This window comes from Triticum urartu, chromosome 2, assembly GCF_003073215.2.
Source record: "Triticum urartu cultivar G1812 chromosome 2, Tu2.1, whole genome shotgun sequence".
NCBI classification, from domain to species: Eukaryota; Viridiplantae; Streptophyta; class Magnoliopsida; order Poales; family Poaceae; genus Triticum; species Triticum urartu.
The window spans coordinates 112,808,955-112,881,043 of record NC_053023.1 but is presented as its reverse complement, the minus strand read 5'-3'; the positions used below and the strand labels follow the sequence as shown (position 1 = coordinate 112,881,043).

Here is a 72,089-nt window from a genome sequence, read left to right as displayed (position 1 = left end):
TATGATATAAACCCCATCTTGTTATCCTCGATGGCAACAATACAATACGTGCCTTGCTGTCCCTACTGTCACTGGGAAAGGACACCGCAAGATTGAACCCAAAGCTAAGCACTTCTCTCATTGCAAGAAAGATCATGTAACATCCCAAATTTTCAATTTGGAATGTTATACATTAGATCATCATTGCATATCATATTTTATTGCATTTTGGTTGATCTAGAAATTTCACGCAACTCAAGGACCCTCGAAGAGAGTTGGGGATTTCGTTATTTTCATATTTGAGTTTTTCTCAAATTTTGAAAATAGGATCATTTGATTTTATTTATTTTATCTTCAATTATTTCTATCACAAAAATATAAGAGAGGGAGTAAAATGACTTTCCCAAAATAAATAAATATTGAGGATTTAATAATAAAATCAAATAAGATTTTATTTTGGTTTTACTTGCTATTTTATTTGAATTTAGGAAAAATGCGCGTTTTTCAAAATTGCATTTAGGCCCCAAATAAATGTTCATCTTGTGCGGCATGATTTTAGAAGCTGGGGAAAATTTATTTCAGGATTTTTAGAGTCCGTTTAGTATTTCTTTTGTTTGTTTTTATGCACGAAATTATTATTAAAAAAACGCGAACTGACTACGGGTCGGGATCAACTAGGACTCCCTGGCCGGGACCCTTTATATAGCGCCGCCCCGGGCCACTCCAGCCCACCCGAGCCGCCGCGCCTCCCCAAACCCTAGCCCGCCCGAGCCCCAGCCGCTGCCCGCCGCCGGACCCGCCCGACGAGGTTGACCCGCCGCCGGTTTTTTTAGAAAACCGTTGGTTTCGCCGGTTTTTTCATTCGGTTTTTTTAGTTTCCGTTTTTTTATTAGATCGGTTTTGTTCCGGTTTACGTTAATTAGCGAGTGTTCGCTCGTTCGTTCATTTTAACGAACGCGTTCATCGTTTAGATCCAGATAACGAACGTTCTTTCGTTAATCTGTTTGTCGTTTTTCTTTTTCTCAGATTTTCCGCGATTATTTCTGATCATGATTTCTGATCCGATTTTCGTTCTGGTATAACTTTTTGCTCGTTTATCGGAATGAGGCGATTCAAGCGCCTAGAGTTTCGTCTCGAAACCCTCTTTCCGTTTAACCAACTCAAACAAGTTTTTGCCTCTGTAAAATTTGACTTAGATCCAGAATAGTAAGCGAAGCCTGTTTCTTTTGTCGTTTGTCTTTCGTTGCTTCGTTCGATTTGTTTCTTTTTGCCAACCGGAGTTCTTAAGTTAAACTTTCTGGTTAGATCTCTTATTTGAGCTTTACCCGTGCATTAGATGAGTACTTATTGTATGCTTGTTTGTCTGCGATAGAGTAACCGGAGTGCACCGCTTGCTACTTCGAATCGCTAGGTTTTGCGGATCATCAGCAAGGCAAGTAACACTTTGATCATACCTCCTACTACCCAGTTTTTATTGCATTAGATCAATCCTCAAATATTGCATGATTAGGATCTAATTAAATTGTGGGTTTGGGAAGTAGATGAGGTAGTACCTATTACTTGTTTTATTATCAAACCCTGGGAGTTACTTCTACGTTTTCTTATATTGCTATGCTATGCTAGTAGACATGGATTGGTTGAGTGTATCCATGACAGATGTGAGATTGATAATTAATGGTTTATCTAAGGTGGCAACATAAACACACATCTGGGTGGATTGACGCACCTGCGTATTCCAGCGGTTGCATGTTTTTCTTTTGGACCGCCACCCAGGCTCAAAGGGATCATGAGATTATTCATACTAGAAACTTCCGTGTGCAGCCACAAGCTACTATGGGCTCTAGCATAGTTGATTAAGTCGTGCGAACTCTTACAGTGGTAGACTAGCAGATGTAGGGGAAAGTAGGTGTAATGGTCTACCCGATTGTAAGGTGCTAGCGCTTCTGAAAGACTATGTCTCGGTCATCCGTTTCTCAAACACCATGTAGTGCGAGAATCCTAACGGAGGAGATCGAGTCTTGTGGGGAAAAGTGCGCAAACCTCTGCAAAGTGTATAAACTAATCATGGTTAGCCGTGTCTCCGGTTATGGACAACTTGAGTATATAGTACTTGGATTATCATGTGAATCTCATTATGTTACTTTAATTAATATTGTTGGGTTTTAATGTTGATGCTTACTTGGGATTGAGAGCGTGTCTACACTCTCAATGTTTAACAACTACCATGATAGTTAAATAAAATTTATTCCTTTGCAGTAGGGAAAAATTGGCTTTATGCAAAACTGTAACCATAGAGCTTTCCACCAACCAAATATGCATGTAGTATAGTCTTATTCTTTCATTACTCTCTATGTGTTACTTTGCCAGCATATTCCATGTGCTGACCCGTTTCGGGCTGCAACGTTCATGTTGCAGACTTTTCAGATGATGAGTAAGGTGCCTTAGGTCGTGGTTCTATACTCAGTGATGCCGTTGGAGTTGATGGACTCACTTATCTTCCAAGCCTTCCATTGTTATCGTTATTATATGGCCTTAAGCCATATTTATTGTAATAAGTTCTCTTTTGAGACACTCGTTGTAATAAGTGTGTGATTGCTACTCTATTATAAATCCTTCAAGTACTGTGCGGTGTTAGCATTACTGATCCAGGGATGACACTGGAGCACAGAGATTGGACCGTTTGAGGTCTGGTCGCTACAAGATGGTATCAGAGCACACGCTGACTGTAGGACACGACCACTAAGCTAAAGCCCTAGATCACTACTCACTCTTCTCATTCTGACTCCTCATCTTTTCTACTCTTTTAGGATGGCGGATGCAAGGAACAAGTTCATGCAACCGGATGAAGATACACCCTTTGGACGTCATTTGAAGGAAGCCACTAGATACCTGAACATCAGAGTACCAAGCTTCACCAGAACCTACAACGCCACTTTACCTGAAGAGGAGCGCTGGATGATTCAAGTTCAAGTTCCAGGAAGGACGTTCATGCCAGTCACCAAACCCATAGAGTTTTCCTTTGATGCACCAACCTGGAATCTAGGAAAGAGCATGGCAGCTCACATCGCCATGGGGCGTATTGGAGAAGTTTACCGCAATGATCTCAAGGATACTATCTACCAGATTTGTGGGCATCGAGATGAGCAATGGGAGATGATCAGCACCAAGAAGGATAGATCAATCGCAGCTTTCATCCAGGAGTTAAACCAGCACATTCGACGACAGGAGAACCAGATGTGCGTAGATATGATAGATCTGAAGAAGGCGAGGACAAGAATCACAGAACTGGAGGAAGAACTCAAGGCTACACGTGAAGATTATATGGAGGAAATCGAAGTACTAGTGGAGAAGAATGACGATCTGATCAAGAATATCGGAATATTCATGGGAGGCCCTACACTAGTAGAAGAATATGAAGAACCCAAGGAGATTCGCCCGGAAGACTACAACATCATCGATGACACCGACTCAGACCCAGATGATATCGATGATGACTATGTTGATGAAGCTGGAGCAGATATCATGGAGTCTGCAACCGAAGAATATTTCTAGTAGACCACCCCATCAGTAGTAGTAGTCCACCATGTAAATATAGTAGTCCGAGCACTTTTGCGATAGTTAGACCGATTGTATGCCCTTGTTTGATTGAATGAAGTGATTTTGTTTGCAATTGCCTCATGTGCATATGGGTAGTGTTTTCTCTTTAGACCCCTCTCTATTCTTAAATCTCATCTTTTCTAAACCCACCAGATGCCTCCGAGACGTGACCCCGAATTTACCTTCCCACCGGAGCTCACTCAGTTGATCCAACAGTAGAATACGTTGATGCAGTTACTAGTCTAGAATCAGAATCAGGGGAACAACAACAACAACCCACCACCACCACCACCACCTGTTGACCACTTAGCCCGTTTTCTTAGGCTGAACCCGCCAGTGTTTTCCAGTAGCACCGAGCCTATAGTAGCAGATGATTGGCTCCACAAGACAGCAAGGGAGTTGACCACGGCAGGATGCACATATGCGGAAAAGGTGAAGTTTGTCGCACATCAGCTTGACGGACCTGCATCATCATGGTGGGAGAATTTCACAGCCACTTTCCCTATCGACACTGTCACATGGGACTAGTTTCAGCAGGCTTTCTATACTGCCCATGTTTCAGCAGGAGCCATGGCCATGAAGAAGCGTGAGTTTCACAACTTGCGCCAAGGAGGACGGACAGTTGGCCAGTATGTGGAGGACTTTAGTAAGCTAGCACGTTATGCCCTAGATGACGTTGCTACGGATGCAGCTAAGCAGGAGAAGTTTCTGGAAGGACTGAATGATGAGTTGAGCATGCAGTTGATGGTAGCAACCTTCAACAACTACCAGGAGTTGGTAGATCGTGCTCTTATGATTGAAGGGAAGCAGCAACAAATTGAGAACCGCAAGAGGAAGTATGGACAAGGGAAGTACAATTCTGGAGCTCAGCAGAAGCCACGTTTTACCCCTAGACCGGGAGGACATTTTCAGCATACCCATGGGGGAGGTAGCTCACACAATCATAATGGCCCCAAGAATGGTAATGGGAATGGAGGAAGCAACGGTCAGAACCGTACCAACCCATCAACCCCAGCCAAGAGAGACCTGAGCCAAGTCACTTGCTTTAAGTGTCAGAAGACCGGACATTATGCCAATGAATGTCCTGAAGCCCAGAATGGAAATGGCAATGGAAGCTCTGGGAAGAAGCCGAACCCTTTCAATAGGGGACAGGTGAACCACGTTAACGTGGAGGAGGTTGAAGAGCAGCCGGATGCAGTAATCGGTAAGTTTTTGGTTAAGTCTTTTACTGCAATCGTTCTTTTTGATACTGGTGCATCGCATTCATACATATCAAGGGAATTTGCGGATAAGTATAACCTGCCCACCAAAGTTCTTAGAACACCAATGTTAGTAAGCTCACCAGGAGCGGAGTACATGGCCAGTAAAGGATGTTTTCAAGTGCCATTGAGTATAGGTAGGCATGTGTTTCCCTTGGATTTAATCATTTTGGAATCACAAGGTCTGGATGTAATTCTGAGTATGGATTGGCTATTTTTGTATGGAGGAAACATCGATTGCGCCAGTAAGTCGATTTTTCTCACCACCCCAGAAGGAAGAAGGATCAAGTATGTATCCGGCATGTGCCGAAGAGGACTCGAGTAAATTCGTTAACAGGAGTTGTGCAAGAGGAAGTACCAGTGGTAAAGGATTTCCCTGATGTGTTTCCAGGGGAATTGCCAGGCATGCCACCGGATAGAGACATTGAGTTTTTAATTGAGCTTTTGCCAGGCACAGGGCCAATATCTAAGAGACCATACAGGATGCCCACAAAAGATTTGGAGGAGATTAAGAAGCAGATTAAGGAGTTACTGGATAAAGGTTATATTCGCCCAAGTTCTTCGCCTTGGGGATCGCCAGTACTTCTAGTGGAGAAAAATGATGGATTGTTACGGATGGTTGTTGATTATCGGGGATTGAATGAAGTAACAATCAAGAACAAGTACCCACTACCAATGATCAATGATCTGTTTGATCGATTGCAAGGAGCTAAGGTATTTTCCAAGATCGATCTGTGATCAGGATACCATCAGTTGAAGATTCGAGAACAGGATATACCTAAGACGGCTTTTACCACCAGGTATGGGCTGTACGAGTACACCGTTATGTCATTTGGACTGACTAACGCACCTGCATATTTTATGAACATGATGAACAAAGTGTTTATGGAGTTTTTGGATAAGTTCATCGTAGTGTTCATTGATGATATTCTGGTTTACTCGAAGAATGAAGAGGAGCATAAGGAACATTTGCGTTTGGTACTTGGTAAGCTCAGAGAACATCAGCTATATGCCAAGTTTATCAAATGTGAATTTTGGTTGAAGGAAGTTGGATTCCAAGGACACGTTATATCCGGAGAAGGTATAGCAGTAGATCCCACCAAGGTTGACACTTTGACAAGTTGGGAAGCGCCAACAACAGTTGGAGAGATCCAGAGTTTTCTTGGACTCGCAGGATACTACCGGAGATTCATTGAAAATTTCTCGAAGATTGCGAAGCCTATGACGGAGTTTTTGAAGAAGGATACCAAGTTCAAATGGACTGAGGAATGTGAGGCCAGTTTCCAGGAGTTGAAGAAATGTTTGGTTACATCACCAGTGTTGATTTTGCCGGATCAGAACAAAGATTATGAGGTGTATTGTGATGCTTCATGTTGAGGACTTGGAGCAGTGCTTATGCAGGAAGGAAGAGTTGTTTCGTATGCTTCACGACAACTTAAGCTGCATGAGTTAAATTATGCCACGCATGATTTGGAGTTAGCAGCCGTAGTGCATGCATTAAAGACTTGGAGACATTTTCTCATTGGAAACCATTGTGAAGTATACACGGATCACAAGAGTTTGAAGTATATTTTCACACAGAAGGAGTTGAATCTCAGGCAAAGGAGATGGTTGGAGCTCATCAAGGATTACGATATGAGATTACATTACCATCCCGGAAAGGCTAACATAGTAGCTGACGTGTTGAGCCGTAAAAGCCATGTCAACACCCTAATGACGGGAGATGCACCAAGGGAGTTAGCCGAGGATCTTCGTGATCTATGTTTGGAGATAGTTCCGAGAGGCTACGTTGCAGCATTGGAGATTCAGTCTACTTTGATGGATAAGATCAGACAAGCTCAGAAGACCGACAAGGAGATTGCCTATATAAAGGAGAAGATGAGCAAAGGAAAAGCTAAAGGATTTCGTGAGGATGAGCACGATACCTTATGGTTTGAAGACCGTGTTTATGTGCCCAATGAACCAGAGATCAGGAAGTTAATTCTGCAGGAAGCCCATGATTCACCATATTCGATTCACCCAGGAAATATCAAGATGTATTTGGATTTAAAGGATACTTTCTGGTGGGCCAGAATGAAGAAGGATATTGCGGAGTATGTAGCAGTTTGTGATGTATGTCAGAGAGTAAAGGCGGAGCATCAGAAGCCAGCAGGATTGTTACAGCCATTGCCAATACCCGAATGGAAGTGGGACAAGTTAGGCATGGATTTTATTACGGGATTACCTAGAACTCATTCAGGCTATGACTCGATTTGGGTTGTAGTCGACCGTTTGACAAAGGTAGCTCATTTCATCCCAGTGAAGACTACCTACACCAGTGCTAAGTTGGCAAAGATATACATGACCAGGATCGTATGTCTGCATGGAGTTCCAAGGAGCATTGTATCAGATAGAGGAACCCAGTTTACCTCAAAGTTCTGGAATCAGTTGCACGAAACTTTGGGTACCAGGCTAGAGTTCAGTACGGCTTTCCATCCGCAGACAGATGGACAGACCGAGAGAGTCAATCAGATTTTGGAGGATATGCTGAGAGCTTGTGCGCTAGATTATGGATCTAGTTGGGACGATAATTTGCCGTATGCAGAGTTCTCTTACAACAACAGTTATCAAACCAGTTTGAAGATGGCCCCTTTCGAAGCCTTGTACAGAAGGAGGTGCAGGACCCCATTGTCGTGGGATGAAGTTGGAGACCGCCAGTTGTTTGGACCGGATTTGATTAAAGAGTCCGAACAGAAGGTGAAATTGATTCGCGATAGGCTCAAGTAGCCCAGTCCAGGCAGAAGAGCTACGCAGATTCTAAACGCAAGGAGACAGTTTATGAAGTCGGAGACCGAGTTTATCTTCGAGTATCTCCACTTCGAGGAGTTAAGCGCTTTGGAGTTAAGGGAAAGTTAGCGCCGCGTTTTGTAGGACTATACAAGGTTTTGGAGCGTATGGGAGAAGTAGCCTACAAGTTGGAATTGCCCGAAGGATGGTCAGGAGTTCACGACGTGTTCCACGTTTCCCAGTTGAAGAAGTGCCACGCAGAGATGGCTGAAATACCGCTGAGAGATACAGTGTTGTTGGAAGCGATTCAGTTGGACAGTGATTTGACCTATGAGGAGAAACCAGTCAAGATTCTTGAGTATGCCAGCCGAGTCACCTGCAGCAAGGTTATCAAGTTTTGCAAAGTCCATTGGAGCCACCACACGGAGGATGAATCCACCTGGGAGCGAGAGGAAGATCTGCTGAAGGACCACCCTCACCTATTTTCTAGCCAACCCGAATCTCGAGGGCGAGATTCGTCTTAAGGGGGGTAGGTTTGTAACATCCCAAATTTTCAATTTGGAATGTTAAACATTACATCATCATTGCATATCATATTTTATTACATTTTGGTTGATCCAGAAATTTCACGCAACTTAAGGACCCTCGGAGAGAGTTGGGGATTTCGTTATTTTCATATTTGAGTTTTCTCAAATTTTGAAAATAGGATCATTTGATTTTATTTATTTTATCTTCAATTATTTCTATCACAAAAATATGAGAGAGGGAATAAAATGACTTTCCCAAAATAAAGAAATATTGAGGATTTAATAATAAAATCAAATAAGATTTTATTTTGGTTTTACTTGCTATTTTATTTGAATTTAGGAAAATGCGCGTTTTTCAAAATTGCATTTAGGCCCCAAATAAATGTTCATCCTGTGCGGCTTGATTTTAGAAGCCGGGGAAATTTATTTCGGGATTTTTGGAGTCTGTTTAGTATTTATTTTGTTTGTTTTTCTGCGTTAAATTATTTAAAAAAACGCGAACCGACTACGGGCCGGGATCGGCCAGGACTCCTTGGCCGGGGCCCTTTATATAGCGCCGCCCCGGGCCGCTCCAGCCCACCCGAGTCGCCGCGCCTCCCCAAACCCTAGCCCGCCCGCACCCCAGCCGCCGCCGCCGCCCCGCGCCGCCGCCGCCGGACCCGCCCGCCGAGGTTGACCCGCTGCCGGTTTTTTTAGAAAACCGTTGGTTTTCGCTCGTTTTTTCGTTCGGTTTTTTTTAGTTTCCATTTTTTATTAGATCAGTTTTTTTCCGGTTTAGGTTAATTAGCGAGCGTTCGCTCGTTCGTTCGTTTTAACGAACGCGTTCATCGTTTAGATCCAGATAACGAACGTTCGTTCGTTAATCTGTTCATCATTTTTCTTTTTCTCGGGTTTTCCGCGATTATTTCTAATCGCGATTTCTGATCTGATTTTCGTTCTGGTATAATTTTTCGCTCATTTATCGGAATCAGGCGATTCAAGCGCCTGGAGTTTCGTCTCGAAATCCTCTTTCCGTTTAACCAACTCAAACAAGTTTTTGCCTCTGTAAAATTTGAGTTAGATCCAGAATAGTAAGCGAAGTCTGTTTCTTTTGCCGTTTGTCTTTCATTGCTTCGTTCGATTTGTTTCTTTTTGCCAACCGGAGTTCTTAAGTTGAACTTTCTAGTTAGATCTCTTATTTGAGCTTTACGCGTGCATTAGATGAGTACTTATTGTATGCTTGTTTGTTTGCGATAGAGTATCCGGAGTGCGCCGCTTGCTACTTCGAATCGCTATGTTTTGCGGATCATTAGCAAGGCAAGTAACACTTTGATCATACCTCCTACTACCCAGTTTTTATTGCATTAGATCAATCCTCAAACATTGCATGATTAGGATCTAATTAAATTGTGGGTTTGGGAAGTAGATGAGGTAGTACCTATTACTTGTTTTATTATCAAACCCCGGGAGTTACTTCTACGTTTGCTTATATTGCTATGCTATGCTAGTAGACGTGGATTGGGTGAGTGTATCCATGACAGATGTGAGATTGATAATTAATGGTTTATCTAAGGTGGCAACTTAAACACACATCTGGGTGGATTGAGGCACCTGGGTATTCCAGCGATTGCCTGTTTTTCTTTTGGACCGCCACCCAGGCTCAAAGGGATCATGAGATTATTCATACTAGAAACTTCCGTGTGCAGCCACAAGCTACTATGGGCTCTAGCATAGTTGATTAAGTCGTGCGAACTCTTACAGTGGTAGACTAGCAGATGTAGGGGAAAGTAGGTGTAACGGTCTACCCGATCGTAAGGTGCTAGCACTTCTGAAAGACTATGTCTCGGTCATCCGTTTCTCAAACACCATGTAGTGCGAGAATCCCACCGGAGGAGATCGAGTCTTGTGGGGAAAAGTGTGCAAACCTCTGCAGAGTGTATAAACTAATCATGGTTAGCTGTCTCCCCGGTATTGGACAACTTGAGTATCTAGTACTTGGATTATCATTTGAATCTCATCATGTTACTTTAATTAATATTGTTGGGTTTTAATGTTGATGCTTAATTGGGATTGAGAGTGTGTCTAAACTCTCAATGTTTAACAACTACCATGATAGTTAAGTAAAATTTATTCCTTTGCAGTAGGGGAAAATTGGCTTTACGCAAAACTATAACCATAGAGCTTTCCACCAGCCAAATATGCATATAGTATAGTCTTATTCTTTCATTACTCTCTATGTGTTACTTTGACAGCATATTCCATGTGCTGACCCGTTTTGGGCTGCAACGTTCATGTTGCAGACTTTTCAGACGACGAGTAAGGTGCCTTAGGTCGTGGTTCTATACTCAGTGATGCCGTTGGAGTTGATGGACTCACTTATCTTCCAAGCCTTCTGCTGTTATCGTTATTAGATGGCCTTAAGCCATATTTATTGTAATAAGTTCTCTTTTGAGACACTCATTGTAATAAGTGTGTGATTGCTACTCTGTTATAAATCCTTCAAGTATTGTGCGGTGTCAGCATTACTGATCCAGGGATGACACTAGAACACAGAGATTGGACCGTTTGAGGTCTGGTCGCTACAGATCAATCTAGTAGGGCAAACCAAACTGATAATTCGAAGAGACTTGCAAAGATAACCAATCATACGGAAAAGAATTCAGAGAAGATTCAAATATTGTTCATAGATAAACTTGATCATAAAACCACAATTCATCGGTCTCAACAAACACACCGCAAAAGAAGATTACATCGAATAGATCTCCACAAGAGAGGGGGAGAACTTTGTATTGAGATCCAAAAAGAGAGAAGAAGCCATCTAGCTAATAACTATGGACCCGAAGGTCTGAAGTAAACTACTCACACTTCATCGGAGAGGCTATGGTGTTGATGTAGAAGCCCTCCATGACCGATACACCCTCCGGTGGAGCTCCGGAAAAGGCCCCAAGATGGGATCTCGTGGATACAGAAAGTTACGGCGATGGATTTAGGGTTTTGGCTCCATCTCTGGTAGTTTGGGGGTACATAGGTATATATAGGAGGAAGGAGTACGTCGGTGGAGCAACGTGGGCCCCATGAGGGTGGAGGGCGCGCCTGGGGGGTAGGCGCGCCCCCTACCTCGTGCCTTCCTGGTTGATGTCTTGACGTAGGGTCCAAGTCCTCTGGATCATGTTCGTTCCGAAAATCACGTTTCCGAAGGTTTCATTTCGTTTGGACTCCGTTTGATATTCTTTTTCTGCGAAACTCTGAAATAGGCAAATAACATCAATTCTGGGTTGGGCCTCCGGTTAATAGGTTAGTCCCAAAAATAATATAGAAGTGTATAATAAAGCCCAATAATGTCCAAAACAGGATATAATATAGCATGGAACAATCAAAGATTATAGATACGTTGGAGACGTATCAAGCATCCCCAAGCTTAATTCCTGCTCGTCCTCGAGTAGGTAAATGATAAAAACAGAATTTTTGATGTGGAATGCTACTTGGCATAATTTCAATGTAATTCTCTTAATTGTGGTATGAATATTCAGATTCGAAAGATTCAAGACAAAAGTTCAATATTGACATAGAAATAATAATACTTCAAGCATACTAACTAAGCAATTATGTTTCTTCAAAATAACATGGCCAAACAAAGTTATCCCTACAAAATCATATAGTCTGGCTATGCTCCATCTTCACCACACAAAGTATTTAAATCATGCACAACCCCGATGACAAGCCAAGCAATTGTTTCATACTTTTGGTGTTCTCAAATTTTTTCAATCTTCACGCAATACATGAGCGTGAGCCACGGACATAGCACTATATGTGGAATAGAATGGTGGTTGTGGAGAAGACAAAAAGGAGAAGATAGTCTCACATCAACTAGGCGTATCAACGGGCTATGGAGATGCCCATCAATAGATGTCAATGTGAGTGAGTAGGGATTGCCATGCAATGGATACACTAGAGATATAAGTGTATGAGAGCTCGAAAGAAACTAAGTGGGTGTGCATCCAACTTGCTTGATCACGAAGACCTAGGGCATTTTGAGGAAGCCCATCATTGGAATATACAAGCCAAGTTCTATAATGAAAAATTCCCACTAGTATATGAAAGTTATAGCATAGTAGACTCTCTATCATGAAGATCATGGTGCTACTTTGAAGCACAAGTGTGGAAAAAAAAGGATAGTAGTATTGCCCCTTTTTATTTACTCTTTTTTGGGGGCCTTTTTTTATTTGGCCTTTTTTTGGGACAATACTCTATGAATGATGATCATCACACTTCTATATATTTACAACTCAATGATTACAACTAGATACTAGAACAAAGTATGACTCTATATGAATTCCTCCGGCGGTATACCGGGATAGCAATGATGCATGAGTGACTTATATGAAAGAATTATGAATGGTGGCTTTGCCACAACTAAAATTTCAACTACATGATCATGTGAAGCAATATGACAATGATTGAGCGTGTCATAGTAAACAGAACGGTGGAAAGTTGCATGGCAATATATCTCGGAATGGCTATGGAAATGCCATGATAGGTAGGTATGGTGGCTGTTTTGAGGAAGGTATATGGTGGGTGTATGATATCGGCGAAAGGTGCGCGGTATTAGAGAGGCTAGCAATGGTGGAAGGGTGAGAGTGCGTATAATCCATGGACTCAACATTAGTCATAAAGAACTCACATACTTATTGCAAAAATCTATTAGTTATCGAAGCAAAGTACTATGCGCATGCTCCTAGGGGGATAGATTGGTAGGAAAAGACCATCGCTCGTCCCCGACCGCCACTCATAAGGAGGACAATCAATAAATACATCATGCTCTGACTTCTTAACATAGCGGTTCACCATACGTGCATGCTACCGGAATCACAAACTTCAACACAAGCATTTCTCAAATTCACAACTACTCAACTAGCACGACTCTAATATCACCATCTCCATATCTCAAAACAATTATCAAGTTTCAAACTTCTCATAGTATTCAACACACTCATAAGAAAATTTTATTATTAATCTTGAATGCCTAACATAACTAAAGAAAATTACCATGCTGTTTTGTAGGACTCTCAAAATAATATAAGTGAAGCATGAGAGAACAATGGTTTCTATAAAACAAATCTACCAACATGCTCTAAAAGATATAAGTGAAGCACTAGAGCAAAAACTATATAACTCAAAAGATATAAGTGAAGCACATAGAGTATTCTAACAATTTCCGAACCATGAGTGTCTATCTCAAAAAGGTGTGTGCAGCAAGGATGATTGTGAAAAACTAACAAATAAAGACTCAAATAATACAAGACGCTCCAAGCAAAACACATATCATGTGGTAAATAAAAATATAGCTCTAAGTAAAGTTACTGATAGAAGTAGACGAAAGAGGGGATGCCTTCCGGGGCATCCCCAAGCTTTGGCTTTTAGGTGTCCTTAGATTATCTTGGGGTGCCATGGGCATCCCCAAGCTTAGGCTCTTGCCACTCCTTGTTCCATAATCCATCAAATCTTTTACCCAAAACTTAAAAACTTCACAACACAAAACTTAAAGTAGAAAATCTCGTGAGCTCCGTTAGCGGAAGAAAACAAAACACCACTTCAAGGTACTGTAATGAACTCATTATTTATTTATATTGGTGTTAAACCTAATTTATTCCAACTTCTCTATGGTTTATAAACTATTTTACTAGCCATAGATTCATTCAAATAAGCAAACAACACACGAAAGACAGAATCTGACAAAAACAGAACAGTCTGTAGTAATCTGTAGCTAACGCAAGCTCTGGAACCCCAAAAATTCTAAAATAAATTTCTGGACGTGAGTAATTTATCTATTAATCATATGCAAAAAGAATTAACTAAATAGAACTTTCCAAATAAAAATGGCAGCAGTTCTAGTTAGCGCTGAAGTTTCTATTTTTTACAGCAAGATTAAAAAGACTTTCCCCAATTCTTCCCAACGGTTCTACTTGGCACAAACACTAATTAAACACAAAAAAAAACACAACCAAAACATAGGCTAGATAAATTATTTATTACTAAATAGGATCAAAAAGCAAGGAATAAAAATAAAATTGGGTTGCCTCCCAACAAGCGCTATCGTTTAACGCCCCTAGCTAGGCATAAAAGCAAGGATAGATCTAGGTATTGCCATAATAATAGGATAGATCATTAAAACTCATTTCATATTCTCTACGTTCGGCTGCAAGTTTTCTTTGAGGCAAGCAAAAGTAATCAAAAGGGCTAAATTTAATGGGACAAAAGTCCCCAAGATCAACTTTAGGAGGTATAGGTTCTTCCTTCGGCCCCTCGTATTGCACAACCAATTCATCATTATAAGCATTCTTTTGACAGAACTTTGTGAGCCTATACTCGAGATAATATCCTAGCTAATTATTTCGAATAGCCAAATCATTATTAAGTTCAGAAATTCTATCAACTAGAACATTGGTAGGAACCCTTTTTCTAAGGTTTTCATTGAAAGCAACATAGTCTAGAGATTGAAAACGCATTATTTATTCTTGATCAAAGAGAATAGCCTCTATGGGAGGACGGCCAACGTCCACCCTATAATGCGCAAATATTTCTTTGGCTTCTTTTATTATAAATCTAAACTCATGAGCCAAAAAGATAGTAGCAGCACGCTTAACAGAACAATGCTCAATATTAGAAAATTCTAGGAAAATCCTTTGTATGCAAGGATGCATGTGCATAAATTGTCTTTCAAGTTCAACTACAAGCATGGCGATAGCCTCCACAAGACTAGTGTGAAGAATAGAACTACCCATAGAAGGCAAGCACCAGCACAAGTAAAGAAATGTTGGATAACTCCTTTTCCACCAATTCGGAATTTTTTGTATGTAACATAGGGGGTTCTCAGCAGGAGCATCAGAATTTTCCATGATATTATTATTGTCCATATCGACAATAATTTCCCCAATTTGGGACATAACGGCAGAAAGTGCAAGGGGCAAAAAGAGGCAAATAGAGAAAGAGAAGGAGGACGGAGAGAGAGGGCGAATAAAATGGTAAGGGTGCAGTGGGGGAGAAGAAAACGAGAGGCAAATGGAAAATAATGTAATGCAGGAGATAAGGGTTTGTGATGGGTACTTGGTATGTTGACTTTTGCGTAGACTCCCCGGCAACGGTGCCAGAAATCATTCTTGCTACCTCTTGAGCATTGTGTTGGTTTTCCATTGAAGAGGAAAAGGTGATGCAGCAGAGCAGCGTAAGTATTTGCCTCAGTTTTTGAGAACAAAGGTATCAATCCAGTAGGAGGCCACGCACGAGTGCCTCGCACCTACACAAACAAATAAACTCCTTGCAACCAATGCGATAAAGGGGTTGTCAATCCCTTCACGGTCACCTACGAGAGTGAGATATGATAAGATAATATTTTTGGTATTTTTATGATAAAGAGAAATAAAGATGCAAGTAAAATAAATGGCAAAGGAAATAACTAAGTATTGGAAGATTAATATGATGGAGAATAGACTCGGGGCCATAGGTTTCACTAGTGGCTTCTCTCGAGAGCATAAGTATTACGGTGGGTGAACAAATTACTATTGAGCAATTCACAGAATTGAGCATAGTTATGAGAATATCTAGGTATGATCATGTATATAGGAATCACGTCCGAGACAAGTAGACTGACTCCTGCCTGCATCTACTACTATTACTCCACACATCGACCGCTATCCAGCATGCATCTAGAGTATTAAGTTCAAGAGAACAGAGTAACGCTTTAAGCAAGATGACATGATGTAGAGGGATAAACTCATGCAATATGATATAAACCCCATCTTGTTATCCTCGATGGCAACAATACAATACGTACCTTGCTGTCCCTACTGTCACTGGGAAAGGACACCGCAAGATTGAACCCAAAGCTAAGCACTTCTCACATTGCAAGAAAGATCAATCTAGTAGGCCAAACCAAACTGATAATTCGAAGAGACTTGCAAAGATAACCAATCATACATAAAAGAATTCAGAGAAGATTCAAACATTGTTCATAGATAAACTTGATCATAAACCCACAATTCATCGGTCTCAACAAACACACCACAAAAGAAGATTACATCGAATTGATCTCCACAAGAGAGGGGGAGAACTTTGTATTGAGATCCAAAAAGAGAGAAGAAGCCATCTAGCTAATAACTATGGACCCGAAGGTCTGAAGTAAACTACTCACACTTCATCGGAGAGGCTATGGTGTTGATGTAGAAGCCCTCCGTGATTGATACCCCCTCCGGCGGAGCTCTGAAAAAGGCCCCAAGATGGGATCTCGTGGATACAGAAAGTTACAGCGGTGGAATTAGGGTTTTGGCTCTGTCTCTGGTAGTTTGGGGGTACGTAGGTATATATAGGAGGAAGGAGTACGTCGGTGGAGCAACGTGGGCCCCACGAGGGTGGAGGGAGCGCCCCCCTACCTCGTGCCTTCCTGGTTGATGTCTTGACATAGGGTCCAAGTCCTCTGGATCATGTTCATTCCGAAAATCACGTTCCCGAAGGTTTCATTCCGTTTGGACTCCGTTTGATATTCTTTTTCTGCGGAACTCTGAAATAGGCAAAAAAAATAGCAATTCTGGGTTGGGCCTCCCGTTAACAGGTTAGTCCCAAAAATAATATAAAAGTGTATAATAAAGCCCAATAATGTCCAAAACAGGATATAATATAGCATGAAACAATCAAATATTATAGATACATTGGAGACGTATCAAGCACCATGAATAAAATGTGAACCACCATCAGTCATTAAATATCTAGGGACTCCAAACCTCGAAAAAATAACTTCTTTAAGCATCTTAATAGAAGTGTTATGATCAGCACTACTAGTTGGAATGGCTTCTACCCACTTAGTAACGTAATCAACAGCAACTAAAATATGTATATACCCAATAGAGGAAGGAAAAGGTCTCATATAATCAAAGCCCCAAACATCAAATGGTTCAATAACAAGTGAATAGTTCATAGGCATTTCCTGACGTCTACTAATATTACCAATTCTTTGACATTGATCACAAGACAAGACAAACTTACGAGCATCCTTGAGGAGAGTAGGCCAATAGAAACCGTATTGCAATACCTTCTGTGCAGTTCTATCTCCAGCGTGGTGTCCTCTGTAAGACTCGGAGCGGGACTTGCGTAGGATCTTTTCATGTTCATGCTCAGGTACACAATGGCTAATAACACCATCTACTCCTTCTTTATAAAGGTGTGGGTCATCCCAAAAGTAATGTCTTAAATCGTAGAAAAACTTTTTCTTTTGCTGGTATGTGAAACTGGGTGGTATAAATTTAGCAACAATGTAATTAGCATAATCAGGATACCATGGAGTATTATGAGAAGCATTTATGACATTTAATTGTTCATCAGGAAAATTATCATCAATAGGCAGTGGGTCATCAAGAACATTTTCTAACCTAGATAGATTGTCTGCAACGGGGTTCTCAGCTCCCTTTCTATCAATAATATGCAAATCAAATTCTTGTAACAAGAGAACCCATCTAACAAGTCTAGTTTTAGCATCTTTCTTTTCCATAAGATATTTAATAGCAGCATGATCAATGTGAACAGTTACTTTGGAATCAACAATATAAGGTCTGAACTTATCACATGCAAATACAACTGCTAAAAATTCTTTCTTAGTGGTAGCATAATTTCTTTGGGAATTGTCTATAGTTTTATTAGCATACTGAATAACATTTAATTTCTTATCAACTCTTTGTCCTAGAACAGCACCAATAGCATAATCACTAGCATCACACATAATTTCAAAGGGTAAATTCCAATCAGGTGGCCGAACAATAGGAGCACAAATCAAGGCTTTCTTAAGTAATTCAAATGCTTCTACATAATCATCATCAAAAACAAAAGGGACATCTTTTTGCAAGAAACTAGTGAGAGGCCTAGAAATTTTAGAGAAGTCTTTAATAAACCTCCTATAGAAACCAACATGACCAAGGAAACTTCTTATACCTTTGATATCTTTAGGACACGGCATCTTTTCAATAGCATCAACTTTAGCTTTATCAACTTCAATACCTCTTTCAGAAATTTTATGCCCCAAGACAATACCTTCATTAACCATAAAGTGGCACTTCTCCAAATTCAAGACAAGATTAGTTTCTTCACATCTCTGCGAAACTCGATCAAGGTTGCTTAAGCAATCATTAAAAGAAGTTCTGTAAATGGAGAAATCATCCATGAAAACCTCAACAATCTTTTCACAGAAGTCAGAGAATATAGTAGTCATACATCTTTGAAAGGTAGCCGGTGCATTACATAAACCAAAAGGCATACGTCTATAAGCAAAGGTACTGAAAGGGCAAGTAAAAGTGGTTTTCTCTTAATCATCTTTTGACACAGGTATTTGAGAGAAACCATAATGACCATCTAGAAAGCAAAAATGTGTATGTTTGGATAGCCTTTCTAGCATTTGATCAATAAAAGGTAGAGGGTAATGATCTTTTCTAGTAGCTTTATTTAATTTGCGAAAATCAATTACAATTCTATAGCCTGTAACAATTCTTTGAGGGATCAATTCATTCTTATCATTAGGAACAATAGTAATACCTCCCTTCTTAGGGACACAATGAACAAGACTTACCCATTGACTATCAGCAGTAGGGTAAATTATACCTGCCTCCAGAAGCTTTAGTATTTCATTTCTTACCACTTCTTTCATCTTAGGATTTAACCATCGTTGATGATCAACAACTGGTTTAGCATCTTTCTCCAGTTTAATTTTGTGCTGACATAAAGTGGGACTAATGCCCTTAAGATCATCGAGAGTATATCCAATAGCGGCACGGTGCTTCTTCAGAGTTTTCAGTAATTCCTTTTCTTCATGCTCTGAATGGTTAGCAATAATAATAACAGGATATATCTTCTTTTCATCAAGATAAGCATATTTCATGGTATCAGGTGATTGTTTAAGCTCAAACACGGGATCACCCTTGGGTGGAGGGGTATCCCCAAGGATTTCAACACGCAAATTGTGTTTCAAAATAGGTCCTTTATTAAAGAATACTTCATCTATTTCCCTTCTTTCATTCATAAACATATCATTTTCATGGTCTAGCAGATATTGTTCTAAAGGATCATTAGGAGGCACGGCAATAGAAGCAAGGCCAATAATTCCATACTTACTAGGCAATTCTTTATCATGGGGTTGTCTACGAAATTTAGAGAAATTAAAATAATGAGACATATCCCCTAAACCAACAGTAACAATATCTTTTTCGCAGTCTATCTTAGCATTAACCATATTCAAGAAAGGTCTACCAAATATAATGGGACAAAAATTATCTTGTGGGGAACAAAGAACAAGGAAATCAGTAGGATATTTAATTTTCCCACACAAGACTTCAACATCTCTAACAATCCCAATTGGTGATATAGTATCTCTATTAGCAAGCTTAATAGTAACATCAATATCTTCTATCTCAGTAGGTGCAATTTCATTCATGATTTATTTATATAAGGTATAAGGAATTGCACTCACACTAGTACCCACATCACATAAGCCATGATAACAATGATCTCCTATTTTAACAAAAACAACAGGCATGCCGACAACAGGTCTATGTTTATCTTTCATTTCGGGTTTAGCAATTCTCGCAGCTTCATCACAGAAGTAAATAACATGCCCATCAATATTATCAACCAAGAGATCTTTAACAATAGCAACACTAGGTTCAACTTTAATTTGCTTAGAGGGTGTAGGTGTTTTAGTATAACTATTACGAACCATAGTTGAAGCTTTATCATGATCCTTTATTCTAACAGGGAATGGTGGTTTCTCAATATAAGCAGTTGGAACAATAGGATCAACATTATAAGTAATAGTTTCTTCTTCAACTTTAATAGGTTCTACTACTTTAACTTCAATGGGGGGATGATATTTAAACCACTTTTCCTTGGGGAGATCAACACGAGTAGCAAAATATTCACAAAAAGAAGCTACTATCTCAGAGTGAAGTCCATATTTAGTGCTAAAATCATGAAAAGCATCGGTATCCATAAAAGATTTAACACAATCAAACTTAAGGTTCATACCTGACTCTTTACCTTCATCGAGATCCCAATCTTCAGATTTGTATTTAATTATTTCCAACAAATCCCATTTGAATTCAATATCCTTCTTCATATAGGAACCAGTACAAGACGAGCATGGATCGATCATTGTGAGAAAGTTGAGCATAAAAGTTTTGAATAATAATTTCTCTTGAGAGCTCATGATTGGGGCATGAATATAACATTGCCTTAAGCCTCCCCCAAGCTTGAGCGATACTTTATCCTTCAGGAGGCCAAAAATTATATATATAATTCCAATCACGATGAACCAAACGCATAGGATAAAACTTCTGATGAAATTCCAATTTCAATTGGTTGTAGTTCCATGATCCAATATCATCCAATAGCATGTACCATACCAATGCCTTTACCTTAAAAGATAAAGGGAATACCTTATTATTGACAACATCCTCGGGTATACCTGCAAGCTTAAATAATCCACAAACTTCATCCACATAGATTAGGTGCATATCGGGATGTAATGTTCCATCTCCTGCATAAGGATTAGCTAGCAGTTTCTCTATCATACCCGAATAAATTTCGTAATAAATATTTTCAGTAGGTGTAGTAGGTTGAGGAGTAGCTAATTGTGGTTCCGGTCGAGGTGAAGATACCCCGAACAAACCCCTCAAAGTATTATTTTCCATACTAACAAGTGACAGTAAATTTCAGCACACTATGTAAATGTTTCATTACCAAATTCCACTTACCAAACGCACTTCATTCCCCAGCAATGGTGCCAGAAAAGAGTCTTGATGACCCACAAGTATAAGGGGTCTATCGTAGTCCTTTCGATAAGTAAGAGTGTCGAACCCAACAAGGAGCAGAAGGAAATGATGAGCGGTTTTCAGCAAGGTATTCTCTACAAGCACTAAAATTATCGGTAACAGATAGTTTTGTGATAAGATAAACCGTAACGGGTAACAAGTAAATAAAGTAACTAAGGTGCATCAAGGTGGCCCAATCCTTTTTGTAGCACAGGACAAACCTGGACGAACTCTTATATAATGCAAAGCGCTCCCGAGGACACATGGGAATTGTTGTCAAGTTAGTTTTCATCATGATCATATGATTCGTGTTCCTTACTTTGATAATTTGATATGTGGGTGGACCGGTGCTTGGGTGCTGCCCTTCCTTGGACAAGCCTCCCATTTATGATTAACCCCTCTCGCAAGCATCCGTAACTACGAAAGAAGTATTAAGGTAAACCTAACCATAGCATGAAACATATTGATCCAAATCAACCCCTCATGAAGCAACGCATAAACTAGGGTTTAAGCTTCTGTCACTCTAGCAACCCATCATCTACTTATTACTTCCCAATGCCTTCCCCTAGGCCCAAATAATGGTGAAGCTTCATGTAGTCGACGTTCACATAACACCACTAGAGGAAAGACAACATACATCTCATCAAAATATCGAACGAATACCAAATTCACATGATTACTTATAACAAGACTTCTCACATGTCCTCATCAACAAACGTAACTACTCACAAAGCATATTCACAATCATAATCAGAGGAGTATTAATTATCATTAAGGATCTGAAAATATAATCTTCCACCATATAAACCAACTAGCATCAACTACAAGGAGTAATCAACACTACTAGCAAGCCACAGGTACCAATATGAGGTTTTGGGACCAAGATCGAATACAAGAGATGAATTAGGGTTTGAGAGGACATGGTGCTGGTGAATATGTTGATGGAGATTGACCCCCTCTCGATGAGAGGATCGATGGTGATGACGATGGCGATAATTTCCCCCTCCCGGAGGGATATTTCCCCAGCAGAACAGCTCCGCCGAAGCTCTAGATTGATTCTGCCCAGGTTCCACCTCGAGATGGCGGTGCTTCTTCCCGAAAGCTTCTCTCTGATTTTTTCCAAGGAAAAACACACCATATAGCCAAAGATGGGCACCGGAGGCCTGCCAGGGGCCCACAAGGTCGGGGGCGCGCCCAGGGGGTAGGGCGCACCCTCCACCCTTGTGGCTGGCTGGTGGCCCCCCTCTGGTTCTTTCTTCGCCCAATATTTTTTATATATTCCAAAAACATGCTCCATGAAGTTTCAGGACTTTTGGAGTTGTGCAGAATAGGTCTCTAATATTTGCTCCTTTTCCAGTCCAGAATTCCATCTGCCGGCATTCTCCCTCTTAATGTAAACCTTATAAAATAAGAGAGAATAGGCATAAGTATTGTGATATAATGTGTAATATGATGCGGCTTGAAGCTATGTCGGTATTTACCCAAAGAGGAAGGGATGATGCAGCACAACGACGGTAGGTATTTCCCTCAGTGATGAAACCAAGGTTATCGAACCAGTATGAGAACCAAGCAACAATACGTAAATGACACATGCACACAAATAACAAATACTCACACCCGACGTATTAAAGGGGTTTGTCAATCCCTTTCGGGTAACAGCGCCATAAATTGGCAAACGTGCGTGAATAAATTGTAGTAGATTGATAGATCGAACACCAAATAAAATAAATAAGAATAAATTGCAGCAAGGTATTTTTGTATTTTTGGTTCAATAGATCTAAAAATAAAAGGCAAATAAAATAGATCGCAAAGGCAAATAATATGAGAAAGAGACCTGGAGGCCGTAGGTTTCACTAGTGGCTTCTCTCGAGAAAAATAGCAAACAGTGGCTAAACAAATTACTGTTGGGCAATTGATAGAACTTTAAATAATCATGATGATATCCAGGCAATGATCATTATAGGCATCACGTCCAAGATTAGTAGACCAACTCCTGCCTGCATCTACTACTATTACTCCACACATCGACCGCTATCCAGCATGCATCTAGTGTCTTAAGTTCATGGTGAAACGAAGTAATGCAATAAGAACGATGACATGATGTAGACAAGATCTATTTATGTAGAAATAGACCCCATCGTTTTATCCTTAGTAGCAACGATACATACGTGTCGATTCCCCTTCTGGCACTAGGATCAAGCACCGTAAGATCGAACCCACTATAAAGCACCTCTTCCCATTGCAAGATAAATAGATCAAGTTGGCCAAACAAAACCCAAATATCGGAGAAGAAATACGAGGCTATAAGCAATCATGCATATAAGAGATCAAAGAAACTCAAATAACTTTCATGGATAAAAAGAGATAGATCTGATCATAAACTCAAAGTTCATCGGATCCCAACAAACACACTGCAAAAAGAGTTACATCATATGGATCTCCAAGAGACCATTGTATTGAGAATCAAACAAGAGAGAGGAAGCCATCTAGCTACTAACTACGGACCCGAAGGTCTACAAAGAACTACTCATGCATCATCGAAGAGGCACCAATGGAAGTGGTGAACCCCTCCGTGATGGTGTCTAGATTGGATCTGGTGGTTCTAGACTCTGCGGTGGCCGGAACTAATTTTTGTCGACTCCCCGGGGGTTTCTGGAATGTTGGGGTATTTATAGAGTAAAGAGGCGGTTCAGGGGGCACCGGAGGTGGGCACAACCCACCAGGGCACACCTGGGCCTCTAGACGTGCCTGAGCCTCCAGACGCGCCTTGGTGGGTTGTGCTCCCCTCGGAGCAGCCCCCAGGCGCTTCTTCAGCCCATTGGTTGTCTTCTGGTCCAAAAAATCCACAAAGTTTTGCTGTGTTTGGACTCCGTTTGGTATTGATTTCCTGCGATGTAAAAAAACATGCAGAAAACAGCAACTGACACTTGGCACTATGTCAATAGGTTAGTACCAAAAAATGATATAAAATGATTATAAAACATCCAAGATTGATAATATAACAGCATGGAACAATCAAAAATTATAGATACGTTGGAGACGTATCAGCATCCCCAAGCTTAATTCCTGCTCGTCCTCGAGTAGGTAAATGATAAAAATAGAATTTTTGATGTGGAATGCTGCCTAACATGTCATCTCATATTCTTTTCTTTATAGCATGGACATTTGGACTTTTATATTGTTCGAAGCAATAGTCTAGTTTTGACATGATAACTTAAATACTCAAGCATATCAACAAGCAACCATGTCTTTCAAAATATCAATGCTAAAATAAGCTATCCCTAGCCCATCATGCTCAATCATTGATCCATTCGTGAAACACACTCGCATATTAACTACACCCAATGCTCAAATACGATCATAGTGCCTCCTAGTTGGTGCTTTTATAAGAGAAGATGGAGACTAATTCAAAAATAAAAAAATGCATAAAGTAAAAGAAAGGCCCTTCGCAGAGGGAAGTAGGGATTTGTAGAGGTGCCAAAGCTCAAAGCGAAAATTGACAGATAAAAACATTTTGAGAGGCATACTTTTCCCACCAATGAAAATGACTTAGAGTTCCCAACACTTTCCATGCTAGATATATCATAGCCAGTTCCCAGACAGAAATTAAAGTTTATTCTTTTTTCCACCATACTTTCACTTTCCATGGCTAACCGTATCCACGGGTGCCTTCCATACCAACATGTTCCAAGGAATTTATTATTTGACAACATAAAGTAAATTCATTTTTCATTTCGGGAATGGGCATCCCTAATACCTTTGCCTTACTCTCGTGCAATGATAAGTGAATAAACACTCATCGTGAGAATAACACATCTAGTATGGAAAATATTAGCCACCCCTCACCGCCTCGCGAGCGGTACGAGCACACAAAAGAGAAATTTATTTTGAATACTAGAGATGGCACATACAAATTTGCTTAGAACGGCAAAAGAATGCCGCATATAGGTAGGTATAGTGGACTCATGTGGAAAAAATGGTTTAAAGGATTTTGGATGCACAAGTAGTGATCATACTTAGTGCAAAATGAAGGCTAGCAAAAGATTGAGAAGCGACCAACCAAGAAACGAATAATCTCATAAGTGAGCATTAAGCATAATTAACATCGAATAATGCACCACAAGTAGGATATAATTTCATTGCATGACTATTGACTTTCGTGCTTACATAGGGAATCACAAACCTTAACACCAATATTCTTACTAAAGCATAATTACTCATCAACATGACTCACATATCACATCATCATATCTCAAAAATATTACTAAGAATCAAGTTTATTTTGTCCAATGATCTTCATGAAAGTTTTTATTATATCCTTCTTGGATATCTATCACTTTGGGACTAATTTTCATGTGTTGCTTTTGATAAGCTCAAACAAATATAAGTGAAGATCATGAGCATTATATTTCTTTCTCTCCAATTAATTTAAGTGGAGCAAGAGAGAATTTCTTCAAAATTTTACTAACTCTCAAATAAATCTAAAAGAAGCAAGAGAGAATTTCTTCAAAAATACCAAAGCGCACCGTGCTCAAAAATATATAAGTGAAGCACTAGAGCAAGTCTATAGCTCTTAAAAAATTTAAGTGAAGCATAGAGAGCAATTCTAACAAGTCATGGCATAATTTTAGCTCTCACAAATAGGTGTGTCCATCAAGGAATCAAGACTTAAAACACAAAATAAAACAAGCAAAGACTCATATCATACAAGACACTCCAAGCAAAACACATAGTATGTGACGAATGAAAATATAGCTTCGAGTAAAATACCAATAGTCGTTAGAAGAAAGAGGGGATGCCACTCGGGGCATCCCCAAGCTTAGTTGCTTGCTCTCTTTGGATAATAGCTTGAGATGTCGGGGCATCCCCAATCTTGGGCTCTTCTTACTCCTTATTTCTTCATCCATCGTAAGATAACCCAAAACTTGAAAACTTCAATCACACAAAACTCAACAAAACCTTCGTGAGATCTGTTAGTATAAGAAAGAAAATCACTACTATAAGTGTTGTAGAAAACCAATTCATATTTTGTTCTTGCATTATATCTACTGTATTCCAACTTTTCTATGGCAAAAACTCATCAAAGAAAACCATAGAATCATCAAAACAAGCACACAACGCAAAGAAAACAGAATCTGTCAAAAACAGAACAGTCTGTAGCAATCTGGATATTCTGAATACTTTTGAAACTCCAAAAACTCTGAAACATTAGGACGACCTGGGCAATTTTTATATTAATCTTTTGCAAAAAGAGTAGGTATTTTATCGCTCTCTGGTTACAAATGAGAATTGTTTTCGTGAGCGCGAAAGTTTCTATTTTTTAGAAAGATCAAACAACTATCACCCAAGAAGATCCTAAACGCTTTACTTGGCACAAACACTAACTAAAACATAAAAACACAATCATAACAGTATTATGATTGTGCTAACACTCAAGAACAGAAAGAAAAAAGTAAAAATAAATTTTATTCATTGGGTTGCCTCCCAACAAGCGCTATCGTTTTATGCCCTTAGCTAGGCATAAGATTTCATTGATGCTCACATGAAAGATAATAATTGAAACAAAGAGGGCATCATAAAACATGTGCCAAACATATTTTAGTCTAACATACTTCCTATGCATAGGAATTTTATAAGCAAATAAATTATTAAGACAAGAAATATCTAGCATATGCAAAGGATAGGAATAAAACATTGAAAATCTCAGCATAACAAGAAGTAATTTAGTAACATAGAAATTTCCACAACCATATTTCCCTCCCTCATAATAATTACATGTAGGATCATACTCAAATTCAACAATATAGCAATCATATAAAAATTTCTCTTCCTGATCCACATGCATAAAAGTTTTATAATCTTCCAAGATAGTGGGATTAACATCAACTAAAGTCATGACCTCTCCAAACCCACTTTTGTCAAAAATTTCATAATATTGAACACTCTCCAAATATGTGGGATTATTTTTAGCTAAAGTTGACACTCTTCCAAATCCACTTTTAATATTATCACAAGCATAACCATCATGAGATTTAAATAAATTTTCAAGATCATAAGAATCATTATCACCCCAGTCATGATCATTGCAACAAGTAGTGGACATAACAAAACAAGCATCCCCGAGCTTGGGGGTTTGCATATCACTAACACAATTGACATTAATAGAATTTACAATAACATCATTGCAATCATGTTTTTCATTCAATGGGCTATCATGAATCACTTTATAAATTCCTCCATTTAACACTTCATCACAATTTCCAGATTCATGAATCTCAAGCAAAACTTCATAAAGATAATCTAGTGAACTCAATTCACTAGCAATTGGTTCATCATAATTGGATCTTTTGAAAAGATTAGCAAGTGGATGAGGATCCATATCAATTGATTTTTTAGCAAGCGAAGATGCAAGCAAATAGAAGACACATGGCAACACAAGCAAACATGAGATCTGACGAGGAAACAATGAACGAAAAAGAGGGTGAATAAAACAGCAAATTTTTGTGAAGTGGGGGAGAGGAAAACGAGAGGCAAATGGCAAATAATGTAAATTGCAAGGAGATGAGATTTGTGATTAGGAACCTGGTAGATGTTGATGATCCTCCCCGGCAACGGCGACAGATATTCCTTTTGATGCGGCTTGAAGCTACATCGGTATTTCCCTAAAAAGAAAGGGATGATGCAGCACAGCGACGGTAGGTATTTCCCTCAGTGATGAAATCAAGGTTATAGAACCAGTAGGAGAACCAAGAAACAATACGTAAATGGCACCTGCACACAAATAACAAATACTCGCAACCCGACGTATTAAAGGGGTTGTCAATCCCTTTCGGGTAACGATGCAAAAATTGGCAAACGAACGTGAATAAATTATAGTAGATTGATAGATCAAACGCCAAATAAAATAAATAAGAATAAATTACAGCAAGGTATTTTTGTATTTTTGGTTCAATAGATCTAAAAATAAAAGGCAAATAAAATAGATCGCAAAGGCAAATAATATGAGAAAGAGACCTGGAGGCCGTAGGTTTCACTAGTGGCTTCTCTCGAGAAAAATAGCAAACAGTGGCTAAACAAATTACTGTTGGGAAATTGATAGAACTTCAAATAATCATGATGATATCCATGCAATGATCATTATATAGACATCACGTCCAAGATTAGTAGACCGACTCCTGCCTACATCTACTATTATTACTCCACACATCGACCGCTATCCAGCATGCATCTAGTGTATTAAGTTCATGGAGAAACGGAGTAATGCAATAAGAATGATTACATGATGTAGACAAGATCCATTTATGTAGAAATAGACCCCATCGTTTTATCCTTAGTAGCAATGATACATACGTGTCGGTTCCCCTTCTGTCACTGGGATCAAGCACCGTAAGATCGAACCCACTACAAAGCACCTTTTCCCATTGCAAGATAAATAGATAAAGTTGGCCAAACAAAACCCAAATATCGGAGAAGAAATACGAGGCTATAAGAAATCATGCATATAAGAGATCAAAAAAACTCAAATAACTTTCATGGATAAAAAGAGATAGATCTGATCATAAACTCAAAGTTCATCGGATCCCAACAAACACACCGCAAAAAGAGTTACATCATATGGATCTCCACAAGACCATTGTATTGAGAATCAAACGAGAGAGAAGAAACCATGTAGCTACTAACTATGGACCCGAAGGTCTACAAAGAACTACTCACGCATCATCCGAGAGGCACCAATGGAAGTGGTGAACCCCTCCGTGATGGTGTCTAGATTTGATCTGGTGGTTCTGGACTCTGTGGCGGCTGGAATTGATTTTCATCGACTCCCCTGAGTTTTCTGGAACATTGGGGATATTTATAGAGTAAAGAGGTGGTTCAGGGAGCACCCGAGGTGGGCATAACCCACCAGGGCGCGCCTGGGCCTCCAGACGCGCCCTGGTGGGTTGTGCTCCCCTCAGAGCAGCCCCCAGGCGCTTCTTCAGCCCATTGGTTGTCTTCTGGCCCAAAAAACCCACAAAAAGTTTTGCTGCATTTGGACTCTGTTTGGTATTGATTTCCCGCGATGTAAAAAACATGCACAAAACAACAACCGACACTTGACACCATGTCAATAGGTTAGTACCAAAAAATTATATAAAATGACTATAAAATGATTATAAAACATCCAAGATTGATAATATAACAACAAGGAACAATAAAAAATTACAGATACGTTTGAGACGTATCATAATAACATCCCATAATGCAATAAATATCAATATAAAAGTATGATGCAAAATGGACGTATCAGTACGCCGCAAGGCTGCTCCACCCCCTTCTAGTTCTCCAGCGGCATCTACTTCTGGATGTCGAAGCGTTTTCGGATTGATGATCTCATATGTGTGTGTGATCCATAGAGAGATCGTGTTTTTCGATCTTTGTTCGAGGGACAGTCCAAGGGAGGAAATTATCACTGTTGGAGGTTGTAAATCATAGCTGCGGGAAGATGCATCAACGGATCTTCACCAACTCTTCTTCCGCTGCTACTCTGAGTTGGTAATGATATGATCTAAACCCTTTGCATCTTCATAGTGTTCCTATGAACTTGATCCGTAGGACGATTTTTTTGGTCTCTACTATGTTCCCAGAAAGTATAGTGTCATGTACACCCGATATTGCAAAAATGCAATGTAAACCCAACATTGAGTGCTTTTAACTATCCAGCATGTAGTGACATAGAGTCTACAACTCAAATAAGATCAAATAAGGTCTAGCCCTCTCAAGGATAGGGGCGGTGTCCTTATCCACCGTGTATGAGCATTGTGACTTGGCGCCGTGAATATATAAAACTTGGATCGAAATCAAAGCCCTCTTTTAAGCACATTAGTCACATACAAAGTGGGATATATCAATGTTTGCATCATCCAGGGGTGTGTAGACTCATGAATTGAGTCACACACCCTATTTCTACACATACATCCAAATTAGATAACAATTTAAGTATAAGTGTGTGAGCAATATTTCACTCCAAGCTTTGAGGCTCGATGATAGTGAGCTCATGCCTTAACACACAAAATCTAGTTTCACCCTAGGGGCTTGGTGAAGATGCCCACTAATTGTTTATCCATCCCCACATAACTTGTCCCAATTTTTGCTCGAAGCACATGATCCCCAAAGAAGTGTTAAAGATTTTATGTGTTTGGTTTGGAAGTATTGGACGAGGTTGTTGGATATGGATATTGCAGTTTCATTATCACGCAAAAGAGGCACCTTGTCAAAGATCACATCAAAATCTCTCAGTGTTTGCTTCATCCACAATAATTGGGCCAACAATTACTGACGACAATGTATTTGACTTCTTCTTTTTGCGAGAAAACTTCTAATCTATCCATCTTCAATCACAATAGTGTATTCTCTTCAATGGTGTAAACGGAAACAAAGATTTGTTTCTTCGAGGCCCGACTAACTAACATCTCCCAAGGAATTGGGATGTTATGGAGGTGGACTTCCTATCTACGCGATCTCTCGTGTAATTTGAATATGAATAACTTACGAGATCAAAGGTGGCATCCTTAAATATACCAAAGCCCAAATTTTCAGGTATAAACAAGATATCTAGGGTTTCTTAACCATCATAAGACGTCTCTCTGGAGTGACTTGAAATATGGCACACATGCACAAAGATAATGCAAGGATCTAATCATAGATCAATATATCTTTTGATCCACTGGTCTACCTTCTTCATCAATGTTAGTGAAACCAGATTCATGGAAGGAAAAGACTGACCGATGAATGAGGATAATTTATTGGCGCAAAATATGTCTACACACCAGCTTGGTAACAAGCAAACATCAAATTGTTATTTAGGGATGATTTTTTTGGAAATCCCTTTTGGAGCTCGGGCTGCAGTGAGGCCTCCAAATTCAAATTTGAAATTTCATTGAAATTCATATTTTTACATTTCAAAAATTATGAAAAAAATTACAGGTATATATGAAGGCATAATACATATGTGTGCTTATTTTCAGTTGAAAATACATTGAAATAAGGGCTGTGCAAAAAAGATAAATCTGAGGCTGTTTAACACATGATACTATCCATCCTCCCAGGCCATGAATTTGTCTTTTTTGTAGAGGTCGCAACTCAAGGTATTTCATCATGAATTTTTACACACATGTGAGTAACATCCTTACGTACACGCATATTTTTTTCAGAATTTTTTGAACCATAAAAGTTTGAATTTGATTTTTTAAAAATAAAGGCCTCCATGGAGCTCGGCCTCCAAAACGCCTTTCTCTCTTTTTTTGTTACTACGATGCGAACAAGAATTCATCTTAATCGACGCATAATCAAAATGCTCCTAGTTGTCATTTTGGCATTCAATAACATATGAAGTTATGGACACACTATCATGTTATTCTAAATTTAGATCAAAAGAAACAAACAAAGACAAGATATGAATCTACCTTCTTAATTCGATTCCAACTTCATACACATTGTGTGCTAATTTAACATGACATTTTTTTATTTGTGCAACAATTTAGGCACATGCTTTGTACAAATTCCTGTTTCTTTATGCTTTGCATAAATTCAAAGATTTCAAAGAGGCGTCTTAACATCAACACATTGCTAGCACATTAGCATGATCAAAGTGGAAGAATCATGTCTGAAAATATGGTCGGTAAAAAATAGTACTCCGTTAGATGTGGAATAAAGCCGTTGAAAACGAACCGTTAGAATAGAGCTGTTGAAAAAAATGAACGTTTAAATTATTACCATTGGTATTGTAACTGTTACGAAACAAATATAATCTTTGTAAATCGTAGTAAATAAATCGCTGTAAATAGGGGTGATTAGAAATTAGTAGAGAGGAAATCTTTTTAACGGTGGTCTATATAAACAGGGAGGGTGAGAGAGATGCTCACCATCAAGCCTCCAAGCGGCGATTTTGCTCTCACAACACTCACCAGCTGTCTCGTCGGAACGAGAAGGTCTTAAGCGCCGGTCTGACAGCTGTGCCCCCACAAGCACTCGCTGACTTCCCCCACCCCCACCCGTACCCGCACCGCATGGATTCCTCCGCCGGTGGCGGCGGCGTGGAGCCGGCCCGGTCGCTGGAGATCGCTGCCAAGCTCCTCGCCGCGCGCGACCTGGTCGGCTGCAAGCGCTTTGCGGAGCATGCGGTGGACGCCGACCCCCTCCTCCCCGGCGCCGACGAGCTCCTCGCCGTCGCCGACGTCCACCTCGCCGCCCAGCGCCTCCTCCCCTCCGGCCGCCCCGATCCCCTCGCCATCCTCCAGCTCCAGCCCAACCCCGACAGCGCCGACGTCAAGCGGGCCTTCCGCCGCCTCGCCAACCTCCTCGCCCCTCGCCGCAATCCCCACCCCGGCGCCGACACCGCCCTCCGCGCCGTTGAAGAAGCCTTCGCCCACCTCTCCGAGGGCACCTCCACCGGCGCCGCTCCCGCTCCTGCTGCTCCCGGCGGCGCCTCCGCCGCAGAAGATACGTTCTGGACGGTCTGCCCCCACTGCTGCCATGTGCACCAGTACGAGCGCCTGCTGGTGGGGCGCTCGCTCATGTGCGCGAGCGCCGGGTGCCGGCGAGCGTTCGTGGCCACCGAGCTCCCGGCTGCTCCGCCTATTGTGCCCGGCACCGACTTTTACTACTGCGCCTGGGGTTTCATCCCAATGGGGTTTCCTAAGCCCGCTGATCTGAGTACTGACTGGAAGCCCTTCTTCCCGATGCCACGGGATTCATCTGCTCCACAGCCAGCATCTCAGCCAGCACCTACGGATAATTTTGGTAAGCAGAATGTTGGGAATAATGTTGGAGTTGGACATCCTAATGCCAATGCACCGCCATCAAATGCACATCCTGGGAATAAGAGTGCTGGTGGTGGCACTGTGGCAGGGCCGCCTAGAGGTAAAATCAAGAAGACAGCAGCCCGCAAGAAGGTTGGGGGAGGCCTCAAAAAGCATGCTTCTGGCGGTGTGGAGAGCGGCATTGAGCCATCTTTGCTTGGGCCTGATTGGAGTGAAAATGCAGAGACTGGACACACTGAGAATTCAAGAGGAATTAACATAAATGAGGTGGCAAAGGCAACTGATGACAGCATGATGTTGCATTTTGGTGCGGATGGTGACATTGGGTTTGATTTGGATGTTGATGCATCAGATGATATAATGGAGAATTTGCAGAATCTGCCGTTCCTGAGGGAAGATGACAATTCCAGGAGGATGTTTTAGTTGATGCGATTGGTGAGGTATATTCCATCAAAATGGTGTAGGATAGCATGGTTGGAGGAATTCCTACATAGACTGCTCCTTTGCTGTCACTTCTGCTTTTAATTTCGTGTCTGTCATGTTAGTCTTATGTTGTGTGGTAATCAATCCTACGTCTATGGGTAGCTGGTAATCTGTTGTAGCATCTAGATGAGTTCTCCCAAAAGTCTGTAGACTGTAGAATATCCCCAGATTAGTTTGGGGATTCATAGTATTTGTCGTCCCCGAAGCAAAGCAACTTAGGGAACTTATGGTGAAGCAAATAAGGCACCCTGCATGGATGAAAGAAAGTAAGTTTAAGGCTCGCCTTTATTTGTAAGGCCATTGTTTGCAATTAGCTCCTGATTGCATGATTCTATTTGCACTCTTCATACTACATAAAGTTGATTATGTGATGCTTTTGATTTGCGGATGCATGCCCATGGCTATTAAATGGTGATCCCTATTCAACAATTCACCAGCCTTATTGTTGTCCTGATCATCATGTTGTTAGTACAATTCATCTTATTGATATTTCATTTTATTGCCTGTTTCTCATATAATTTATTTTGATCAGAATTTACATCAGAAAAGCACATTATTACGTTTTTGCTTGAATTTTTTGTAAAACTGTGAAGCGTATGCAAATGTTACACTGGTCACGTGGAACAGTTATGAATTAGACTTGTGATAAAGCTCGTAGGTGGCTATAGCAAAAAAAAAGTAACAGTAACTAAATGTCAGTTTGCTTCTTTTATGTGGACTTAGGTTCTGTAACACTTGGTGGGCTTACAATATGTATTGTGCTAATACTGTATCATACAGTCAATGAGCTGCATTTTATAATCTTTCAAGTTAGCTTTAAGTTGTGTTTTCGTATGCTCCTATCAGGAAGTTTAATAGAATAATACTTCATAAAAATGGTCCATAGAACCGTCTAAAAATTGTCTACAAAGTTTAATTGAAACTGCAGCAAACCACAGCTGTGGTAATTTCCAGAGATGTATTGAACTTTTTATGCAACAAATTCTTGTCCTGAAACTGTGTCACCGCATCCCTTTCTCTGTGTGGTTCATCATATCCTCGAATTGCATGGACTATCTACTGGCTTTTTGCTCGGATGAATATATTCGAGTTTGAACTGATGTTTACGCCCTTTTGTTTCAGATATCTGGACTGCAAAAGCTTTTCTCTGGTGACATCAGTGGAGCCTTCACCACCCATCAAAAAGCTGAATAAGAAGAGCGAGCGGATTGGTTTAGGGACTATCAGACATCAGTAGCTTGCAAAACATACTTGCTCTTTTCTGTTGTTCGCTTAGATGTTCGTCTCCTAGCCTGAATCGTGAGCGGAAAATTCTAGCGGTGTCTGTTTTTGCGACTTGTTCGCCGTGTTAATTATCAGGCTCCAGTGTCGCGTTTTATCCTCGAATCGCAGTCCTGTCTTTTGCTGCTGGAGTTGTTGTGTTTCTGTGAGCGGCAACTCTCTCGAGTGTTTCTTTCGTTCCCTAGAAAAAAGAATAGTTTGTTGCCTGCACCCTGCATGTTTGTTGTGTGCCTGGAATCCTGAATTCCTGATGTTGGAAGTGTGGGAACGAAACGTCGTACCCAGTTCAGGGCGACGGCTACGTGTTATAAAGACAGGTTCAGGGCGACGGCTACCTGTTATAAAGACAGGGGCGCAACTCCCTGATAGCGTACAAGTTGTTGGGATTGAAACTTGAGATACAAGGGATAAGCTACTTGGAGTACAAGAGATAAACTAGAAGAAGAATATTGTTACAGCGAATATCTATCTAGTCTATGCGGTTGCACCAGAATATATGACTGAACCGAACCACCTTGACACCATAGCAACGCTGTTTAACACTCTTCCTTAATCACAACTTGGTCAAGTGATTGCGCTTAAATTCTTCAAAAAAAATCGTAGGCAATGCTTTTGTGAAGCCATCTGCAACTTGATCTCGTGAATGCACAAAGCGGATATCCAATTGTCTCTTTGCAACTCTTTCTCTGACAAAATAAAAATCTATCTCAATGTGTTTTGTCCTGGCATGAAAAACTGGGTTAGCAGACAGATAAGTAGCACCCAGATTGTCACACCATAAACATGGGGTTTTGGTGTGCTTCACAACCGGCCCTCTCAATATGGACTAAACCCAGATAATCTCAGCAGTAGCATTTGCTAATGCTTTATACTCAGCTTCAGTGCTAGATCGTGATACAGTAGCCTGTTTCTTTGCACACCATGATATAAGATTTGGTCCAAAGAAAACTGCAAATTCACCAGTGGAACGTCTGTCATCTATGCATCCTGCCCAATCAGAGTCAGAAGAAGCACTGACAAGAGTTGATGAAGATTTGGTGAATGTAAGACCAAGACTCATAGTATTTTTCACATATCTCATTATGCGCTTGGCAGCAGTCCAATAAACAGTAGTGGGTGCATGAAGAAATTGACATACTTTGTTGACTGCAAATGATATATCTGGCCTTGTTAAGGTGAGGTACTGAAGTGCGCCTACTAGACTTCTATATCTAGTACTATCCTCTTTGACCCAAGAGATCTCCCTCTTCAAGTGACAATTTTTTTGTGCTAGATAAAGGAGTTGGGGAGGCTTTACATCCTTGCAAGCCAACTCTTCTTACCAAATCAGCAGCATACTTTTCTTGAGAGAGATGAAAACCATCTTCGGTTTTCTTTACCTCAATCCCTAGGAAAAAGTGTAAGTCTCCCAAATCTTTAAGAGCAAACTCAGCACTTAGGTCTTTCAACAATCCTGTCACTGCTTCATTAGATGAACTTGTGACAATAATATCATCAACATAGATAAGAACAAAAATAGATGTTTTGAACTTATTATAGATGAATAGAGATGTATCAGATTTTGAAGGAACAAAATCAAGTGCTTGTAGTTTCTGACTGAGACGAGAATACCATGCCCTGAGAGCTTGCTTCAATCCATATAGAGCTTTACAAGCTTACACACATGAAAGGGTTTATCATTGTTCTCAAAATCAGGAGGTTGTTTCATGTATACTTCCTCTTCCAGAACACCATGAAGGAACGCGTTTTGTACATCTAGTTGTCTGAGACTCCATCCCCTGGAAACAGCAATAGACAGTACAAGACGAATAGTAGCAGCCTTAACCACTCGACTGAAGGTGTCCTCATAGTCTATGCCATATCGCCGTTTGAAGCCTTTTGCAACAAGTCTGGCTTTGTAGCGATCTATGGTTCCATCGAACTTCCTTTTGATCCTATAAACCCACTTACAATCAATCAAATTTTTACCTCGCCGTGGAGACACAAGATGCCACGTCTTATTTTTCTGAAGTGCCATGTATTCTTCTTCCATGGCCTTTTCCAGCGTGTATCCCTGAGAGCTTCATCAAGCGTACCAGGTTCACCTATAGTACACGCTAAGCCGAACTTAGTTATTTGTTTGTAATTGACGGGTTGAATTACTCCCTTCTGTAGCTGTGTACGAGGTTGATCAAAAGAGGCGGCGTCGTTGGCGAGCACAGAAGATCCAGCCTCTGGATCAGACAATCCCGAGGCAGATCCCCCTGGCGCTCCTGACGCACCAGCCGCGCCAGCAGCTGTGTCAGCGGGATCTTCTGTGGCGACGGGTGATGCTGAAGCTGTGACGGGAGGCGCAGAAGATCCAGACCGCGTGGAGACCATGGGCCTGACCGGATCCGCCTCGGATCGCACGCTTGTCGTGGGCTGGGGCGAATCCGTGCCGGATCGCGCGCCCAGCTGGCGACGTATGTAGTGGCGGGGTCCGCCCGTGGGCTAGCGGGCTGAGGGCTCCTGCCGCGTGGCCTCCAGGGATTGGTGCGGGCCGGACGCCGCTTCTGGCCCAGATGAGGCGAGCCGCGTGGCCGCTGCTGGGTCGCTGTCGCCACGCCTGACGGGCGACACGGGATCTGGCGCGCTGGCGCCCTGCTGCGACACAGATCCCGGGGCAGATTTGCTGCCACGCTACTGGAGCTCCAATCCCGATGAAGATCTGTTCCCCGCTATGTGACACATGAAATGTGGGTTGTTTGGGTTGATTTCTTCACCGTTCTCTGTGATTCCTTCGCCATTTTCTGCACCATTGCCATCTGCATCATCACAAAGCTCAAGTGCACGGTTATGAGGATTAGTCATCACATGATCATTACAGTTATTTCTCCCTTGATCTAGACCGGTGAGACTAGGTGGTAAGAGAAGAATTTCTTGACGAAGTAAGGCACCGTCATTGGGATGAAGGGTGGCAAAGGGAAATTTTGTTTCATCAAAAACAACATCTCGTGAAATATAGACGCGTCTGGTTGAAACATCAAGGCACTTTACGCCTTTGTGTTGAGCACTATAGCCAATGAACACACATTTAAGTTTGGACCTAAAGCTGAGTTTTCGATCATTGTAAGGGCGAAGATTGGGCCAACAGGCGCATCCAAACACACGGAGAGAAGTGTACTCTGTTTTGGTGTAGAGAGGCCTTTCAGTTGGAGTTTCATTGTTGATAACACGACTAGGTAGCATATTAATGATATGAACTGCTGTGAGAAAGGCCTCGTCCCAAAATTTTAAGGGCATGGAGGCGCCAGCAAGAAGGGAAAAACCAACGTCGACAATGTGTCTGTGGTTGCGTTCAGCAGACCCATTCTGCTGATGGGCATGAGGACACGACACATGATGAGATATGCCAAGTTTTTGAAAAAAGGAGTATAGCTTCTCGTATTCGCCACCCCAATCAGATTGGAGGGCTATGATTTTGGTGTCGAATTTCCTTTCAACTAAAGCTTGGAAATTAAGGAAAACTTGGCATACATCGGATCTTTTCTTAAGAAGATAGATCCAGTTAAATTTGCTATAGTCGTCAATGAAACTCGCATAGTATGTATGTCTACCAACAGAGGAGGGAGCAGGTCCCCACACATCAGAAAAAATAAGTTGCAAAGGCTTGATAGAAATACTTGTAGAAATAGGATAAGGCAACTGATGACTTTTAGCTCTCTGACAGGAATCACAAATTATTTCAACATCACGCTCTCCAACATATGGGAGCTTATTTTTCTTAAGCAAACGCTCAAGTAAAGAAAAGGATGCATGTACTAATCGATCGTGCCACCGTGTAGAGGAGACTTTGGTGGCACTAAAAACTTGTTTATTGAATCTTCGAATCTCCGGAATCAATGGGTAAAGCCCGCGAACACATCTACCTCGATATAGCACCCTCCTCGTGGCCTGATCCTTGATCAAAAAGAAGAAGGGGTGAAACTCAAGAAAGACATGATTATCAATGGCAATGTGATGAACGGAAAGAAGACTCTTGGAAGCACTAGGAACATGCAAAAAATTTCTGAGATGAATTTTTCTATGAGGGGTTTTAATAATAGAATGGCCAATGTGACCAATCTTCATACCTTCTCCACTAGCAGTGTGAATATGATCTTGGCCGCGATACTTCTCGCGCATGGTCACCTTTTCCAGCTCACCGGTGATGTGGTTCGTGGCTCCGCTGTCGACGTACCAGTTCGTGTCAACACCATATGAGGCTTCAGCTGCCCCGGCCACTTTTTCATCTTAGGACGGTGCATCATCATCATCCTCAAACCGGTACCAGCAATCTTTAGCTGAGTGTCCCAGCTTACCATAGATTTGGCACCGAACAGCGTCCGGGCACGATCTGTTGCTGTTGGAGGAGCTGGTGCCCCGACCCCTGTTGTTGTTGGAGGAGGGCTGGCCGCCGCCGCGCATGTTGTTGCCGTTCTGGCCGCCGCTGTTGCCCCCGCCAGAGCTCTTGCCCTTGTGGCGAGGGGGTCCACGGTAGCGAGAGCCGCCGCGACCGCGGGTGGCGATGGTTGCCGAAGACGTGAAGCCACCTCCGGTCCCTGCCCCTGGGAACAAAGCCACCCTTTGATCAAAGTTACTCATTTGAGCAAACAATTCATCAAGCGTGACCGGGGTGGTGCGGGCGTCAAGGGCAGAGACCAGCAGCTGGTAGTCCATGTCGAGGCCGTTGAGGATGTAGGAGATCAGCTCGTCATCCCGAAGTGGCCGATCCGCCGCTGCAAGCTCGTCGGTGAGAGAGCACATGTGCGCAAAGTACGTGGCCACTGATTGCGTCCCCTTCTGTGCGTTTGTGAGGGCGGCATGGATGTTGTTGATGCGGGACATCGAGGTTGACGAGAACATCCTCGCCAACACCATCCATAGCTCATGCGCGTGGGTGATCGCGGTCACCTGTACGAGTACTTTTTTGGACAGATTATTCAGAGGATAACCCAATACCTGCTGGTCTTCCCTGATCCAAAGTTGATGTAGAGGATTCGGGGTGGTCTCCTCCTTGCCATCCTTGTCCTTGGAGACGACGACCTTGGCTGGCTCTGCCATGCTCCCGTCCACATACCCGAAGAAGCCAGCACCGCGGAGTTGAGGCGTGATCTGGGCACGCCATAGGATGTAGTTGGTGCGTGTGAGACGCTCGGTGACTTGGCCAGAGAGGGTAGGGTTGGAGGCGCTGGAGGAAGCCATGGTAGGAGGTTTCGGTGAAGGAGAGAAAACCTAGATGTAATGGAAGAGTTAGGCTCTGATTACCATGTGGGAAACGTCGTACCCAGTTCAGGGCGACGGCTACGTGTTATAAAGACAGGAGCGCAACTCCCTAATAGCGTACAAGTTGTTGGGATTGAAACTTGAGATACAAGGGATAAGCTACTTGGAGTACAAGAGATAAACTATAAGGAGAATATTGTTACAGAGAATATCTATCTAGTCTATGCGGTTGCACCAGAATATATGGCTGAACCGAACCACCTTGACACCATAGCAACGCTGTTTAACAGGAAGTGGCTCGATCCTTGGATCATGATGTGCTGGAGTCTTGGGCTGTGAGGCTGTGAGCTATGGTGCATTTTTATGCATGATGATGGTTATTTGCACGTGGATCATATTTGGAAAAGGAAAGGCCCAAATCCATCTGCAATCTTGCAATCCATTGCAATGTGCAACTGTACCTTACAGGATCTAGTTTCCTTGTTTTTCATATTTACTAAATCCAGTTAAATTCACTAAAAAAAACAAATTCAGTTAAAAGGCTTTTTTACCGAATCCAGTTTCCTTGTTCCAATAAGAATAAGAATAATACTCTTTTTTTTGGGAAAAGAATAAGAATACTCAGTTCAGCAAAAGTCTCAGTTTGATGCCTGATCTGCTGCGCACAAGACAAGACAATAAAATCCAGCTGGACGAGATAAAGAAAAACCTCGTGGCCAGTCAGCCGCCGTCCGATCAGAAATCAACGCCCGCGATCGCTTGATCCAGCGACCCGTGCAGCTGCGCGCGGCCCTCGTCGGCGTCTTCTCCCCCCCCCCCCCCCCCCCCCCCCCCCCCCCCCCCCCCCCCCCCCCCCCCCCTCGTCTCCACCTCCCCGTGCTCGTTCACGCTGTCCGTTCCTCGAACCGCCGCGGCGTCACGTCACAGCCACGGAGCGCGGGGCCTGAGGAGAGGGGAGCTGGAGGCCGGCGAGGCAGAGGAGGGCGCGCGGGGGAGAGATGATCTCGCAGTTCTTCGTGCTGTCGCAGCGCGGCGACCACATCGTCTTCCGCGACTGTAAGATCTGGATCCTGCCCCCTTCGTTTTTTCTCGCGGAAGTTGTCGTGATCTGCCGCTGATTTGGGGTGGGGATGTTGCGGGTGGGCGGGATGCAGATCGCGGCGAGGTGCCCAAGGGCAGCGCGGAGATCTTCTTCCGGAAGGTCAAGTTCTGGAACGAGGACGAGGCCGAGGAGGCGCCTCCAGTGTTCGTATGCATCTGTTCCCCTCTCCCTGCTTGTCTCTTGTTATTCGTACTGGGCAATCTGATAAACCATCCTAATTTTGAGGTTTTTGGGTGCTGAGTTGTTGTGTTACGTTGAAGTGATAGGCTGATTAGCTATGTTTATTATGGGTTGTTTGAATATGTGTTGAGAAGCTTAATAGCATCACCTATTTCCAGATAGAACATGAGCTTACGGATCGCCGGTTCTGTTTGGAGTCATTGCGCGTCCAGTATGTTTGTTCCTTGCACCATAATTGAGCATTTGGTTAACTGCATATGGGGCATCTGCATTCCTGTGTAAGTAGTTCCTAGGGCAAATGCTTTAGATGGACTGATAAAAAAGTTGACTAATCCCTCCTCCAGCAACTCTTCAACTGTTTAGGAGGTCTGGGAAGTGGGGACTAAGCTCACCAGGAAGGAAACTTTTAGTGCCTGTTCTCCATTATGGTTCTTTGGGTAGTGAGCAGGGTTATAACATGATGCATTGTTAGCTCCATATCAAATAAGCATGAAGCTTGCCTTGGAGGATCTGCTTATGGAAAAAGTTTAAGTTAGATGCAGACAGTTTATTATGATTATCTTGTAGGGTTGTAGGATATTCGACTCTTGATAAAATGAAGGATTGAGCGTTACATATGTGTATGGAAGAGACAACAATGATTGCATTCCTCTTTCTGTCGATTCACCCATTTCTTTGCCACTTGATCTGACATGTGGCATTTTCTACATTTTGTACATGACAGAATATCGATGGGGTTAATTATGTCCATGTCAAAGTTGCGGGATTATTTTTTGTAGTAACCACAATGGTCAATATCTCCCCGTCGCTTCTCTTGGAACTTCTGCAAAGGATCGCACGTGTTACCAAAGACTATCTCGGTGTTCTAAATGAAGATTCCCTGAGGAAGAATTTCATTTTAGTGTACGAGTTGCTCGATGAAGTTATTGTAAGTACTCTACATTCCACACTACCTTTCTTCATACAATATTAACTGCAACCTGTTTTGACCATGTTTTGGGGCCACTAGCAAATTTTAATGTGTGTTTATCAAGCAGTTAGTGTGGTTTTGAACTGGCTAGTATGATTCATCTGTTTAGGACAAAACACAATACTATCATCTTCTGGTAGAACTATGTAATTATTTATGTGTTGAATTGTGTAATTAGGACTTCGGATACCCACAAACAACTTCTACCGAGGCTCTGAAGTCGTACATATTTAATGAGCCAATCATGGTTGATGCCGGACGGTTGCCACCACTTGGTCCTGCTGCTATGTTCATGGTAAAACTTCTGCCTATTATTCCGAGAAAACATGGCTTTAGGGTCTCACTTGACCAAGCAGTGTGCTACTCACCATTTTACTTTGTTAATCTCATAGTTTAATTTGACAAATTGTCTAATGCAGCAAGGCACGAAGCGAATGCCGGGTACGGCTGTGACAAAATCTGTCGTTGCTAATGAGCCTGGTGGGAAAAAGAGGGAGGAGATTTTTGTTGATATCATTGAAAAAATAAGTGTGACATTCAGCTCTAGTGTAAGTTATGATATACACATACCTTGTTGTTTTTCCTTTTCTTCTTCCTGACCTGAAATCTCAAACATGTTGCAGTTCTGTAGTATTAATTAGGGCCAGTTCTTTTGGCAGCTTAAAAAATAAGCCGCCTCCTCCCCAGCTTTTTTCTCATAAGCCGCCTCTCTTATTCATTGGGGCTTCTAAACTAGTTATGTAATAACTAATTTAGAAGTCTCAACAAATTTTAGAGGCGGCTTATTTTTTAAGCCGGGGAGAGGCAGCTTATTTTTTAAGCCGCCCAAAAGAACTGGCCGTGATTACTAAGTAGTTCAAGTTGCTGCTTATAGTTAGTATGGTTAGTGGATTCTCTTTACTGTCAGTTTCTTGTCCTACTAGTATCTTTGTGTTTACAACTTAAAATTGGACATGCATAAGATGTCATCTTGTTGCCTCTTACTGTAAAATTCCAAATCCATGGGATAGGGACGACATGACCTTTTGGTTCTGAATAGCTCAAATGGGATACTTGCACTTTGTGAGGCACCACATATGATGATCCTACTCCTGAGTAGTTAAATGGCAGTTTGTTTTGTTATCTTGTTTATCGTGATATATTAACCAGGATGAATACATGCTTTGTTCTAATGCAGCAGTAGTACTTTCATGTGCTTACTATCTTCTATTTAAAATTTCATTATACAGGGTTATATACTTACCTCTGAGATTGATGGAACCATCCAAATGAAAAGTTACCTTAGTGGAAATCCAGAAATCCGTCTAGCTCTGAATGAGGATTTGGGCATTGGAAAGAATAGCTCTTCTACACATGGTACGGCTGTTAACTTTTCTTCCTTTAATCACCTGAAAATGTTATACTACTACTTTCATTGATTGCTGGATGTCTATAAGCACGACCTGGATTTTATGTTTCTTCGCTGTTCTTGATCTTGTGCTCATAGTGTTGAAAACGTGTTAAGTTTTTTCTTAATGGGTTATTCAATGGATACATTTAATCATTAATATCAGTGGAGACCTTCTATTTGCATTTTGTCTTATTAACAATTCCTATCTTAACCGAGATTTGGTATTCACTATAGCTTTTTACCACTTGAACAAAGTGAGTTTGATGTGCTGTTGCTATCGTGTAAATTTGATCTGGTTACCATCACTTTATTCTTACATCTTGTGAATTAACAATACTACAAATGCTTGATACCAGATTACAGAAGTTCTTCTGGAGGAGGATCCGTTGTTCTTGATGATTGTAACTTCCATGAGTCAGTGCAGCTCGACAGTTTTGACATTGACAGAACTCTGCATTTAGTAAGTACTACTGATATGATTTGTTTTTTCTTCCTTTTTTCTTCCAAATATGCACAGCAGCAAAATTTGACCATCATATTTACCAATGAGTAGATACCACCTGATGGAGAATTTCCAGTGATGAACTACCGGATGACTCAAGAATTTAAGCCACCCTTCCGTGTAACTGCACTAATTGAAGAAGCTGGCCCATCTAGGGTAAGGTATTTTGTGTTTTTGAGGTGCTGATAAAATTAATATTTCGATATTGGTGTATCTTGATTCAAGATCTTGGTTTATGTTACACAGGCTGAAGTTCTACTGAAAATTCGGGCAGACTTTCCTGCAAATGTCACTGCCAACACAATCACAGTACAGATGCCAGTGCCCTCTTACACAATGAGGTCAGTTGCAGCTTTATTTTGTCCTTTTGAGTTCAGACAAAGTTTAAACATTAAATTCTGCTTGTGATAATTGGTTAAAGGGTTGCATTATGGAATTACTTTGCAGGGCAAGTTTTGAACTGGAAGCTGGAGCAGTTGGACAGACAACAGATTTTAAAGAAGGAACCAGGAGACTGGAGTGGAATCTAAAGAAGGCAAGTTCCAAAAAGGATTTTATCTATGGTTCACTCTTGTTTTCCCCCCATTGAGTTTGAACTCTATTATATGCAAACCCTATTCGAAGATGATTACATGCGATGCAAGCCTGAATTTGTTAGCCAATCTGCTGTACTTTGCTGAACAAGTTTAACTTTTGGCAGATTGTTGGTGGTTCCGAGCATACCCTTCGTGCAAAGCTCACATTTTCCCAGGAGACACATGGTATGCTCTTGACTTCTAGCATGGCCTGTCTATGCTCTGAGTGACTATTATACTATGTTTTTGTGACACACATCTTTATGAACACAGGAAACCTCACAAAGGAAGCCGGACCAGTAAACATGAACTTCACTATACCTATGTACAATGCTTCAAAGTTACAGGTAAGACCATCTGCTGCCATCTCTGTGCCAACACTAACATGATTTAAGAATTTTCTTATCTGTTGAACAGCTAGTAGATCGATGTGTAGCTTTTATGCTTCCTGAACACCAACACCACCCACACACGACTGAACTATTCCCTTCCCCGCTGCAGGTCAGATATCTTCAGATAGCGAAGAAATCCAAAACATACAATCCATACAGGTGGGTGAGATATGTGACACAGGCCAACTCGTATGTAGCTCGCCTATGAGGACATTGCTTGTACAATTCTTCTGAATGCTCTTCCCACCTGTTCCTTGTGCAATTATCTTGGACAGACTTGAAGCTTTGGACAGAGTGACATGTATTGTAACTCTATAGTGGGGATCCCAACATCACTCTGCTCCTGTAGCTCACTTTCTTTTTTAGTGTTATATTTTCCTTCTGCAATATGCAGAAAATACATGATGGTTGTTTGTATTCTGAGAAGTGAATAAATTTCTTGTTCATCTGGTAATTACAAACTGAAACTGTCTCGCTTCGGAAATAGCACGGAAGATGAATCATATGATGGAATGCATCGGATCATTGGCTGCTTTATACTCCATTTCTAAATATAAGCCTTTTTAGAGATTTCAATACGGACTATGTACGGATGTACATAGACATATTTTAGTGTAGATTCACTCATTTTGCTCCGTATGTAGTCCATATTGAAATCTCTAAAAGGGCTTATATATTTAGGAACGGAGGGAGTATTTCTACTGGTGATGCCGGATGAGAACCCGAAATGAGGATTTTAGGACAGTGGCAATCTTGTCTGAAGCTTCATTCTTTTTATGTTGACAAACATTACAGACGTACAAAGCTACCATGCTCAATTTTGCCACTCATCAGCATGTAATTATGGGACAAACATTACGGACGAACAAAGCTACCATGTGCTCAACATTGCCACTCAGCATGTTTCAAGAAAAGGAAGATCATATGAACACGAATCCAAACGAGTAACGACTGTATATCCTTGGAGTAACGAACGAACAATCACCGACGACTTGATCTTGGCTGGCCACTGGAGCCGAGAATGCGCGACTTGTTCTCACAGAACAGTTTTTTTTTTGACGGGGTGTTCTCACAGCACTGGAGCGTTGACATCACTCCCCAAAGTACGTGGGCCTCAAACACACGCTGCCTTAAGCCCAGATGAGCCCAGCCAGCCCAGTAATCGCGGAGTCGTCACAGGACCTGTAACCCCCGGCCCACGTCTTCTTCTGCTCTTCCTCGCCGTAACTCGGCAGTTTCAGCGCAGTGCACTCGGCAGCCAGGTCCAACGACGCGGCGACGACGGCGAGCGTGACCGCGAGCGCGCCCAGTCTTCCTACAGATCCGCGCGGCGGCCGGCAAGGTGCGGCCCTCTCCCTCCGTCTCACCTGCTCTCTTCTCTCAGATCGCATAGGGAATTTTTGCTCGCGCGAAGAGTTCCTGCCCGTCCCGCCGCGGCTTCTTCTGTCTTCCTCGTCGTGGTTTACGGCAGATCCGTTCGATTTGGGGCGGGATCCGTAGTTGTCTACGTGGAGTCACAAGGGGGTGACTGAGTTGCGCGGCTGCTTGGCCACGATCTCGTGGCCGGATCAGCTTTGCATCTCGTGAGATCTCGTTCGATTTGATTCCGGAATTCCGGCAGGAAATGGTCCGGGCTCAGTCCACTCTGTCCCTTTTGTTGGATTTTGTTCGTAGGTTTAGGGTAATTGCTGTGGTGCTCTTTGGGGGATCACCCGGTGGGTGTGCCATGCCATAGGTGAGTGAACGTAATCCGCTTGGTCAGGTTCAGGCGCCAGATGCAGTAGCCTGATATCCTTTTAGGATGATTTTTTTAAGTAATTCTCCAGTTTTAGCCGTAAGAAGATTATGCAACCCACCGAGCAGATTAAGCTATATTGAGTGAACAGCTAAGGAGCTGAATTTGTACATGTTGATAATAGATGATATGATTTCCCCCCCTTAAAACATCAAACCTAAGGTAGAGGCGAGGCTGAGTTGGTGGGTTCGCAAACTCTTGCATACAAGAAGAGTTCTCTTGGCAGTAGAAACTTGGGAAGGGCAATGAAGATATGAAGACCAATGAATTGGTGCACCAGGAAGATCGTGTTATGTGTGTTTCTCTGTATAGCTATCATTGCACGTTTCCTGCATGTTCTATTACACTGCAGAGAGAGTGCTCTTGTACAGCAGTTAACTAAATTTCACACCTCCATTCATGTGTTGCACTGGATCTGGTTATCGAAATTTTGTTTCTGTTATCTTCTATCTTTCTGTCTTGCTTTCATTTGAAACTTTCTATAGATATTAGTAGTGCAGGTTCAGTCGCACCATCTTATGTAATCTAGCTCTATACATCAGTAGCAGTATGCTCTTCATAGCTTAAAGTATGGTCATTCTTTCTGATCATGCTACACCACTAAAAGTTTATCTAGCTAGTCTCCCATCTCCCACGACTCATCCCTGAACTACAGTAGGCAGAGGACACCCTTCCCATCTCGGGTACATGGATGGCCTAATTTGTATTTTGTACATGCAAGGTTCCTTAATCAATGCATATCATGATAAAAGTGGATTGCACTTAACCCCAGTTTATTTGCTATTTCTACGTATCTTTTTGGAGAAAGTGGAGTCAGAGTGATGCTGACTTGGTGACATCCCAATCTGTCATCAAATTAGATTTGTAGGAACATGCCCCTGAGCTCAGAGATCTTTGTTTGGAATTATCAGGACCATATGATGGTTAAGCAGGGCTTTACCACATGTTTGACTTGCTGTGTTTTGTATTGACAGCCTATCGCCATAATCCTATAGTAGCTTAGTGCTGCTTCTTGCCTTCCTTTCTGACACCACACACACAGCTCGTTCATACCTCTGTTTGTATGTTGTGCTTTAGCCTTTGTTTCCATGTCATATACTTCTGATAAGTGGCAACCAGTACATTTGACTATCATCATCGATTGCCTGTTTTCACATCTTAACTATCCTTTGTTTGCCAATGTTTTCTGCAGATGTTTGACGATCAAGACTTGGGTTTCTTCACCAACTTCCTGGGGATCTTCATCTTTGTGTTGGTCATCGCGTACCACTTTGTGATGGCAGACCCGAAGTATGAGAACTGATCGCCTTTTGTTTAGCAATGAGACCGTATTATACTTGGAGCAAATAGGGAAATGTGTCTGTTAATGGTAACAGAGCGCTTGACAGATCTTCTTAAGTGCAATTACCTGGCATTGTGACTTGAATCATGTTTAATCTGTTGAACAAGTGAACTGTGGAGATTTCGAAAGATCGATTTACTATCTGTCTATGTTGTACCCTGCTTGTTATTTGCTGTTTGATTATGTGATCTGTATTGCCTTTGGGGTTGCAAAATTCTCATATCTGGGACTTGAACCCCCTAGCTTCATTTTTGCTATGTTCTTCAACGATATAACTATTTTATATCTAATCAATAAAGCTTGCCGGATGGCATTCCATAAAAATGAAAAGACATTTAAGATGCACTGGAACCTTGTCGATGAAGCAGAGTTTCTCTTCTCCGCCTTGTTTTACCCATGCGAAGCAGCATCTTGCCATACACCTATGGGTTGCCGGTGCACAGATCACAATTACATGTGCTTTGTATTTCCTGCCATTTATCAGTCTTCCGTATTCAGAGAATGGAAGTTGCTAAGATTTTGGATTGTGCTTAAGCAAACCTTTTTCTACAGTGGTAGCAAAAATGAACCGTTCAATAGTTCTGGGATCTGTTTGGATGGACGTAAGGGGGCATCCGTGGAATTGACGGTACAGCATGTTTGAAAAAATGACCACTGTGGGTTATTTTAGTTCAATTGTTACAACAAACACCAGCAAGACAAAAATGGCAAAATGTTGGCATAACTCTTGCATGAAATATACTCTGAGAAGCAGAATTTATCTCAGTTCTTGCAAGAAGAAATATGCTGATAAACAGCCACAGAAAAATCTAACACTCTTGACCGCAGTACATGTGTTTGGCCGAATAAGGCATTATTCTACTCCCGTCTTCGTATAGTAATGAATTGTTCTGCAAACCCGCTACTAAGAAATATTATGACAACTATTTAGTCGCAAAGATAAAAATGAAATGTAAACTAACAACTTCAAACACTTGGGAACCAGATAAGCAAATGACATAAGCTCTCACCCCGGACATTGTCAAAAAGAAAAGAAAAAATGTCTCACCCTGAACTGAAGAAAGAACTAGATGCTTCTGAATGAGATTTATCATCCATATGAATGGCGAAAGGTTGAAAACTAGAGACAAGTGGTTGGATTTCTTCTTCGCTCCTTTGAACAACATGACATGAGGCCAACCTTTTTGTTCGCAAATATTGTAATGTACTCTCCACTTGCTTCATAGTAGGCCTTTCTTCTCCCTTGAGACGCAAACACGTCTCCGCAAGAGAGGCAATGATACAAATTTCATCCTCGCTTGCTTCTTCAAGAACTTGAGTGGCTACCACCTCTCTTACTGACTTTGTTTTAATCTCTGTAATGAAGTAGATGGACAAGTTTTGCTTTGAACCTGAATTACTTCTAAAAACAGGCTCTTTTCTTGTAAGTAACTCTATGAGCACCACACCAAAACTATACACATCGCCTTTCTCATTTAGTTGCCCAGTTTGATAATATTCTGGATCCAAGTATCCGAATGTTCCTTGTACATTTGTGGTAACATGAGTTTGGTCAATAGGAACTGTTCTTGAAGCACCAAAATCTGAAACTTTAGCAGTGAAATTTCCATCTAACAGGATATTCGAGGACTTCACATCACGATGAAAGACCGATATCGAGGCAGATGTATGTAGATAACAGAGAGCTCCAGCAGTTTCTTGAGCAACCCTCAAACAATCATCCCAGGATAAACATAGTCTACTAGTTGGCTCACCATGCAAAACATCAAATAGAGAGCCATTAGGGATAAAATCAGATACTAAGAGCGGCACTTCTGTTTCAAGACAACATCCAAAGAGCTTCACGATATTTCGATGATTTATCTGGGAGAGGATTACAACCTCATTAATAAACTGATTGATCTCAGATTCCTCAACAAGTTTTGACTTTTTTATAGCCACCACACGTTGGTCCGATAAGATGCCTTTGTATACCGTGCCATGTCCTCCACGGCCTACAATACGAGTTTCATCAAAGTTGTTTGTTGCCTTCTCCAACTCCTCTAAGGAGAAAATCATTGTTCTATCACTTGCATTTTCATCTGATAATATGAGTTGTTCCAATAGAAGGCCTTGGTTTTTCTGGAAATAAAGCCTGCGTTGTTGTTTTTTGACGAATCTTTTCCATCGATAGGAGATGGACATTCCACTCAAGCCAAGAAGTAGCATTCCAAAGCCCGCACCCAGCCCAATGGTAACACCTATGTAAAACCATATGCCAATAAGCTTATTGTTGTCTTCATATACCCCATAATAATTGAAAGGTAGGTACCTATGACGAGAGTTTTCTTTTTGATAGAGGTGCACTGCATTTTTTTGGGATCATATTTTGTTCTCGGAGGACAACAGATGAAGTCTCCAATGATATTGTGGCACGTCCCTTCACAATTTTTTGGGTCAAGGCACTCATCGACATCTGCAAAATGAGGCACATCTTGGTAAGGTGCACAAGCAAAATAATATCAAAGAAAAACCTTATTTCCCCAAGGTAATACATATGTTCTTGTCTTCTTGACAAGATTAGGAGATCTGAATCAGAATATTAGCCATGTCATGGGGCAAAAGACTGGCTTTCCTAGAACTTGGGCGGGTAATATATTGACTATCATACCTAGAACGATAAAACACGACTGCAATTAATAACACGTGCATATCGTCAGCCTTTTCCATGAAACCGACATTTCCAGTTCTACTGGTAGCTAAATAACCATTTTTGGACGAAGATAGCCAGACAACTAGGTACCTACAATCTGACTCAATTTTTTCTTTTTGTGTGTGAATAATCTGACTCTAATTCTAATATTGCCTATGAGCCACGCGGACTGTTTGATATATAATCTTAACAGCTGAGGTCACGCCTTTTTCCCGAAAAGGAGGATAACTCCTTTTGGCATATTTAACATGGTCATAGTTCCTGAAATAATGTATAACATTTTCACCTTCGTGAAGCCATTGACCTATCTTACAACGACTCTAATGCAGAACGTCAACATTGTTTTTATCATAGTGCAAATTGTGGGCTTTGATTGGGGGTTAAAAAGATTATCGTAGTGCAAATTGTGGGCTTTGAGGGATTAGGTTTACCCTTTTAAAGTGCACATAGTGATTTTTTGGGGTCGAAATTTGCTTAATTCCATGGACCACCAACATAAGGATTTTACACGCCTGTTTAAAAATTGCTTTAAAGAGAGGCTATAGGGCTCTTGATGGTGAGGTGACATAGTTTACATTAAAGGGGAGTCTACGGTTGTAATGGCAGGTTTAGTGTGTGTACATTAGTCCGTCGTCTCTCAAAACCACATCCTAAATTAACTCAATTAAATCAAATCTTATCAAGACACCAACTAAATCAAAACTTTCCTTGCTTCTCATACCCTATCCAAATCAAGTTGAATCTTAGCAAAACCTCACCTAAATCAAAACATTCCTTGCCTTCACTAACCATACTCAAATCAAATCAAATCTTACCAAAATCTAGAATATGATGGGTGTAAGGTATATGTCGGACACGATTGGTGTTTTTTTTGTGGGGGTGGGGGGTGGGGGGGATTTCTAATCTATTCATCAAACATAATGGCAGTAAGAACACTAGAAGTAAAATAAATTACATTATGTTTGTAGACCACCAGCGATGACTATAAGCACTGATGCGAGTCAAAGGGGCGCCGCCGTCATGACCCCTCCCTATTGAAGCCGGACAAACCTTGTTGTAGTAGATAGTCGGGAAGTCATCATGCTAAGGCCCCAAAGGACCAGCGCACCAGAACAACAACTGTCGCTGATGAAGAGAAGCATAGATCGAAAGAATACAATATGTAGGCACACATATGCGGATGAACGAAGACCGAATCCCAACAGATCCATCGAAGACAAACATCGAACGTATCCCATAAAATCCGCCGGAGACACACCTCTACACACCCTCCGATGACGCTAGACACACCACTAAGACATGGGCTAGGCGGGAGAACCTTATTCCATCTTTAGGGAGTCGTCGTCGTCTCGTCTTCCCGAGCAGGACAAAAACCCTAGACAAACTCCAAATAACACCTAAAAAGGAAGCAGGAGCCTCCCGCCGGCGAGGGCCGGGATCCACCACGCCTCCATGGCCCTAAGGTCGTAGGATGCAAGGCAGATCGGCGCCAGCGTGACAGGAGGCAGGGAAACCCTATTCATTGGGTGCTCTTGTGTGAGGAGGAGAAGCGAAAGGGGTAAACATACTACATATCACAGACACGATTGGTGTTGAACCTATGTCCCCATTGCAACGCACGGGCAATTAGTTAGTAGATAAAAAATTGGTATTACTGCCACTTGAAAATTCGATGTTGTGTCAAATTTACTGTTTCGTAAGAATATTCTTCCATTTTTTAAAATCAGAAAACTAATTTCAAGTTGTATTTTGCTTTGAAAAAAATCAAATTCGTTCTACAGGGATGGAGAGGGAGTAATAAGTTACTACCATGCAAAAGTAAATTAAGATTGGAACCTCGGTTTGGTGCAAGAATTGTCATTACTTGGACCAGTAGATGGTTTGGTGCAATAGTGAGACTAATCTTGGAAAATCTTGGAAAAGGTAAAAGAAACGGCATGTCAACAAAATTACCATTTCTTGCTAAAAAAACACAATTACCATTTTACAAGAATATTCGTCCATTTTAGAAGAATATTCGTCCATATTTTAATCAGAAAACCAATTTCACGTTGTATTTTGCTTTAACAAACCGAATTCATTTTTTAAGAGAAACAAACCGAATTTATTCCGCAACAGATGGATTAATAAGTTATCCTGAAAATTGAATTAAAGACTGGAGACTTGGTCGTATGGTAAGTGTGGAATTGTTGTTAGTCCTTTTGTTACCTTTGCATCCGTATGGAAGGTAAGGATTTCCTTGGTACCCTTTCTTGCATCTGCAGAAGTAGCCTCGTCCAATAGGCGAGTCGACGCACACGCTGTCGTTGCCGACGCACGGATAGGACTCCGGCTTGGCGCGTGCTGACTCGCAAGTCTCCCCTTACAGCGTTCCAATAGCCCAGTCCACCACCAGCGGCGCCTGCCCGCCGTAGGCGTCGACGAACGCCGACGAGGAAAGGTAGGCGGACGAGAAGGTGAAGTTGGACGCCTCCACCAGCGCCGCGTAGCTACAGCGGCCGGTGCTGAAGCTCCCGTCGAACCACACCCGGTAGTTCTCCAGCCCCCTCGGGATCGCCGTCCGGCAGCAGCCGATCCCCTCGCAGGAACCGTTGGTCAGCAGCGAGAGGTTGCCGTCCTTGCATGTGGCCCCGCACACGGCCGTGTACGACGTGACGTTGTCCGTGTCGCCGATGTAGGCGAGCGTCTTGCAGCCGAGCACGGTGAACTTGTTGGCGGTGTCGGAGAGCCGGAAGATGGAGCCCTCCAGGTCCATGTTCGACGGCGGGCTGTTGACCTCCATCTCCCCGGCGGTGGCGTTGTAGCAGTAGGAGGAGATGTTGTTCAGCCACCGGACCTGGCCGTGCTCCAGCGAGATCTCCAGCACCTCCTGGTTGATGTAATGTAGCCTCTTGCCACGGCCGCCCCTGTCTAGGCAGCGGAGCTTGAAGCCTTGCCGGCGGTCAGAAAGTTGGCAGCCATCCTCGAGGTCGATGCCAAACGGGTAAGGGATCTCCAGCCCACCGCATTCCCTCGTGCAGTTGCCTGGTGGCAGAGAAGCTCCAACGCCGGTGAGGCGGAACGCCGTCAGCGCTACGATGAACCCTACTGCAGGTGCTAATTTTTTGAAAGCCATGCTGAGTGGTAAGGCTACAATTTGCAGCAGCTTTTCTGATCTAGTGATTTCGGGCTACCCAGTCGCTTGTTAGTCTGAATAATGTTGCCATGATTATATACATATATTCACATTTTGAGGGTAGGGTAGGTGGGACTGGACTGGTTCCTCTTGTTATCCTTCCCTGCTGTTTCGTGTTTCCTATCAAGAAAAAAGGCAGAAGGAGAATAGTCCATGGAGCTGTTCTATGGAATACGCGGTGTGACATACAGTATTCGATAAGAAACATGCACCAAGTGTACATCCTAAACAGTGCAGTGTATTGGTGCTGTGGTAAGTATGTTTATATTCCATCTATAATAGGGCCGTATTATCTTTGTTACTGGGCTACATCGCGAAAGGAAAGTTTAGGTAGAGAGAAAATGATTCAGGTTCCATCGACATCACCATGTTATATAGGGCTTCAAGCCTTCAACGCGGACCACATTTCAAAAGGAATTTAAACAAACCAGGCAAATTGGACAGTTATCATTAGAACCATTACATTTTTGACATATTTCAACTAAACAAAAGCGAATGGCATTTTTTTAACTTAGTCTATATGTTCGTCGACCGTTGCGTCCTCCGTGTTCTACATCATGCCTTCCTCATGTCCGGCAAACTCACCGGCCATGAGCCCCAGGAAGTGAAGCTGCGGGAGAGGGGGAGGGAGAGAGAATAGGACGTGGGGCACGGCCCACATGGGACATTAGGCGTGCCCACGTCCCATGTCCTACTCTTTCTCGCTGGAGTTCACCGTGTCGACGACGTCTGACATGGATGGGTCGGCCTTGTGGTTGTTGTGGCGGGGCATGAACAGTAGGGGCGGCGACATCTATGGTCACACGCGCCTCCTCTTCGCTCCCCTTCGCATCAAGGTCCATGAACAAGGCGCCACTCTCCACCCTTAGGACCCGCAGCCGCCATTGCTTGCGGCAGATGTCGCGGGTGATGCGCATGGACTGTTACAATGCCCGCTGCTCATCCAAGAAGCCCAGATCCTCCACGACCATGGCCACGGCGATGTCATCGTTCTCCTACTCGTCAGCGATTTGCCCCTCCGCCAACCGATTCTCTGCCAATCGCCAGGATTCCGTACAACCGGTCAAACAACCACGGTGGTTGCATGCTAGGCCATATTTTGTTCTGCCTGCGGGGTTAGTTCCAACACAACATATAGGCATGTTTATAGGCATTCAAATGTCGCTACAACACACGATAATTTTGCGCAAGACAAAGGCCTCATTAGAACAACTCTTCTCAACTTATCCTCCATGATAAAACTTCAACACTCTTTTATTGAAACGAAAAACAAAAACTTACTTTTCTACCTTATTCGCGTGGGTTGCCTCCCACGAAGCGCTTGTTTTCGGTCAGATAGCTCGACCATAGTGATTCACTTGGGTAAAAATACACCGAGCCCATAGCTTCGAGCATTGACGATAATGCCGTCTCCGGTGTATGTCTTCATTTTCTTTTTCCCGGGGAAATGTCTCACAAAAGATCCTTCCCAGTAAGGTCAAATCTCACATTTCCCTCAGACACATTAATAACAGTCTTTATGGTCATAAGAAAATGCCTACCAAGAATTATAGGAGCAATGAGATCTTCAGGCATATCAACTATAGCAAGATCAATCGTGACAAGGCAATCATTTATTTGAATGATAACACCATGCTTAATCGTGACAGGTCAAACCAATCTCAATCTCACGCTCAAAATCATCTTCTTGCTTAGCAGGTAACTTATTGAATAGTTTTTTTCTTTGATCGTCCAACTCGCGTACCTTCGCTGCAACATGATTAAGAAAGACATTATATGCCTCATCATTTGATACCTCAGGTAGTGGGTGTTTCATTGCTATCATCTTTACGAAGTCTGTAACCGTATAAGTATACTCTCGCACATTGCACTCTCTTCGTTACTTCTCATCATCTTGACATCTTCAACCGGGTTAGGTTCTGGTTTACCTACATAGAATCAGAGTTTGGCTCTCTGCAATTTTAGCCACTTGTGCTTCCATGCTATTAATTCTTCCATCTAGAGCCTGCACATTGTTAGTGAATCCAACAATCTTACTGGTCAATTGACCAAGTAAGTTATCATGATTCTTCAAGATATTTTTAAAGGTTTCATTCTGCTCACTCTGACTAGCAATAAAAAAAATTCTAAATTTCTTCTAGAGTATTTCTATTTCCATTAAAATTGTTAGGTGCTCCACTATTATTGGGATAAGGTAATCTAGATGCATACCCATTATTTTTTCAATTGGGATTATAGCTATTACGAGCAATAAAATTGACATCATTAACCTCTTCATCAGTAATAACGTTCACATTTACCTCTTGTTTTCCTTTCATGGCGGAGATGAGTTCATCAATCTTAGCGGTCAACTCTCTTGGTGGTAGCCCTCTCAACATGCCACCGGGCATAGTTTTCTTGCATTTCATCTAGCAACTTTTTATCATCAACGATGGGCTTACCCATAATAGTTCCTCCTGCAGCAGTATCAATCATAGTTTTTGACATAGGATTTAAGACATTATAAAACATATGAAAAATTAACCACTGTTCCATTCCATGGTTACGACAATTTCTTATAGCATCCTTCGTGCGAACCCACACAAGCGCTAGTGGCTCGCGATCTTCCTGCTTAAAACTTGTTATCTGTGGACGAAGTTGCATAATTTTTGCAGGTGGGCAAAACTTAGATAAAAACTTACTGAATCAATCAGTCCATGAAGTTATATTACCTGTAGGCAAAGATAGAATCCATTCTTTTGCTTTTCTTCTCAAGGAGAAAGGAAATAGGTGCAACTTCAAAGCGTCAAGATCATAATCTTTAATGTGTGTCATGTTGCACAATTCAGAAAAATTATGCAAGTGCATACTGACATCCTCAGAAGCAAAGCCTCCAAATTGATACTATTGAACCATAGAGACTAGGTTCGGTTTTATCTCATACTCAGCGGCAACAACATCAGGTTGTGCTATAGGTTCACACATGAAACTATTGCTAGGAGTAGCAAAGCTTCCTAGGTTATGACTCGTAGTAATATTTTTTAGATTTTCTACTGACAAGACTTGCAACAAAAAGTAAACTAAAAACTCAAACAACACTCTTAATAAAAACTCTAAACACAAAGACTAGGCACACAAAGCCTCCTCGGCAACGACGCCAGAAAATGGTTCGATTACTTCCTTTAGTGAGCCGAAAATGGAGCAGAAAGGATTCTCGCCTTTTTCCCCAGAGGTGACCCTGAGTTACCGAACCCACGAGAGGATGGTGCCATTTAAGCTAGGGTATCAAACAAGGTCTTGCTAGAGAATTAAATTCTATCTTTTGACCAGATCGTAAATCAAGCTGACACTGAAAACACTTATAATAAAAATAGGCATGGGTATGAGGACTTATGCTTACAACCATATATTTGTGTCGGGACCATCATGAATCATGATCTTAATTTGTACTCTGGAAGTCATCCATCAAGATGTGCTTGCTACATATCGAAGTGGGGCATGTGTCCAAATTATGTCTTGACCGGCACGCGTCCTGCATCAAGAGTCAGTTGTCCAACGAAAGCCTTGTCCGTTGCACGGGGTTGCACTGTTAATTAAGACTGCAATAATCAGACAAAAGCATTGGGCATTTAATGACTACACCTCTTGAATCTCCAAGGATACGACTTGTGTTATCACACTAAACATTTCTGCCATTGGTGTTTGGAATAACACGTCACGGTCTCCCTACCCTCAGCATCTTTGTGACTCGCTCTCCATGATCTTGGGTACCTGCAGGGATGAAGAACGCGAACGAGACATGAGACAACAACGGAACATTTTTTATGCTATGCATACGAGACGTTAATTCAACGTACTTTCATTGAACTCTCCAAAAAAATACATCGGGTTGCAAGACCCTTGCCTCAACCCATGACCTTACCGAACTACCCACACATGAAGATCAGATCAAACGAAGAACACATCATGAAGATTTATTGATTGATAATATGTTTTACAATGGATGCCGTGTGTGATACATGATTACAAGTATGACTAGATTGCTGAGAACTATGGTGGTGGTGAAGGTTGTGGCTACGGTGATGGAAAATGGTGGCGGCTATGGTTGATGGAGATGGCTTTAGTGAAGATGAGAATGACTGGCTTGTTCTGTGATGTTCTGGTATTCATTTGGCGCCAGGCCCTTTATAAATGTCGTTCACGTAGACCAGTCGCCTCGGTTGCCATGCCATACAACTATCCATAAGAGCGCGGATAATCATATGGAAGGTCGCCTTTTGCTCTGTTTCCTCTGGTGCACCACCCACTTGATCTCTTCTATCTCTACTTTACCCCTTTTCATGTATTGGCTTGATTTTGTCCATAAATAGCCAATTTCTCGTGGAAATAAAATAAAGATCGAATATTTAGAATCGTTTGCATTCATTAGTCATTAGTAGCAATATCAGAGCGAATATCTCGGTTTTAATAAAATATTTCTGCTTAAACTTAGGTTAGAGGAGTGTAAAAATAACACTCATCAATTATCTTATCACAAAACAAAACAAAATTGTTGTGCGAACGATGAACACATGTCGTGGAGATACACGGTCACGACAACAGGAATGGAGTTGAAGATGCATGTTCCCGTCGGATCCTCGAATAGTTTCTCACAGTTTGTCCAAACTATGAATCTTCGACGTCTCTAAGATATCTATGCGTGCAGGGAGAAATGTCGGGCAGCGAACTGCTAGGTCCACTCGCACGATGTCAACATGCGACTGACGATGACTTGGTCGTGGAACTGGTCGAACTCTTTTCAAGGTCTTGCCCCTCCAATTATATAGACGTTTAAGATGGACTCAACACGTGATATCCATTATCCACACCCAATTCAACTTGGATCCAATCTGAGTGGGTTCCTGCCCCTTAAGCACGCAACCCTATATGTTCATGCACACATGGACACGACGCAAGTCGATAGCTGGTAGCGGCTCCTAGTAGAATGCGACTATGAATACGGTTCATGATTCGAACAGAAAAAGAATGAAAACAGAGGGAAAGAAGCCCCCTGTCTTATTCTTATAGGAAAATGAGGAGACTCAAACCCAGGCCGGCGACAACAACCTTTGTGCTGTCGCGACTATGAATACACCTTCTCTCATGATTCGAACAGATGATTCAAGGGATAAAACATTTTGAGAAAACAAATCTATGAGAAAAAGACAAACAAGCAACCGACACATGCGTCCCGTGCATGCGAAGAAAATCCCACCAAAACTTCCAGATTGCGGTAAGTGCCGCATATGCAATGCATCACTTGTCATCATGAGAGAAGGTGTGAGTGACCTTTGCACGGGGTTAACTAGTGAGTTTGCTCATCCCTGCGAACGCCAAATGAGTTGCTCTAGTATGTATTGCAGTGACGTTTATTTATATTCATTTCTTGGCCACTTTTTTATTTCAACCAGTTTTCTTTAAAATACTTTCAATTTTTAAAAGTAAATCAGGAATTTAAAAAAACCATGAATTTTAGAGAATATTCCCAATCTAAAACATTTTCCCAAATCAAAATAATGTGAATATAAAATTATTCCCTAATTTTTAAAAATGCTTCCAAAATTTAAAAATTACAAAAAAGTAAATTTCATGAATTTTAAAAACATTCTCAAACTTCAAAGAAATGAAAAATTAAAACAATATTCATGAATTTTAAAAAATGAATTTAGAAAAATCATAAATTTAAGAAATGTTGCTGTATTTTAAAAAGTAAAATTGTAAAATAAAAATAATAGGAAAATGCGAAATAAAAACACAGTAAAAAGGAAAAGTTGTCAAGGAATGTTCTACTAGTAGAATCTTTCAAAACCGGAAGAGAGAGTCTTCCGAAGTCTGCTTGAGCTGGCCCAGTAATGGTGGGTAGCGTCAGGTGAGCAGATTATGCGAGGTTGACAAACCTCGACCTTTGTCTCAAAAGTAAAAAGGACAAACCTCGACCTATGCGTTGAATAGGATCACCTCAGAAAAAAAGAAGAAGCGTTGAATAGGATCAAGTTCAAGGACCAAAACGCTGTATACTTGAAGCGAGGTGAGCAGATTACGCGAGGTTGACTTGCTGCATTTTTTATTGATAACCTGTGGCCATGATCCTATAGTAGACACTAGGCGCACAGCTCGTTCATAACCTCTGTTTGTATGTTGTGCTTTAGCCTTTGCTTCCATGTCATATACTTCTGACAAGTGGCAACCAGCACATTTGATCATGTATCATGGCTAGCTTGTTTTCAGACCTTAACTATCCTTTGCTTGCAATGTTTTCTGCACATGTTTGACGACCAAGACCTGGGTTTCTTCACCAACTTCCTGGGCATCTTCATCTTTGTGTTGGTCCACTTTGTGATGGAGGACCCGAACTACGACAACTGATCATCTCTTGTTTTGCACCGTCTTACTCGGAGCAAGTTGGGAAATATGTCGGTTAATGGGGACGGAGCGCTTGACGGTTCTTCTTAAGTGCAAAGTATCTGGCGACTTTTTTTTCTTTTTTTATCGAAAAGGGGGAGTTCTCCGGCCTCTGCATCAGAGTGATGCATACGGCCATCTTATTAACCAAATAAAAGTTTGAACAAGGTTTCAAAGTCTCCAACTGACAGAACAAAAAAAGAAAGCTCACACAGAGCTAAAAAGGCTAGAAACACCAACTAGCCAAGAAAGAAAAGCCACAACCGGCTGGCTAAAGAAAGATAGGTAAACTAATTGCCTATCCTATTACATGACCGCCATCCAAACCAGTTGAAGATATCCCGAGCTACCATCTCCCAGCAGACAGATCCAGTAACCAAATGCTCCCTGGCCTCCGTCAGAGTGAGTAGCGACCATGAACGGATCAGTGTGGTGGCTCGGAAAATAACCCGCAAAAAGTGAATACGTGATATTCTGTTAAACACCAAATCATTTCTGCAATTCCAGATAGTCCACAGCAAGGCGCAAACTCCAACACGAATATGTCTCACTAAGTCTGGCTCAATCCCATTAAGCCATATCCCAAATAACGCATTGACAGAGTTCGGTGGAGTAATCTTAAAAGCAATGTGGACCGTCCGCCATAGAACTTTGGCTAACGGGCAATTAAAAAAGAGGTGTTGAATCGTCTCATCCCGATCACAGAAACTACACCTAGTAGTTCCTGTCCAATTACGCTTTATCAAGTTGTCCTTAGTTAAAATGACTTGTTTATGGACAAACCACATAAACACTTTTATTTTGAAAGGCACTTTAACCTCCCAAACATGCTTAGAGGTAGGAATGGAGGACGAATTACTAACATCAATATACATTGATTTAACCGTGAAAACTTCAGACCTAGCCAGCTTCCAGCGTAATTTATCGGGTTGTTGAGAAAGCTGAACCTCCATCAGTCTCCTAACTAGACGGAGCCAAGCTTCCCAACGATTGCCCGCTAGCGACCGTCTGAACTGAATATTAAGGGGGATAGATTGAAATACCATTGCAACGAACACCTCACGTCGTTGAACAATACGATATAAAGACAAATATTGAATGGCCAAAGGTGTCTTTCCGAGCCAAGTATCCTCCCAAAAACGCGTACTAGCACCGTTGCCAATAATGAACTTTGTCCTATTAAGAAAGGACAGTTTGACTTTCATCAGTCCTCTCCAAAAAGGCAAGTCGGTTGGCCTGACTGTAACCTGGGACCAAGTTTTTGTGTGGAGGTACTTGCTACGAAGGATTTGCGCCCACGTGGCATCAGTCTCAGAAAACAGTTTCCACAGCCACTTACTAAGAAGACATCTGTTCTTAACTTCAAGATTCTCGATTCCGAGACCCCCTTGGTCTTTCGGTCTACAGATAATATCCCATTTAGCTAGCCGGTACTTTCTTTTTAAGTCATCACCCTGTCAAAAGAAACGCGATCGATAGAAGTCCAGTCTTTTCCTGACACCAACTGGGACTTCAAAGAACGATAAGAGAAACATAGGCATACTCATGAGTACCGAGTTAATCAAAATTAATCGGCCACCGTATGACATGAGCTTGCCCTTCCAGCAACTCAGCTTCTTCTCAAATCGGTCTTCGATGCACTTCCATTCTCGGTTCGTCAGCCTACGATGGTGGATCGGGATACCTAAGTAGGAGAAAGGTAACTCCCCCAACTCGCACCCAAACAATTGCCTATAAGCGTCCTGTTCATCCTTTGCTCTACCAAAGCAGAACAACTCACTCTTATGAAAGTTAATCTTTAACCCGGTCAATTGTTCGAACAGGCATAACACCAGCTTCATATTTCTCGCCTTGGCCAAATCATGCTCCATGAAGATGATTGTATCATCATCGTACTGCAGGATGGATACACCTCCATCAACAAGATGGGGTACCAAGCCACTTGACCATTCTCCTTAGCCCTCCCTATCAAAATTGCTAACATATCAACCACAATGTTAAACAATATAGGGGACATCGGATCTCCTTGTCTTAGGCCTTTATGTGTCTGGAAGTAACGACCAATATCGTCATTCACTTTAATTCCCACACTACCTTTTTGCGTGAATGATTCAACCTGGCGGCGCCAGGCTTCATCAAAACCTTTCATACGCAATGCCTGTTGGAGGAATGGCCATTTGACCTTATCGTACGCTTTCTCGAAATCCACCTTAAAAATTACTCCATCTAATTTTTTTGAATGGATTTCATGGAGCGTTTCATGAAGGACGACCACCCCTTCAAGGATGTTTCTGTCCGTCATGAAAGCAGTTTGGGACTGTTGCACCACAGAAAGCGCAATCTGTGTAAGCCTATTAGTCCCGATCTTGGTGAAAATTTTGAAACTAACATTGAGAAGGCAGATTGGCCTGAACTGCTCAATTCTCACAGCATCCGTTTTCTTAGGGAGCAGTGTGATAGTTCCAAAGTTCAAGTGAAATAAGTGAAGCTGTCTAGAGAACAAATCATGAAACATAGGAAGCAAATCCCCCTTAATGATGTGCCAGCACTTTTTGTAGAACTCAACCGGAAAACCATCCGGTCCAGGAGCCTTATTATTTTTCATCTGTGCAATAGCATCAAGCACCTCCTTCTCAGTGAACGGGGCAACCAGAATATCATTATCAGCAGCCGACAGTTGAGGCACATCCTCAGCCCTGGACTCATCGAGGGACACACAGCTATCCTCCGGCGGTCCAAACAACTGCCTATAATACTCTGTTATATAGGTTTTGAGGTTGTCTTGTCCTAAAATAGTGCCCTCATCTTGTTCAAGTTGAAAGATCCTCTTCTTTCTGTGCTTACCATTAGCAATCAAGTGAAAGAATTGAGTATTTGCGTCCCCTTGGACCACTCTGCGGACCTTAGCCCGCAACGCCCACTTCAGTTCTTCTTCGTGGAGAAGTTCTTTCAACCTCTTCTCCGCCTCAGCTTTAACCTGAAGCTCAGCAGGCAACAAAATCATGGATTCGGCCTTTATGTCTAGTGCATGTATAAGAGAAAGGAGCCTGTCCTTTTCAATCTTATACACTCCGCTAAGGTGCTTAGCCCAACCCCATAAGAAACTTCTCAAATTCTTAATCTTATTCTGCCAGCGCTCGACCGAAGTCCTCCCTCCTGCACCCTTAGCCCATTCCCTGGCAATCAGGTCCAAGAATCCTTCGTGTTCGAACCAGGCCATCTCAAAAGAGAAGGTGTTTTTGTTCCCCACATGGCTCGACTCACCAGAATCCACGAGCAAGGGTGTATGATCGGAAATGCCCCGCGAGAGAGGTTGTACCGTTACAAGAGGGAACTTCTGTTCCCACTCCACACTCGCGAGAACTCGATCAAGCTTTTCATAAGTCGGGTTTGGCAAAGCATTAGCCCAGGTAAACTTTCTACCAGAAAGCTCTATCTCCCTCAGATCCAAGCTTTCAATAATGGTATAAACATAAACGACCACCTGCCGTCAAAGTTATCATTGTTTTTCTCCTCTCTCCTCCTAATGATATTGAAATCACCCCCAACTAAAATTGGGAGCTGCTCTGACCCACAGATTCGAACAAGGTCCGCCAGAAATTCCGGTTTAAGCTCGGGCTGTGCGGCACCATAAACTGCCACCAAAGCCCAGTTGAAACCATCTACTTTAGACCTGACTCGAAACTTAACCGCGAAGTCGCCCATCACTACACTTCGGACTTCAAGCGAATCGCATCTCACACCCAGCAAGATACCACCCGATCTTCCTCGCGGGGGGAGACAATGCCAATCGAAATCAACACCACCCACAAGATAGGAAAGAAACTCGGGCGCAAAGTTAGCTCGTCCAGTTTCCGAAAGAGCAACAAAATCTAAACGTTGCTCCAAAGATGCCTCAGCCAGAAACCTTCTTTTAGCTAAGTCCTTCAGACCTCTGCTATTCCATAAGATTCCTTTCATCGATCATCATAGAATTTTTTGGTGGTTCGAATCCTAGCACTCCTACGTACTGCAGAATCGGGATAAATCTTCCATTTCCACTTGTGCTTTGGTTTACTAGGTTCAGTTTCCCGGTCCTCATAACCGGGTTCAACGGTACTAACAACTGCATCATCTATGGGCACATCATCATTCTCAGACTCATGGTTGGATGGTGCTAGATCCACACACAGATTATCCAGCACCCTGACCCCTAACGCATCAATCTCATCATCATTCATTGGTTTTACCGCTGCGAGATTACGAATTGTCTCTAAGGCACGCTCTGCCTCCAAATCTAAAAGATCATTCACCAACTTGGAAATCTCACTATCCGTAGCCCCTAGTGAAACTCCTAATTGGTTTGCATTATTTATAATGTCCTCATTAGAAAAATGCAATAAAGAATTAGATATGTTGACGGACATACCAGTAGAGATTGCAACATCATGAAGCTTGGCCGCCCTCATAGCGCACCTCTGCTGCATGTCATCCACATCCGGGAGCTCCTGAATGCGAGCACTCATCCGTCTCCCCGCCGAGACCGGGTCAGGGATCCCGCCAAAAGCAATGACCTCCTCCCTAGTAAAACCTCGCGTTGAATCCCTCAAAGGGTCAACCAAGGTCATTGGAGTAGGCGGCTGGGGGCTCCCATGCCCCTCGGATAAGTGGCCCTCACGGAGGCCCTGAGCCGCGGGCGAGTCGGGAGAGAGAAGGGCGTGGGCCGCCTGCCCGAGCCCTCCTCCCGTCCCACCCCTCGGCGCCGAGTGGTGCGCCGGCGTCGTCAGAGAGGCGGTCCTCCTGACCGCCGCAGAAGAAGGAGGAGTCAGGGCCACCTGCCCCGAACCCTCCCCCCCAGCGCCACAGAAGGTGCGGACGCCGTCGTTGCCACCTGGGACGAGATAGCCGAGGCCACCTGCCTCGGACCACCTGTCGCAGCACCCGCCGACGCCTCCAAGACCGACATCACCGGCGACGGTGTAGGGATGGGAGTTGTCGAGGCCACCTGCCCCGACTCCCCTCCCCCAAGCCCCAACTCGGGCGTAGACATCATCTCCGGCACCTCGACCACAGGTGAAGCAGGGGGAGTAGAAGCAACCACAGGCTCAACGTCCCCAACTCCAACCAAAGTCCTCGGCGACGATGCCGTCACCATAAGTCCAGGCAAGGACCCGCCAGCTCCCTCGAACTCCAACAAAGGGAGCGTATGCTCGGACACATCATCAAATCCACCCTGTCGCTCCAAAGTCTGGGAGGGGCAGAGGCTAGCTCGAAGGACCCAAACCTCATCGAAGTCATAGGCACCGATGGTGAAGGTGTCGGCTCAACTCCGGACCCAACCCCAGGCAACTGAGCAATAGGGCCAGAACCGTTAGTCCCCTCCCTCGAGGACTCATCAGTCGGTGCCCCCCTGGCACCCGCACTGTCGTCACCCTCGTGCATATCCACGTCATTCCCATTAATGGCCTCAGCAAACAGATCAGTGTCCTCAAACTCAATCTCGAGCGGGAAAACCTCTCCCCTATACGCATCAAATCCATCGTCTCCCCACTGGCCTCGGGGCAGAGCAAGCGACTCATTGGCGATAGCATTCTGCTTATTCTGCGTCGGTCCCGACCGGTTCTGAACTGGCCTCGCGACGACGTGAGGCGGAGGCGCTGCCCGAGGCTGACCGCCCGTAGTAGTCAGCGCACCCCCAGGAGGAGCACCGCCCCGGCCAGCAGCAGCCACACCGGCCGGCGCAGGAGGCCGAGGTCCACCACGACCCGCGACCGGCTGAGCAGCGGGCATCGCACCCGGCGCCTGAGGCCTGAGCCCGCCCCTACCAGCGGGTGTTTGCACGGGTAGATGCCCCGGCGGCCGCACACCCAAGTGACTGCTGCCACGGCCCGGGTTACCCAGCGGCACACTCCCGGCCGCCGGCGGCCTCTGGCCAATCGGCGCAAGGCCTCCACGCCCAGCGCCCGCCGCCGCCGGCGAAGCCGCCCTGCCTCGTCCAGCAGAAGTGGAGGACGCCATCTTCTTGGGAGGCGGCTGCGTCGTAGAACCGCGTCCGGCCATGCCCAGGAGAGGCCGGATTCTCCTAGCCCGGCGATCACCACACTTCGGGAATCCACGGGTGCCGCACCGATGAACCCTAAAACGAGCAGGAGACAGCGCTCGAGGAAAAGCAGCTCGATCGTCTGCGTACGTGCATGCGAAATCAATACGGGCAGGATCCTGGTCCGGTACAGCATGGGCCTCATACCCATATGACCCTGGCCCATCTCCTCGCAGCCCCGGCTCCTTCCGAGCCGGCCCAGCGCAGCCCAATAAGTGATTCAAACGCATTGATCTCATCTCCGAGATCCCGGTCGCCGGCACGGCCAACACAGGCGCCGCCGGTACCTGTCGATGGTCGATCCGCCTCGCGTGCTTCTTCTTCTTTACAGTAATCCACGACTCCGGTCTAATCAAATCGAAAAGCGTAAGATTCGGAAGACTCGCCTTAGGTAGGAGACCCTTCCAAGGTCTTAGCGCCGACGCCGCCGTCCTCCGATGAACAACCCGTCGGATCATCTCGTTCTTCTCGCCCACGTGAAGACCAATGCACGCCGGATCGTCCGCTGGGAGTACTCGATCAATCGTCGTTGCTACTTCCTCCTCGTTATAACCTGAGTTAAAAAATTCATAAATAAGATCCGAAGGAGTCGGAGAGGGCGGCAACTCTGCCGGGGGTGCATGCCCATCGTCGTCCGCATCGTCGTCGTCGGAGTCGGCTAGCGTCCAAAACCGCCCGCCGACGCGCAGTTGATCACCGGCAGCGGCCGGCGCCGTCGCGGTCTCGCGCACGGGCGTCCGCCCTTCCGCCCGCCCCGTCGCCCTCATGACTGCCAATACTAATCCTAATCAAGTTGATTTGAGTGTTGAGCATGCTTTTTTAGGATTCAGTATCTGGCGACTTGAACTGTGTTTAATCTGTTGAACTAGTGAACCATGGAGATTATAGAAGATTGATTTACTATCTGTCCATGTTAACTCCTGCTTTTCGCTTGTTGCTTGTTTGATGATGTGATCTGTATGTATGCCAGCCAGTTGGATGTCCCGTGTCCCAAAGTCGTGCCCTCGTGGCCTTGCCTTTGAGCTCGTAACAGTTTCAGGATGAATCTTCTGAAAACACAAGCTTTGTTATGCCCGTGTCGTGTTGATGGTTACTATCGTCTGTCACACTCGTCTCGTGGTCGCAATGTGAATGGAGATCAGTGCACGGGCGGTCGTTGCTCCTCCCGGTGGCGGTCATCATGCTGTCGCCGGTGGCAGGTGGAACGGTCGAGGTGGAAAACCATGGTGGAACGTAAAGCCATTCCCGCAGCACGCAGGTCCTTCCTCCGATACTCCACGACGGATCGTGCGGTGAGTGGCGACATGAAGATTCGCACCCCGCATGGAGCATTTTTCTGTATAGAGGGGGTCTTTGGCGCGCACGCGGGGGCGGCATCAAAGATGATCTACGAGGTAGCTTCGCGCTCTCCGTGGTGGCTGCCTTTGTTGGGTGCCTAGTAGCCTAGTTAAATCGTGCGCGTGTGTGCACTTCTATAGGAGCCTTTTCACAATAACAACAGTCCGATGTGCTGCTAGTTGGGTTGGATTAAGACGTTTGCGATGCCAAAACCTTCGATCGGCATCGAGCGCAGTTCCGCCTCGTGTCCACGGTTGCACATTTTCGCTTTGGCTTATTCAGAAATGGCAATGAAAAAGATATGTTGTGGTTTCTAAGCAATTTTTCGATAAAGGGCGATTTTATTATCTCAAATGTAGTATCAAGCGGATACAAAGCATTATGAGAGCACCCAGCCTCTGCATAATTAGGATGCACACGGTCCAATATGAAGGTCTGACAAAAATTGATGAAAAAAATTTGACAAATCGGCAATAGTAGAGCCCTATAGACCGACACTATGCCTATGTCGATGGAGATGGTGGATCGATCCGAAGGTTATGTTGCCATCCATGTTGGAAAAAAACCTCCATAGCCACCTGCTCCAATCGCATACACACCTCCTTGAACAGCGATTGGTCCTCCGGTCGTTGTAACATAGACCACATACGTAGCAATTGCGTACACCGGAAAATAACCTGTAGAGGAGAAGCATTTCTTCCGTTAAAAACAAAATCATTTCTACATAGACAAAGCGACCAAATTAAGGCATACGCTCCCACCCTTATTAGCGTTTTGAACCTATTTGAAATACCGTCCAACCAATGACCAAAAATATTGGCAACAGTTGTGGGCGGATACAAATTTGACGCTATTTGGATGATTGACCACGTAGAACGTGCAAACTTGCATTGGAAAAGGAGGTGTTTGATTGTCTCGTCATGAGTACAAAAACAACACTTCTTACTCCCTTGCCAGTTGCATCGTGCGAGATTGTCTTTGGTTAACACAACCCCCCTACGAAGATACCACATGAAAATTTTCACTTTTAGTGGAATCTTGGACTTCCAAATTTTCTTGTTATTACTCACCGGTACCTCAGAATGTGTGAGCGCACGATACATAGAGTCTACAGTGAAAGACCCTGATGTAGTAAGGTTCCAGCGAAACACATCCCGCCCTTGTGTCAGGTTAATTGAATCCAGTCAGGATAAAAGATTATGCCATTACACAAGTCGGGGGCCAATCAAATCCCGCCTGAACGAAATATTCGGCGGGAATGAACTGAGCACTTGCGCAATAGTATTATTCTTATCGCGAACAATGTTGTATAAGCCTGGATATTGTTCTCGGAGACTGGCATTGCCTAGCCAGATGTCTTCCAAAAACGAATCTCCGACCCATCCTTTATCGCGAAAGACCCAAAGCGAAAAAGATGTTTCTTTGCCGCCATTAGGCTAGCCCAAAAGTGCGAATCGCCAGGTTTCCAAAATGCCTGGGACACCGCCTTTTAACCTAGATACTTGTTGCGCAACATGGTTTGCCAAACACCATCCTCAGTAAGAAGTTTGAACAACCATTTACTGAGTAGGGCCTCGTTTTTGACCTGCAAGTCATGAATTCCGAGCCCTCCTTGGTCTTTCGGCCTACAAACCACGCTCCATTTGGCCAGCCTGTATTTTTTCTTTTCACCGTCCCCTTGCCAAAAGAATCTGGATCTAAAATAATCCAGTCTTTTTAGGACCCCTTTTGGGAGTTGAAAGAAAGAAAGCATATAGAGAACTATATTTGTGAGGACAGAGTTAATCAAAACCAACCGTCCTCCAACTGAGAGTAGTTTGCCTTTCCAACTACTCAACCGTTTCTCTAGACGCTCCTCTACATGCTTCCACTACGCAATGGTGAGGCGTCGATAATGAATCGGTATTCCCAGATATTTAATCGGGAATTGGCCATGTGCGCAACCAAATAGGTCAGCATAATCGGCCACCGCCTCAACGGCTTCTCCACAGCAGAACAATTCGCTTTTATGGAAGTTTATTTTGAGACCCGACATTTTCTCAAACACTGAAAGCAAGAGTTTCAGGTTTCGAGCCTTGTCCAGATCATGTTCCATAAAAAGAATTGTGTCATCGGCGTATTGTAAAATAGAGAGGCCACCATCCACAAGGTGTGGCACTACTCCTGCAATCTGGCCGTCCTGCTTGGCGCGCTCAATCAGAATCGCCAACATGTCAGCGACAATGTTAAATAACATTGGGGACATGGAGTCACCCTGCCGTAGTCCTTTTTTTGTCTAAAAGTAATGGCCTACATCATCACTGACTTTGATGGCCACACTACCTCCAGTTACAAAATTGTGGATCCACTGGCGCCATTTATCAGAGAAACCTTTCATCCTTAGGGCCTGTTGAAGGAAAGACCACTTGACCTTGTCATATGCCTTTTCAAAGTCAATTTTGAATATCATTCCACTCATGTTTTTTCGGTGCATCTCGTGGACGGTCTCATGCAGGATTACTACACCATCTAATATATTTCGTCCTTGCATAAAGGCCATTTGAGATGGACGGACAACAGGTCAGCTATCAAGTTTAACCTATTCGTAGCCACTTTGGTGAAAATCTTGAAGCTAACATTAAGGAGACATATGGTTTGAACCGCTGAATCCGTTCAGCCTCCTTAATCTTCGGCAACAAAACAATCTCGCCAAAATTTATTCTGAATAGATCAAGTCGATTGGCATGAAGACAATTGAACAACTCCAAAAGGTCAGCCTTGATGATATCCCAAAAATTCTGATAGAATTCTGCGGGGAAACCATCAGGGCCTGGAGCTTTGTTGTGTTCCATTTGGAACACCGCCGCTCTCACCTCCTGTTCTGAGAAAGGTGCTATGAGGATATCATTCTCTTCTGCCGTGACTTGTGAAATATCATCTGTTCGGGTCTCGTCAAGGGTAACATTCCCTTCATCCGACGCTCCGAACAAAGATTTGTAGTAGCTGGTGATATAGTTTTTGAGTTCCCTTTGACCTTCGATCCGCCCCTCATCCTGTTGGATACTATGAATACATTTCTTCCTATGTCGACCATTGGCGAGCAATTGGAAGTATCTTGTATTACTATCTCCCATTAGAATGAAGTCAGCTTTGGACCTCTGGTAGTATTTGATCTCCTCTTCTCGCAGAAGACGGGCAACCTTCTCATTAGATTGATTTTTCAATTCAATCTCATGTTGAGATAAGGTACGGGTCTCTGCAATTTTGTTGAGGTCATCAATGATGGTACAAAGGCGCTGCTTTTCTTTTTTATATAACCCATTGATGTGTTTCGCCCATCCAGAGAGGTGTTGCCTCATGGCCCTTATTTTATAATTCCATCTTTGAATCGGTGTACGACCAATGGCTGGCCTCTCCCAAACTTTCTTGATTATTTCTACAAAACCTTCCCGGTGCAGCCATGCCAATTCAAATTTGAAAGGGTGGCGGGAAGAATGGCTCGTAGAATTAGAATCAAGAATGATTGGTGCATGATCCGATAATGCCTCGATTCTCTCTAGGGCTCGTACGGTTACCATAGGAAATTTTAGCTCCCATTCGGTATCCATGAGTACCCTATCGAGCTTCTCGTACGTTGGCACAGAACGGTTATTAGCCCAAGTGAACTGCCGCCCCGACATACAAGCCTCCCGAAGGTCCAAACTATCAATCACGACATTGAATAGGAAAGGCCAGTGAACGTTTCTAAGCAATTGAAGTCATTAAATCTTATCTTGAAACCTGTAATATGAGTTTGTGGCCATATAAGGGAATGGAGGGAGTACCTCACTTCCTCACTAAACGTTCGGGTGGATAGAACCCGGACAGAAAAAAATACTATCGAGCCGGAACCCTCAATTCGAGTCAAAAACGTACCATTCATATATAGTTCATATGTGAGGTGGATATGTGACTCCCGGATGCGCCCATTACGTCAGATCCAACAGGCCGGACCCATCCTAAATCCCTCTAAATTGACCAAGCTCACCAAATCGACCGCCATGCCCCCACACCAGTTCTTCCTTTCATGCATCAGTGTCATCATCCTCCTTCACCCTCAATCCGCCACCGCGCCACCGTCCTAGATGTCGACGCCCACTACCTCGCCCCTACTGCCATGTAGGATGGCTTGGCAGAGTTTGTGGGGGTACCGGTCGCCACGAGCAACCCGAAGACTATCTCCCGGAGAGAGCGACGCACCCGACGACGCGTACATGAAGCTACGAAGAAGGAGGTTGGGCAGAGGGAAGTCTCCAACATGGACTTAGCCACGTCCGCTCCGCCCAGGAGGAAGTACCACATCCCTCCTTGGTCACGCCCAACACCATTCCGGCATCACAATGGTTGGGCATCCCGGATGCTTGGGCGCGGGAAGAAGCGGT

General features: G+C 42.9%; 4 protein-coding genes and 2 pseudogenes across 5 annotated transcripts; 4 read left to right on the top strand and 2 right to left on the bottom strand.

Moving 5' to 3' along the window:
• The first annotated feature begins 31,864 nt into the window (after positions 1-31,864).
• LOC125536212 lies at positions 31,865-34,660 on the top strand. 2 transcript variants are annotated; one of them, XR_007294936.1, is made up of 2 exons: positions 31,865-33,496; positions 34,353-34,660. XR_007294936.1 is itself a non-coding variant. In XM_048699393.1 (2 exons), exon 1 carries the CDS (start codon positions 31,995-31,997, stop codon positions 33,168-33,170), a length of 1,176 nt encoding a protein of 391 aa, XP_048555350.1. In that variant the 5' UTR covers positions 31,867-31,994; the 3' UTR covers positions 33,171-33,187; positions 34,353-34,660. The 2 variants fall into 2 exon arrangements, 1 of the variants encoding a protein (XP_048555350.1); XM_048699393.1 differs by having other exon boundaries at positions 31,867-33,187.
• Positions 34,661-39,100: 4,440 nt separating this feature from the next.
• Positions 39,101-39,238, bottom strand: LOC125541930 (annotated as a pseudogene).
• Positions 39,239-40,590: 1,352 nt separating this feature from the next.
• Positions 40,591-45,302, top strand: LOC125536211 (AP-4 complex subunit mu). The gene is made up of 13 exons (XM_048699392.1): positions 40,591-40,793; positions 40,892-40,986; positions 41,744-41,947; positions 42,168-42,284; positions 42,409-42,537; positions 43,219-43,345; positions 43,736-43,839; positions 43,933-44,037; positions 44,128-44,222; positions 44,329-44,416; positions 44,582-44,642; positions 44,730-44,803; positions 44,958-45,302. Exons 1-13 carry the CDS (start codon positions 40,736-40,738, stop codon positions 45,054-45,056), a joined length of 1,356 nt encoding a protein of 451 aa, XP_048555349.1. The 5' UTR covers positions 40,591-40,735; the 3' UTR covers positions 45,057-45,302.
• A 2,154-nt stretch (positions 45,303-47,456) lies between these two features.
• Positions 47,457-54,840, bottom strand: LOC125535304 (annotated as a pseudogene).
• LOC125536209 (dolichyl-diphosphooligosaccharide--protein glycosyltransferase subunit 4C) lies at positions 47,836-48,128 on the top strand. The gene has a single exon (XM_048699389.1). It carries the CDS (start codon positions 47,836-47,838, stop codon positions 47,944-47,946), a length of 111 nt encoding a protein of 36 aa, XP_048555346.1. The 3' UTR covers positions 47,947-48,128.
• A 5,294-nt stretch (positions 54,841-60,134) lies between the features above and the next one.
• Positions 60,135-60,236, top strand: LOC125536210 (dolichyl-diphosphooligosaccharide--protein glycosyltransferase subunit 4A-like). Its single transcript, XM_048699390.1, has one exon. It carries the CDS (start codon positions 60,135-60,137, stop codon positions 60,234-60,236), a length of 102 nt encoding a protein of 33 aa, XP_048555347.1.
• Positions 60,237-72,089: the final 11,853 nt, after the last annotated feature.

Excerpts from the sequence above, each read along its gene's own strand:
- LOC125536211 (XM_048699392.1), top strand. The coding sequence starts at position 40,736 with ATGATCTCGCAGTTCTTCGTGCTGTCGCAGCGCGGCGACCACATCGTC. Across the intron at positions 41,948-42,167 it reads AGTTGCTCGATGAAGTTATT|GACTTCGGATACCCACAAAC; the intron begins GTAAGTACTCTA and ends TTGTGTAATTAG. Across the intron at positions 44,223-44,328 it reads GTGCCCTCTTACACAATGAG|GGCAAGTTTTGAACTGGAAG; the intron begins GTCAGTTGCAGC and ends ATTACTTTGCAG.
- LOC125536212 (XM_048699393.1), top strand. The coding sequence starts at position 31,995 with ATGGATTCCTCCGCCGGTGGCGGCGGCGTGGAGCCGGCCCGGTCGCTG.
- LOC125536209 (XM_048699389.1), top strand. The coding sequence starts at position 47,836 with ATGTTTGACGATCAAGACTTGGGTTTCTTCACCAACTTCCTGGGGATC.
- LOC125536210 (XM_048699390.1), top strand. The coding sequence starts at position 60,135 with ATGTTTGACGACCAAGACCTGGGTTTCTTCACCAACTTCCTGGGCATC.